Raw genomic sequence first — 72,089 nt, 5'->3', positions numbered from 1 at the left:
GCTTTTAGTTTTTTTAGCACCTTGCTTGTGAAATGATCTCCGAGACGTTCTGAAGTTTGGTGCCTCTCGGGCAATACAACCTTTATTTTACTCTACAAAAGGCTGCTTGGGGTCCTTTTTACTGGAAAATGTGTTTGTTTTCTATGATTGTGTTTAGATTTTTGTGTATTGGTGTAAATATTGATGTGTAAAGTGATGTGTGTAGTGATGTGTGTAGTGTATATTGATGTGTAAAGTGATGTGTGTAGTGATGTGTGTAGTGTATATTGATGTGTATATTGAGGTGTATATTGAGGTGTGTAGTGATGTGTGTAGTGTATATTGATGTGTAAAGTGATGTGTGTAGTGATGTGTGTAGCGTATATTGATGTGTATATTGAGGTGTATATTGAGGTGTGTAGTGATGTGTGTAGTGTATATTGATGTGTATATTGAGGTGTGTAGTGATGTGTGTAGTGTATATTGATGTGTATATTGATGTGTGTAGTTATGTGTGTAGTGTATATTGATGTGTATATTGATGTGTGTAATGATGTGTGTAGTGTATATTGAGGTGTGTAGTGATGTGTGTAGTGTATATTGAGGTGTGTAGTGATGTGTGTAGTGTATATTGATGTGTATATTGAGGTGTGTAGTGATGTGTGTAGTGTATATTGATGTGTATATTGATGTGTATATTGATGTGTATATTGATGTGTGTAGTGTATATTGATGTGTGTAGTGATGTGTGTAGTGTATATTGATGTGTATTTTGAGGTGTGTAGTGATGTGTGTAGTGTATATTGATGTGTATATTGAGGTGTGTAGTGATGTGTGTAGTGTATATTGATGTGTATATTGATGTGTATATTGATGTGTGTAGTGATGTGTGTAGTGTATATTGATGTGTATATAGGACTCATCTATGAAAGAGACCCAGGTCTCGACATAAAGGTTGGATACATCTTTGGGGCTGATTGATCTGCACAGCCTCATGTCTGTTCACTGCTGTCCCCTCACCCATAGCATGGTCTCACTGCGTACTCTGTCCAGAATCCTCTGTAGCCTGGCCAGCCTGTTGTTGTAGTGCAGCAGGCGGTCGTCATTCTGCTCCAGGTACTGGGTCAGCTGGGTCCGGGCCGTCTCACAACACTCCTGGTTCTGCTTGATGCTGGTCAGTAGTTCTTCCCTGGTCTGGACCAGACTGTCCACCCTGGACATCACCTGCCACGCCTCCTGGAACTGAAAGGATTCTAACACAATTAGAATAATGTTCACAAAATGGTTACTCTAGGTTAGGGGTACTCACTCCACCCATGCCTATTAGACTGAGGGTCAGGTTAGGTCAGGGATGGCCAATCCTCCTCCTGGAGAGCTACTTGGTGTATAGGCTTTTGTTCCAGCCCTGCTCTAAAACCTCTGATTCGACCATTACACATCATGATGAGCAGTTTATTCGTTTAACCTTATGAATAGCATTGGCCACCTCTGACCTGACCTGACTATCTACCACATACTTCTCTCAATGGCTTAATAATGGAAGTTAGTTCCATTAAATGTGTTACAAACTCATGGAGTCTTAGAAATCTCAGTATCGGTGTCAGTTCCACCAAGCCAACATCAGACCAGAGAATTAGCTCACACTGCCTCCTCAACTATACAGTACAAACCGGAACCCCCTCTACGGGGAGATGGTCTCTTCCATCTTATCATATCTCTCATTACCTTTGTGTGATTTGGATTCATCCCCTCTACCACACGGAACCCCCTCTACGGGGAGATGGTCTCTTCCATCTTATCATATCTCTCATTACCTTTGTGTGATTTGGATTCATCCCCTCTACCACACGGAACCCCACTAATCCTACCGACGGAAACGCACGAGGTGGCTAATAACAGACCTCCATCCTATGCTAGCTTGCTACCGATGGCCCGGCTAGCTGTCTAAATTGCCGTGACCCCAACCAACCTCTCTACTCACTGGACCGTTTTGATCACTCGACTAAGCATGCCACTCCTTAATGTCAATATGCATTGTCCATTGCTGTTCTGGTTAGTGTTTATTGGCTTAATTCACTGTAGAGCCTCTAGTCCTGCTCACTATACCTTATCCAACCTATTAGTTCCACCACCCACACATGCAATGACATCTCCTGGTTTCAATTATGTTTCTAGAGACAATATCTCTCTCTTCATCACTCAATACCTAGGTTTACCTCCACTGTCTTCACATGCTACCATACCTTTGTCTGTACATTATACCTTGAAGCTATTTTATCGCCCCCAGAAACCTCCTTTTACTCTATGTTCCAGACGTTCTAGACGACCAATTCTTATTGCTTTTAGCCGTACCCTTATTCTACTCCTCCTATGTTCCTCTGGCGATGTAGAGGTGAATCCAGGCCCTGCAGTGCCTAGCTCCACTCCTATTCCCCAGGCGCTCTCTTTTGATGACTTCTGTAACCGTAATAGCCTTGGTTTCATGCATGTTAACATTAGAAGCCTCCTCCCTAAGTTTGTTCTATTCACTGCTTTAGCACACTCTGCCAACCCGGATGTTCTAGCTGTGTCTGAATCCTGGCTTAGGACGACCACCAAAAATTCTGAAATTTTAATTCCAAACTACAACATTTTCAGACAAGATAGAACTGCCAAAGGGGGCGGTGTTGCAATCTACTGCAAAGATAGCCTGCAGAGTTCTGTCCTACTATCCAGGTCTGTACCCAAACAATTTGAACTTCTACTTTTAAAAATCCACCTCTCTAAAAACAAGTCTCTCACCGTTGCCGCCTGCTATAGACCACCCTCTGCCCCCAGCTGTGCTCTGGACACCATATGTGAACTGATTGCCCCCCATCTATCTTCAGAGTTCGTGCTGCTAGGCGACCTATACTGGAACATGCTTCAACCGATCGCTGCATGCACCTGCCCGCATGTCCAACATCACTACTCTGGACGGCTCTGACTTAGAATACGTGGACAACTACAAATACCTAGGTGTCTGGTTAGACTGTAAACTCTCCTTCCAGACCCACATCAAACATCTCCAATCCAAAGTTAAATCTAGAATTGGCTTCCTATTTCGCAACAAAGCATCCTTCACTCATGCTGCCAAACATACCCTTGTAAAACTGCCCATCCTACCAATCCTCAACTTCGGCGATGTTACAAAATAGCCTCCAATACCCTACTCAACAAATTGGATGCAGTCTATCACAGTGCAATCCGTTTTATTACCAAAGCCCCATATACTACCCACCATTGCGACCTGTACGCTCTCGTTGGCTGGCCCTCGCTTCATACTCGTCCCCAAACCCACTGGCTCCATGTCATCTACAAGACCCTGCTAGGTAAAGTCCCCCCTTATCTCAGCTCGCTGGTCACCATAGCATCTCCCACCTGTAGCACACGCTCCAGCAGGTATATCTCTCTAGTCACCCCCAAAACCAATTCTTTCTTTGGCCGCCTCTCCTTCCAGTTCTCTGCTGCCAATGACTGGAACGAACTACAAAAATCTCTGAAACTGGAAACACTTATCTCCCTCACTAGCTTTAAGCACCAACTGTCAGAGCAGCTCACAGATTACTGCACCTGTACATAGCCCACCTATAATTTAGCCCAAACAACTACCTCTTTCCCTACTGTATTTATTTTGCTCCTTTGCACCCCATTATTTTTATTTCTACTTTGCACATTCTTCCACTGCAAATCTACCATTCCAGTGTTTTACTTGCTATATTGTATTTACTTCACCACCATGGCCTTTTTTGCCTTTACCTCCCTTCTCACCTCATTTGCTCACATTGTATATAGACTTGTTTATACTGTATTATTGACTGTATGTTTGTTTTACTCCATGTGTAACTCTGTGTCGTTGTTTGTGTCGAACTGCTTTGCTTTATCTTGGCCAGGTCGCAATTGTAAATGAGAACTTGTTCTCAACTTGCCTACCTGGTTAAATAAAGGTGAAATAAATAAAATACCTGCTTGCTGGCTTTGACTACTTTATCTAGAAAGCGGGGGTAGATTTCATGTTTCTCTACAAGAGCGCCAATCTTTTCTCTCTCTTTAGTGAGAGCCTTGAGCTCCTGTCTCAGGGTGAGTTGGTTCGCTGCTTTCTGACGAGCTAGCTCTCTCTCCTTCACTGCTGTCTTCAATGCACGGCCGTTTTTCAATTTATTCTCCTGAAAAAGGCAGGAGGGGATTGCTGAGTGGAATCAGTTTGTGTGATGTGGAACTACTGTCTCTGAGTTCAATGGAAAATATTAACTGATACACAAGCCTAAAATAAGCCAATAAAGTATGTGATTGGTTGAAAGAGTCAGAACATGCAATAGGTTGAGACGTCCTACTACTAAGGTCCTACTATCAGACCTCTCCACTTACCTGGAGAAATGTGTTGAAGTTACTGAGCTATTCCTTTACGTTAACCTCCCTCTCCTTCAGCACTTTATCTCTGACACGCTGGGCCATCAGGGTCTTGGCAAAGTCCTGATAGACACAGACACAGGAGGAGCGGACAAAGGGTCAGAAGTCAGTGTGTGCGTGCGTGTGTATCACCTCTTGAAGGGCCTCCATGGCCTTGTGTATGTCCAGCTCCTCTCTTCTCTTCCTGATGAGGTGAGTGGTGGGAGCCAAGACATCATCAGTGGATGGGCTTTCCTGATACACAACAACACAGAAACAACTCAATGTGATTTATTGTGCCAATGTACAGCTTCCTTCAGCATTTATTTTGGTAAAGGAGCGTATCCCAACGGAAAAACAACTCCTGCAGAAGTTCTATGCTACTTGTGCACTTACAGTAGTACTTACAGTAGTACTTACAGTAGTACTTACAGTAGCTCTTTTTGAAGATTGTTCCCAAATAATGTTTTAAAGTAATCAGTCAGATCCTCTGCTGCCTTTTTATTGTCCATGTCTGACAGTCTGGCTGTGTCGACTACTGGTAGAAACACTAGCCTGACAGTCTGGCTGTGTCGGCTACTGGTAGAAACACTAGCCTGACAGACTGGCTGTGTCGGCTACTGGTAGAAACACTAGCCTGACAGTCTGGCTGTGTCGGCTACTGGTAGAAACACTAGCCTGACAGTCTGGCTGTGTCGGCTACTGGTAGAAACACTAGCCTGACAGTCTGGCTGTGTCGGCTACTGGTAGAAACACTAGCCTGACAGTCTGGCTGTGTCGGCTACTGGTAGAAACAAGAGCCTGACAGTCTGGCTGTGTCGGCTACTGGTAGAAACACTAGCCTGACAGTCTGGCTGTGTCGGCTACTGGTAGAAACACTAGCCTGACAGTCTGGCTGTGTCGGCTACTGGTAGAAACACTAGCCTGACAGTCTGGCTGTGTCGGCTACTGGTAGAAACACTAGCCTGACAGTCTGGCTGTGTCGGCTACTGGTAGAAACAAGAGCCCGACAGTCTGGCTGTGTCGGCTACTGGTAGAAACACTAGCCTGACAGTCTGGCTGTGTCGGCTACTGGTAGAAACACTAGCCTGACAGTCTGGCTGTGTCGGCTACTGGTAGAAACAAGAGCCTGACAGTCTGGCTGTGTCGGCTACTGGTAGAAACACTAGCCTGACAGTCTGGCTGTGTCGGCTACTGGTAGAAACAAGAGCCTGACAGTCTGGCTGTGTCGGCTACTGGTAGAAACAAGAGCCTGACAGTCTGGCTGTGTCGGCTACTGGTAGAAACAAGAGCCCGACAGTGGAGAACACTGTCATGTCACACTACATGTTATATCTAATGGAATGCTTGATCATACCTGGTCAAGAAATATTTAACAATGGTGTCCTAGCAACCAACCAGAGGGGCTCTTCCTTTTACATAGAGATAGAACATAAAATTGGAACAGGTAGAACATAGAATGTGCCATAGAATGGAGGTAGAAATTGTTGGTCTATGGTTTCTTACCCACAAAACTAACAAAGAACAAGAACAAACAGTTGGGAGGTTCCACATTCCATTCGACACAATCAGTGATGGAAAAAGTACCCAATTGTCATACTTGAGTAAAAGTAAAGATACCTTAATAGAAAACGACTCAAGTAAAAGTGAAAGTCACCCAGTTAAATACTACTTGAGTAAAGGTATTTGGTTCTAAACATACTTAAGTATCGAAAGTAAATGTAATTGCTAAAATATACTGAAGTATCAAAACTAAAAGTACAAGTATAAATCATTTCAAATTCCTTATATTAAGCAAAGGAGATGGACACATTTTCCAGTTCTTTTTTATTTACAAATAGCCAGGGACATGCTCCATCACTCAGACATAATTTACAAATAAAGCATGTGTTTAGTGAGTCTGTTTAGTGAGTCCACCAGATCAGAGGGAGTTTTACTTGAGTACTTTACACCACTGCACACAGTACATTCCATAGGATTTAGAATCAGTGCTGTGCTATAGTTCAGATGTTTAACTCATTCTAATTGTATCCACTGGGAGGCACCAAAGGCGTGTCTTTCCAGCAGTGAAGTGTATGCGTCATCACATACTGCCTTCAAACCAACTGGGAACTCGGAAAAAAACAAACTCAGACTAAGAAAACAACTTGTGACGGTGACGCAAGTTGTAGCTCTCCGATGATGCCTGAGTTTCCGATTTGTAATTCCGATTTTTATGAACGTAACAAAAATATTTTCGCAGTCTTTTTTCCGACTTTCCATTTGTGTTAAATAAACTGAAGTCTGAGGTCCAATATTTCCGATTTCCGTGTTGTCTTGAACTCACCGTCTGTCTTGTATTTACTGCGTGTCACCAGTTGAGTCCAAAATAACGTCTAGCGGAGGTGTAGTTCACTAGCTAGCTGTTCATCTAGCTACACAAAAGGATTGCTCTTTTTCTTTAATGATTTGATTCATTCGCGTAATTTTGTAGCTAGCGAAGTGAGCAGTAAATCAAATCCTCATTCCTCGATAGCTATTAAGCTAGCTAGCGAGCCTGCTAACGTATCCCCATTTGTGCTATCTCGGCTAACTAACTAGCTAGCTACAGACAGAAGCAATGTCCATGTAACTGTCATCGATGCATTAAACATCTAGCGTTGTGTGACACATTCAGGTACTGTAGTCTATATTCCCGCCTTTGTTTTGATGCAATGAGCAGGCTTTCCGTTGCTTGCATGGAATGAGATTGATCGGGTAATGTTATCGTTAACCAGGTTGCAGGCAAGCTGTGGGTGGTCTGCTTAACACTGATTTGTTTGCCGAGTTCGATTAGGTAACGTTAAGTTAGCTGTCTGTTCAATTGTTGATTAACTTTAGAATGTATTTTTCTCTAGCTACCTCATTTCTCTGGGAGACATTCATTGACTGCTGTCTTTATTGTTAACTGAATGAACAGACATGCATTGTTGCTTACAGATCTCTCTTGTCTCTCCCCCATCTCTCTCAGTCTCAGCACCATGAGCCTGGTCCGCGTTGTGTGTCGTCACAAGACGGCCCTGGCCATCGGAGGAGTGTGCCTCTTTGCTGTTGTCCTCCTTTTCCTCGCCAAGTGTACCTCGGAGACCCTAAAACAGGGCCAGGCCGACCCTCCAGGCCTAGCACCCCACGCTGCCCACTCCCAGCCCCGAGCAGAGCACCCTGAGCTCCCCTCACGCCCCAAAGACCTTTCGGCCTTCCTGGTGGTCCTCATCACCACAGGACCCAAGTACACAGAGCGCAGGAGCATCATCCGTAGTACCTGGCTGGCTAAGAAGGATCCGGAGGTTCTAGCTATGTTCGTGGTGGGAACCGAGGGTCTGCCCGCAGAGGATATGCAGAACATCAACACAGAGCAGGGGCGGCACAAAGACCTGCTGTTACTCCCCGCGCTGCGAGACTCGTATGAGAACCTGACCCTGAAGCTGCTGCATATGTATTCCTGGCTAGATCACAACGTAGACTTCAAGTTTGTTTTAAAAGCGGACGATGACACTTTTGCTCGTCTGGACCTGTTGAAGGTATGTGTTTGATATGGGATGCATCCCAAATGGTACCCTCTTCACTATGTAGTGCACTATTTTTTTTGACAAGGGTCCATAGGGAATAGGGTGCCATTTGGAACATTAATGTGTATTGTAAACTGGATGGTTTGAGCCTTCATTGCTGATTGGCTGAAAGCTGTGGTATATCAGACTGTATACTAGGTGTATGACAAAACATGTACTTTTCCTGCTCTAATTACGTGCTTAAGAATGGCCCTTAGCGGTGGTATTTTGGCCATGTACCACACCCCCTCGGCCCTTATTGCTTAAATATAGAGTTTGTGCTGTAAAACAAATGTATGTGCAAACACCCAATAACGTATAATCTCTCCTAATCTTCTAGGAGGAGCTGAAGACTAAAGAACCCAGCCGGTTGTACTGGGGCTTCTTCTCAGGCCGCGGTCGCGTGAAGACCGCAGGGAAGTGGAGGGAGTCGGCCTGGGAGCTGTGTGACTACTACCTACCCTACGCCCTGGGTGGAGGCTACCTGCTCTCCTGCGACCTCGTACACTACATCCGAATCAACACGGCCTACCTCAAGGTGTGGCAGAGCGAGGACGTGTCACTGGGGGCGTGGCTAGCCCCGGTGGACGTCAAACGGACACACGACCCTCGATTCGACACGGAGTACAAGTCTCGGGGGTGTAGTAATAAATACATGGTGACTCACAAGCAGAGCCTGGAGGATATGTTGGAGAAACAGCAGACGCTGCAGAGAGACGGGAGGCTGTGTAAGGAAGAGGTTAAACTCCGCCTCAGCTACGTGTACGACTGGAGCGTCCCGCCCTCACAGTGCTGCCAGAGGAAGGATGGAATACCCTGACCTATAACCCCTAACCTTCCTCACTTTGTCCACCCATGTAATTCTCATCAGTGTTTCCCCTACTACGGTTACCCAGGCGGTGTGGTGCTCCCCCTAAGCCTTACTCCGTTCTGTGGTGCCCCCCCCCTTCCCTGTAAAATATTGTGCTGCCTTCAGTTGACCTCCATAGAAGATGTCTGTTATGGCAGCCCGCCTATGAAAAGACCTGAGGAAAACACTGATCCCCATTCCCTTTTTCTATATGCTTATTTATTTATTTATTCTGGAGCCTTTGCTGACTGTCCTAAAGCACACTGGTACAGGACTGGGAGAGTGGACCTGACTGGCTGCAGCCACACAACAGGAGACCGTCATAACAGCACATGTATGTTGGGAGAAAGTGTACTTAAAGGAACCAGTATTCAGCTGTCTGGTTGGACAATGAAAAGACTCGAGTCATTCCTGAATCTGTTTAAAATGTCCTGGAGACTCTCTTTTAAGTGGAAGTGGCCCTATTTATGAATGCGATGGAAGTGATTCTCTTGATATGAAAAAGGGGTGTATTGCTTCAGAACAATGGTACAGAATGAGCCAGTCATGGGTTGGTGGTATTTGGAGTTGCATTGAGACAATGTGTAATATTGTAGGCCTCTCTCTCCCCTGCTTCCTGAGAGTTCTGTTCAGTTGGGAGATTTACCCTACCTGCTGTCTGTGTTTGGTTGACGTATTTACTAAAGTGCAGTGATGGTCAACAGAGCTCTTTGTGTTCAGCTGAGCTACTCTACAGGTAATTTTCCAGCTGATATTCGGTTACTTTTTAAACCCCCCCCCCAAAAAAGACTGCTTCTGTTAATGTCGTTGAAGAAACCAACCGTTGTATATTGTGACTGACTTTGACCGTGTCCTCATCACCAGTGTTGTTTTAAACCTACTGTCAAACTACTTCAATGTGAATGTTTAAAATATTTGGACCTATTAAAATGTTTTTGAAACATGTATTTTTGTGAAAAATATTTATGACTAATAAGTGGGTATAAACACAGAAGAAAAATACCTACTGAACCCCCCCCCCCCCCCAAAATACCCTAATAACCACTACAGCAGGGGTTCCTCAACCCTAATACCACTACAGCAGGGGTTCCTCAACCCTAATACCCCTATAGGGGTTCCTCAACCCTAATAACTCCTAAAGCAGAGTTCCTCAACCCTAATACCCCTATAGCAGGGTTCTTCAACCCTAATAACCACTACAGCAGGGTTCTTCAACCCTAATACCCCCTACAGCAGGGGTCCTCAACCCTAATACCCCTACAGCAGGGGTCTTCAACCCTAATACCCCCTACAGCAGGGGTCCTCAAACTAATACCCCAACAGGGGTTCCTCAACCCTAATACCCCCTACAGCAGGGTTCCTCAACCCTAATAACCACTACAGCAGGGTTCTTCAACCCTAATACCCCCTACAGCAGGGGTCCTCAACCCTAATACCCCCTACAGGGGTTCCTTAACCCTAATACCCCCTACAGCAGGGTTCCTCAACCCTAATAACCACTACAGCAGGGTTCTTCAACCCTAATACCCCCTACAGCAGGGGTCCTCAACCCTAATACCCCAACAGGGGTTCCTCAACCCTAATACCCCTGCAGCAGGGTTCCCCAACAGTAGCCTAATAATCCCTAAAGCAACTGTTTGACCTCAAACAATAGCCTTTTTGCAAGCCGAGCCTCAGGCTACTTAGCAATGTTTTTTTTAGAGGCAATACGTGTCTGATTGGTTGTTCCCAGAACCAATGTGAGAAGTAACATACCAGTTTCCTGACTTTGGATCTTTCAGCATGTCTTCCCTTCGGACCACGGTCTTCGATCTTGTACCGAGCATTATATCCCCATCTCAGGAAAAGATTAAACAAACACACTTCCTCACATCCAGCTGTTTACAAAGCAAACACCTTGTGCGACTCTTAAAGTATCATCATGCATAGTCAATAGCAGTTTCCCAACACCTCATAGCCATTGTATATTAACAGGTGATTAGTGTTTGGGTTTTTAGGCATCTAGCCTGTCCTCCGTCACCTCACCAGGCTTAGGCAATATGACACATTTGGCAAGCTCCTGTGTTTCCTATGGAGGTGTTGTGATGGGTCAGTAGGTCAGCCTATATACATACAATGTGTATTCTGTGCTGCCTCTTGTGTAGTTCCTGATCCAAGTCAGAGGGTGGTCTGAGGATCCACTCTGTCTCCCAGTGCTGCTCCCTCTGTCTCTGTTCTAGAACACGCTGCCCTCAGAACAGTCTCAATTCACCGAGGCATGGACTCTACAAGGTGTCAAAGGGGTTCCCTCAGGTATGCTGGTCCATGTTGACACCAATGCTTCCCACAGTTTGTGCTAAGTTGCCTGAATGTCCTTTGGGTGATGGCCCATTGTGGATACACACGGGAAACCGTTGGGCGTGAAAAACCCAGCAGAGTTGCAGTTCTTCACACCCGGCTTAGCACCTACTACCATACCCCCTTCAAAGGTATTTCAATCTTTTGTCTTGCCCATTCACCCTCTGAATGGCACACACACAATCCATGTCTCAAATGTCTCAAGACTTAAAATTCCTTCTTTAACCCGTCTCCTCCCCTTCATCTACACTGATTGAAGTGGATTTAACAGGTGACATCAATAAGGGATCATAGGTTTCACCTGATCGTTCTACTGCATTTCATAGAAAGAGCAGGTGTTCATAATGTTTTGTACACTCAGTGTATACTTCCATAATAAAATAGAAAACTGGTAAACAGGAAACATTGACGTGTTTTATGATGCTCTAGAGCAAAACAACCGATATGTACGTCTTCGTGAGTCTCACCTTTCGATGGTGGGTTCATATTAGTGTGTAGCCCAAACTGTTTGGTAGCCCAAACTGTTCAGATGCCCAAACTGTTCAGATGCCCAAACTGTTCAGATGCCCAAACTGTTCGGTATCCCAAACTGTTCAGATGCCCAAACTGTTCAGATGCCCAAACTGTTCGGTATCCCAAACTGTTCAGATGCCCAAACTGTTCAGATGCCCAAACTGTTCGGTATCCCAAACTGTTCAGATGCCCAAACTGTTCAGATGCCCAAACTGTTCGGTATCCCAAACTGTTCAGATGCCCAAACTGTTCAGATGCCCAAACTGTTCAGATGCCCAAACTGTTCAGATGCCCAAACTGTTCGGTATCCCAAACTGTTCAGATGCCCAAACTGTTCGGTATCCCAAACTGTTCAGATGCCCAAACTGTTCAGATGCCCAAACTGTTCGGTAGCCCAAACTGTTCAGATGCCCAAACTGTTCGGTAGCCCAAACTGTTCAGATGCCCAAACTGTTCGGTATCCCAAACTGTTCAGATGCCCAAACTGTTCGGATGCCCAAACTGTTCGGATGCCCAAACTGTTCAGATGCCCAAACTGTTCAGATGCCCAAACTGTTCAGATGCCCAAACTGTTCAGATGCCCAAACTGTTCAGATGCCCAAACTGTTCGGTAGCCCAAACTGTTCAGATGCCCAAACTGTTCAGATGCCCAAACTGTTCAGATGCCCAAACTGTTCAGATGCCCAAACTGTTTCGGTAGCCCAAACTGTTCAGATGCCCAAACTGTTCAGATGCCCAAACTGTTTCGGTAGCCCAAACTGTTCAGATGCCCAAACTGTTCGGTAGCCCAAACTGTTCAGATGCCCAAACTGTTCGGTAGCCCAAACTGTTCGGATGCCCAAACTGTTCGGATGCCCAAACTGTTCGGATGCCCAAACTGTTCGGATGCCCAAACTGTTCGGATGCCCAAACTGTTCGGTAGCCCAAACTGTTCGGATGCCCAAACTGTTCGGTAGCCCAAACTGTTCGGATGCCCAAACTGTTCGGATGCCCAAACTGTCCGGATGCCCAAACTGTCCGGATACCCAAACTGTTCGGATGCCCAAACTGTCCGGATGCCCAAACTGTCCGGATACCCAAACTGTTCGGATGCCCAAACTGTTCGGATGCCCAAACTGTCCGGATGCTGCAGACAAAAGTTGGCAGATCGGCGGAACCGACTTCAGACAAGTCCTGTGATGCTTGTGGGTGTTGTAGAGCAAAACAGAACACCATCATGAGTCTCATCTTTCCAAAGAGGGTTCATATTGTTGGCTGTTTGATTTTCGGTACGTCTCCTGGTCTGACAAACACTGCTGTAGCTCAGCCACCTTCCACAGCAGATGTGAAGGTCACAGTGTAGGGGAGACTCCAGGACGGGTTTGGTCGGCTTCCGGGGACAGATGAGGTCATCTGTCCGTCCATCTGTCCATCCACTGTCCGTCCAGTGTGGCCCTGGACGGACAGAAGAGGCAACGGGGCCTCCCAACGGGGCCTCCCGACGGGACCTTCCCGGCAGGGTCTTCTGGCAGCCGTAGCTCCCTGCTCGAGGAAGAAGAGATGTTTCATTCTGACGTGGTATTTTTACTGATAAATCATTATTATTTAGTAAATAGTAATTGCTGGGGGGAAGAATGGGACACTACATTTCGTATTGGAAGAAGGTATGGGTCATATTTAACATAATACATTTTTGTTTAACATTACTAGTCATGCTCTTTGGCAAGTTGTACTTTTATTCCCAATATTAACGGTTTATGATCAAGAATCCAACTCACCTCTCCTTTGGCTTCTGTAGCATTTGAGAAGCATTATGTTAGAGAAGCGTTATGTAGAGAAGCATTGTGTTAGAGTTCACACAACAGTAATGAAGTCGCAACATTTCTCGTTCTACTCTCCTTTAAACCCACACAAAACACACTGTATCATGATCAAACCCCACACATACAGTGTATTCGGAAAGTGTTCAGAACCCTTGACAGTTTGTTACGTTACAGCCTTATTTTAAAATGAATTCAAATGGGTTTTTTCCCCCTCATCAATCTACACACTACTCCATAATGACGAAGCAAAAAAAGTATAACTTTTTCTTGCGAATATATAAAATAAAAAAATGGAAACATCACATCTACATATTCAGACCCTTTATTCAGTACTTTGTTGTAGCACCTTTGGCAGTGATTACAGACTAGAATCTTCTTGGGTATGACGCTACAAGCTTGACACACCTGGTTCTGGGTACTTCTCCCATTCTCTGCAGATCCTCTAAAGCTCTGTCAAATTGGATGGGGAGCGTCGCTGCACAGCTATTTTCACGTCTCTCCAGAGATATTTGATCGGGTTCAAGTCTGGAGTCTGGCTGGGCCACTCAAACACATTCAGAGACTTGTTCCGAAGCCACTCCTGCATTGTCTTGGTTGTGTGCTTAGGGTCGTTATCCTGTTGGAAGATGAACCTTCGCACCAGTCTGAGGTCCTGAGCGTTTTGGAGCAGGTTTTTATCAAGGATCTCTCTGTACTTTGCTCCCTTCATCGTTCCCTTGATCCTGACTAATCTCCCAATCCCTGCCGCTGAAAAACATCTCCACAGCATGATGCTAACACCACCATGCTTTACCATAGTGATGGTGCCAGATTTCCTCCAGACATGACGCTTGGCATTCAGGCCAAAAAGTTCAATCTTGGTTTCATCAGACCAGAGGATCTTGTTTCTCATAGTCAGTCTTTAGGTGCCTTTTGGTAAACTCCAAGCTGGCTGTCATGTTCCTTTTACTGAGGAGTGGCTTCCGTCTGGCCACTCTACCATAGAGGCCTGATTGGTGGAGTGCTGCAAAGATGGTTGTCCTTCTGGAAGATTCTCCCATCTCCACAGAGGAACTCTGTCAGTGATCATCGGGTTCTTGGTCACCTCCCTGACCAAGGCCCTTCTCCCCCAATTGCTCAGTTTGGCCGGGCGTCCAGCTCTTGATGATTGAGGCCAGTGTGTTCTTGGGAACCTTCAATGCTACAGAAATGTTTTGGTTCCCTTCCCCAGATATGTGCCTCGACACAATCCAGTCTTGGAGCTCTACGGACAATTCCTTTGACCTCATGGCTTGGTTTTTGCTCTGACATGCACTGTCAACTGTGGGACCTTATATAGACACGTGTGTGCCTTTCCGAATCATGTCCAATCAATATAATTTACCACAGGTGGACTCCAATCAAGTTGTAGAAACAGGATGCACCTGAGCTCTATTTCGAGTCTCATAGCAAAGGGTCTGAATACTTATGTAAATAAGGTATTTGTTATTTTTTATAAATGTCTAAAAACGTATCATTTGGTCATTATGGGGTATTGTGTGTAGATTGTTGAGGAACATTTTTTATTTGATCAATTTTATAAATAAGTTTGTAACATAACAAAATGTGGAAAAAAGTCAAGGGGTCTGAATACTTTCTGAATTCACCGTACAGTACTTCCTAAAAGAACAGCCTCATCTGTGCGCAGTTTTACAGTCACATTTTAGATAAGACTGCTGCTCTGAGAGAAGAAAGCATGTACTGTCTTGATAGATCTTAATTCTGGTACACGTTCTCTTTCAAACAGACATGCACACACTTCAAAGCTAAATCTTGGTATTGTCTTCAGAAGAAGCTCTCTCCTCTGAGAGTGGACTCGGCAGTAGCTTTGAGCTGCAGCAGCAGTGAATGTAGTGACATGTTGAACAGGTGCAGTTTACAGCCCTATGCAGGTCAAATGTGATTACGTCTAATCATCCCTCCCTCTCTTTTCAAGGGAAACTGGTGTCGCAACTGCTCACACAGAGAGCGAGAGAGCAAATTAATTGTTATAAGTACAGTATATTGTGAGCCTGGTAAAACATAATATCAGAATGAGAAAAAAAGCCACTGACTTGACACTGTCCCTGTATAGACCATTGTTTGGGTCAGCTAATTGGCTTGACACACTGATGGCTGACCTCCAGCAGGCTTACGGCCACATATAACTGGTTCGTGCCATGATGGCAGAGTTAAGTTAGTTGTCATAAACCACCGACATCAGCTATCATGACTGATCATCATGCATATCCAGAGGGTCACAGTTATATATGTTAAAAATACACACATTTATCAGTTATAAATACAGTATATTGTGAACATGCATGGTAATACATAATATAAATTACAGCATAGTGGTAATATATCATATCAGAATAACAAAAAAAAGCAACACTGAACCATGCATGAGAACACCAGCTGTTCCAGACAACTGTGTGATCTCGCTCTCCGTAGCCGATGTGAATAAGACCTTTAAACAGGTTAACATTTACAAGGACGCATACTCAGAGCATACGCTGACCAGCTGGCAAGTGTCTTCACTGATCATTTTCAACCTCTCCCTGACCAAGTCTGTAATACCTACGTTTCAAGCAGACCACCATAGTCCCTGTGCCCAAGAACGCCAAGGTAAGCTGTCTAAATTATTATCGACCCGTAGCACTCCCATCTGAAGCCATGAAATCTTCCAGAAGGACAACCATCTCTGCAGTACTCCACCAATCAGCCCTTTATGGTAGAGTGGCCTGACGGAAGCCTCCTCAGTAAAAGCCTCCCAGGCCTCCCGAGTGACGCACCGGTCTAAGTCACTGCATTGCAGTGGTAGAGGCATCACTACAGACCCTGGTTCGTTCCCAGGCTGTGTCACAACCACCTGTGAGTCCCATAGAGCAGCGCACAATTGGCCCAGCGTCGTCCGGGTTAGGGGAAGGTTTGGCCGAGGGGGTAGGCAGTCATTGTAAATAAGAATTTGTTCTTAACTGACTTACCTAGTAAAAAAAAAAGTTAAATATTGTTAAATACTTTGAATGTGTCTGTCTGCATATTTCAAGATATGGCATTTGGGGGTTTAGTGAGATACCCGATGGGTTCGGCAATTCTCATCTTGAAAAACACATACTAAAAACTTGGAAATGATTCAATCCACCATCATTAACACAATGGAAAAATCTATGATTTATTATTTCAATATTGAAAGTGCGTGGGCTACAGAGAAACAAAATGGTGCCGTTTCAGGCCATGTGGAAAACAATGCAGGCACTAGGGATGGGTGTGTGAGCATGCGGGTCTGGGCAGGGGAAATGTAGTAGTTGTTTGTGTTTGTCTATAAATTGTTGTGTGTATTTGGTGTGAAAAAAGAAATGGAGGGAAATTATGTGTTAGTGCTGAGCTAAGACAAAAATGTGCCCCTGGAGAATAGATTGACAAACCGTGTTCTAATGGGATGTGTACAGTAAACACAGGTTAAACTGGGTGATGGTGGTGTCGTGCAGGGATGGATACAACGCCTGCGTCCCAGTCGTCTCTCCTTTCTCCCCAAGTGTGCACTTGAACACTCCCCTTCATAATCTCTGAACAGAAATCACTGGTATATGGAAACTTCCTAGCCCCATGCCAACCCCAATCCAATGCTTTTACATTTGTGGGGTGTAGTGAACGAGTGCACACTTCAGGAGAAAGGAGATGTTATTGGGACGCACACAGGTGTAGAAGAGTGCAGAGAGTGACTGGGATCTTTATCACCACCTGGGGGCAGTATTAGCTTGTCCTTTATACATGTCCTTTGAGGTTACTGGGTGAATGAATTGGTGTTCTGGGGGAACACGGTCCTAAGTTTCCATGGGTGGGAACCCAGTGCAGCCCAATCCAGCTCTGCAAAGCACAGCCAAGCCTGCCCTGGATCAGTCCATCTCAGTCCAGTCCAGCCTGACGCTGTCACTTTAAGAAGACAAGGTACAATGCCATCGACAGACAGGTTATAGCCACAGCATGGTGGAGTCTGGTCCCAATCACTGCAGCTGAGAGGCAGAAAGACAGAGAGAAAGAGAGAGAAGAAGATAGAGGGGGAGAGAGAAAGAGAGAGAAGAAGATAGAGGGGGAGAGAGAAAGAGAGAGAAGAAGAAAGAGGGGGAGAGGGGAAGAGTGAGATTGAGGAGAGGGATACAGAGTGGAGAGATGGACAGAGAGAAACAGGAAGATAGAGTGGGAGAGAGAACAAGGGAGAAAAAAGACGAAGCTGTAGTAGTAGACCTCTCTGCTTCACTGTGGTGAAGCTGTAGTAGTGAACCTCTCTGCTTCAGACTATGGTGAAGCTGTAGTAGTGAACCTCTCTGCTTCAGACTATGGTGAAGCTGTAGTAGTGAACCTCTCTGCTTCAGACTATGGTGAAGCTGTAGTAGTGAACCTCTCTGCTTCAGACTATGGTGAAGCTGTAGTAGTGAACCTCTCTGCTTCACTGTGGTGAAGCTGTAGTAGTGAACCTCTCTGCTTCACTATGGTGAAGCTGTAGTAGTGGACCTCTGCTTCACTGTGGTGAAGCTGTAGTAGTGGACCTCTCTGCTTCAGACTATGGTGAAGCTGTAGTAGTGAACCTCTCTGCTTCACTGTGGTGAAGCTGTAGTAGTGGACCTCTCTGCTTCAGACTATGGTGAAGCTGTAGTAGTGGACCTCTCTGCTTCACTGTGGTGAAGCTGTAGTAGTGGACCTCTCTGCTTCACTGTGGTGAAGCTGTAGTAGTGGACCTCTCTGCTTCACTATGGTGAAGCTGTAGTAGTGAACCTCTCTGCTTCAGACTATGGTGAAGATGTAGTAGTGGACCTCTCTGCTTCAGACTATGGTGAAGCTGTAGTAGTGGACCTCTCTGCTTCAGACTATGGTGAAGCTGTAGTAGTGAACCTCTCTGCTTCAGACTATGGTGAAGCTGTAGTAGTGGACCTCTCTGCTTCAGACTATGGTGAAGCTGTAGTAGTGAACCTCTCTGCTTCAGACTATGGTGAAGCTGTAGTAGTGGACCTCTCTGCTTCACTGTGGTGAAGCTGTAGTAGTGGACCTCTCTGCTTCACTGTGGTGAAGCTGTAGTAGTGGACCTCTCTGCTTCAGACTGTGGTGAAGCTGTAGTAGTGGACCTCTGCTTCACTGTGGTGAAGCTGTAGTAGTGAACCTCTCTGCTTCAGACTATGGTGAAGCTGTAGTAGTGGACCTCTGCTTCACTGTGGTGAAGCTGTAGTAGTGAACCTCTCTGCTTCACTGTGGTGAAGCTGAAGCATAGCTCTTTGATTGTAGTCAGAAACACATAACCAGTATTTATATTCCATTGTTCTATTACATAGATGAACCATTGACAGATTGATTGTCTTACCTTTATAGAACACCCCCCACACTCCCTTCTTCTCAGAAAGTAGCCAACTGTTTAAGCGAGGCACCTTCTTGAGGTACGCACACGTACAGATATACAGAAGCCCAAACACCACAATCCCATCGAACGAGTACACTGATGGGTGGAGAAGAGAAAATAATCATTTGGTTTGAAGATGACATCTGTACACATGGCTGGTCATTCAATATTCAAAGATTAACTAGCATTACTTAGGATAGTTGAATATTTCAATGACAACAATAGTTTGACAGATTGCATCTTGATGTAGCTAGCACACAATAACGTTTTGAGGTCTACAGCAATGGTTAAAAAAAAAAAACATTGCCAATTAAACCTGTTCGACAGCTAGGCTACACTTGATGCCTGTGTGGAACCACAGCTAGATACCATTACAAACAATTGTCACTTATGTTAATATAATGTACTTGCATAGATGGCTGTAGGAGCCAGTAAACTGGCCACCAAACATCACATAGATAGGTAGGTAGATAGCAAACTAGCCAGATACAGCTAACCCTTGATCAAGTCTCTCAGTTCCATTACACAAGCGTCATTGGACAAACGAGTCTTCTGTAACGGGTTTTGGTAAGAGCCTAAATGTTCAGTCTGAACATTAACACGCATCGCTTGCGGTAATGTTTGGGAGCATATGGATCGTATCTATAATATGGGCAAAATAATTTTCAACAACTAAATATTGACACACAGCTTGATAGGAGTAGGGTTCCCATATGTCCATGTTACAGCGCTTGTTTACGGAGAAGACGTGAGTGGACTATTGTACCTGTGCTAATTCGTTATCTGCTTCTCCGGACACCTTTGTGTCAACGGAAGACAGACACCATAAATGTGTTGGAAATGTAAAATAGTGTTGACTGCAACTGTTAAAACAGTGTACAGTAACCGCTTAATTTGTTGTTGTTGTTGATGATGTATGTGATATGAAAGTAGAGGGTTGTTTCTAGAATCGATTCCCGTTTAGATGGGAGTATTCGGCTGTTTGGGCTTCCAGAGCCAATTCGCCATTTAAACAGAACATGTAAGGTCCCATTAGGCTGCTTTACTCCAATCCTGGCCTATAGCTAACGTTAGATAGCCACCAACTGGACGTATCCTTACCCATAACTAGTTTTTGGTTCCAAATTGACCATGCACTTTTTATGTTCATAAATCCAAACGTTAGCTAATTGATGTTGGCTGGCGACGGTCTGCAGCCACGTCACCAGAAAGCTATGCTAGTTACAAAAGTAGCAGAAATGGAATCAGAGCTAACTAACGTCCGTCCAGCCAGACAGCCAATGTCTACTTCTTTGCTTTCAAAACAGTGCATCTCCTGCAAGATTACCTATAAAATGACACACGTCTCATCAAACTGACCATTTGTCATGTTTGCAGTTTGCTGTTATCCAAGACTGTGTCGAATTCTCAGGTATTTTCAATCATCCATGTTGTTAAATGTTGTCCTCCCTTCCCTGTGACAGGCAGCAGCCAGGATGACCAATCAAGCGACGTATCCGGATTCATCAGGACAGAGCAATGGAACTCGGATATTGTTAGGAACAGAGGCCAACTGTGTGTGTAATGTTTTTTATGAAGTATTTCAAAATTTGAATTTGTAATCGATGGTCTCCACATTAAAAGGGACAATACACTCCAAAATCAAAGTTTGTCAAATGGTTTCAGACCTCAAAGGTGGTCTTATGTCCCAGCCAGTTGTGTATCAAATATAAACGAAACCTGCAACAATTTCAATGATTTTACTGAGTTCAATATAAGGAAATCAGTCAATTGAAATAAATTCATTAGATGCTAACGGATTTCACATGACAGGGCAGGGGTAGGGGAGACATGGCCAGCCAATCAGAATTCATTTTCCCCACAAAAGGGAAAATTAATTCTGATTTCTAGAGAGGTGAAGAAGTGGATGTGGAGGTCCAGGGCTTGTGTGTGTAACAGTGTAACTTTAGACCGTACCCTCGCGCGAACCAAACACATCAACAACAGTCACACCACGAAGCATCGTTACCCATCGCTCCACAAAAGCCGCGGCCCTCGCAGATCAAGGGGAAGTACTACTTCAAGGTCTCAGAGCAAGTGACGTCACCGATTGAAACGCGAACCTCCTGCCCAATGTATGACCATATTAGAGAGACATATTTCCCTCAGATTACACAGATCCACAAAGAATTCGAAAACAAATCCAATTTAGAAAAACTCCCATATCTACTGGGTGAAATTCCACAGTGTGCCATCACAGCAGCAAGATTTGTGACCTGTTGCCACGAGAAAAGGGCAACCAGTGAAGAACAAACACCATTGTAAATACAACCCATATTTATGCTTATTTATTTTATCTTGTGTCCTTTAGCCATTTGTACATTGTTAAAACACTGTATATATAAATATGACATTTGTAATGTCTTTATTGTTTTGAAACTTCTGTATGTGTAATGTTACCTGTTCATTTTTATTGTTTATTTCACTTTATATATTATCTACCTCACTTGCTTTGGCAATGTTAACACATGTTTCCCATGCCAATAAAGCCCTTGAATTGAATTCATTTGAACGTTCAATTCTCTGGCAAGAGCTCTGTTGGACATTCCTGCAGTCAGCATGCCAATTGCACGCTCCCTCAAAAACTGTGGCATAATGTTGGGTGTTTCAGGGGCTTTTATTATCCTCAGCACAAAGTGCACCTGTGTAATGATCATGTTGTTTAATCAGCTTCTTGATATGACACACATGTCAGGTGGATAGATTTCCTTTTTGGATGTGTATTATCCACCTGTACACTAGGTGGCTGAATGCACATATGATTGTTGTGAACGCCATTATACCAAAGAATAAGAAGGTGGATGATTGTCTTGGCAAAGGAGAAACGCTCACTAACAGGGATGTAAACACAATTGGAGAGAAACCAGCTTTTTGTGCATATGGAACATTTCTGGGATCTTTTATTTCAGCTCGTGAAACATGGGACCAACACATTACAGGTTGCATTTATATTTTTGTTCATTATATATAGCAAAAGAAATAGGGTGTAATGAGTGTCTTTGATATAAACGTATAGGATACATAGGCTAATCAGTACTTGTTACCGAATTAAACGAACAGTTAATACCTACTCTTACTGCAAGTAAAAATGAATGCAGAATGCTTGTCCCGGGGCAATTCAAAATATAGGAGGACCATCACGATAGTAAGGAATCATACACTTTGAAGGGTTTGGTCATCATAAGATTTGTGATTTAATATATATATTGTGGCAACGCGCAAATATCAATCACTCTATTTCACAGGGCTATTTAATTAATGTCAACATATTACGTAGCCTGCAGTAAAAAGAGATTAGGAATCCCCACAGCGGGATTTCCCCAGCTACTAAACTCAAATCGCGCGAGAAGTGGGAATCGGGACGGGAGCGCGCTTCGTCTTTGACGGAGCGAGAATTATGTTCAGTTTAGGTCCTCTTCAACACAAGAAACAGATTGGAATCCGCATAGAGGGAAAATCTACTGTAGCTCGCTGATCGAACGTGTTTTAGGAGTCTGCTGTCCTCAAAGAGACGTCCTCATATATAGTGCACGGGATAACGTTTGCACAGTTGCACTGCCCGGAATGGGCGAGATTCAATTTATGTATCGGTTGGGTCAACAATAGTTCTCGTTGTATTGAGTTTTTAGTTTTCAGAGAGGCTCTACTGCCACGCGAAGGAGGAAACCGAAGTTACGACTGGCTTGTTTGTCTCGTAGTCTCTGAATTCTGCAGGAATGTCTCACAAGGAGAGACCCACTTTCTACAGACAGGAGCTGAACAAAACGATATGGGAGGTCCCGGAGCGGTATCAATCCCTGTCCCCGGTCGGCTCTGGAGCCTATGGATCAGTCTGGTAAATACCGTGCATTATAACAATATCTCAGAGGACTATAGAGTTGACTGTTGCATAACAAATATCAGAGTTGGCTGAGGTTTAACCTAACGCCCAACCCCATAGTTATAGGGCCTGGGGAAATTCAAAGCTTGCTCAATCTACTGTGATGATCTACCAATAAACGATAGCATCAGTGTAGCAATATGTCAATGCATCAAATCACAAATCGTGCAGGGAATCTACAAAGTTTCAGCCAGTGTAACAATTTATTAGACTAATGTTACTCAAACCAGATTGTTGTCTTTGTCTCGGATTATCTTTGTTTTTGTGCTGATCGAAACATTTTTGTTTGACGGGGATGTTTTTCATGGTGCACAACATCCTGTAAACAAAAAATAGATTGTCATTTGCGAGAAGTTAGCTAACAGAAGAAAGGCTATTCACTATTGACTCTCAAGTAAACATTAAGGCACAATCGAAATAGTTTTCGAGGAATTTGTTAAATGGTGCAGATTGTTATTGTTAACATAGCCTACTTATCGGTGAGAACGCAGTGTGCCAATGAGTGCACGCACGTATCGCATGTCGTTGCCAGCAGCACATAAACAACAAAGCTAATGCATCATCTGTCAAGATTGTAGAATCAGAATGTGTAGCCTATATGGTTCTGGCGTCTATCTCCAAAATGTTCGATAACAATAAGTGTGTTTTCAACTGTGACGTCTGTATCTTGCTGGTTCGAATCCCCGAGCCGACTTGATGACAAATCTGCCAATGTGCGTGCTCTTTGAGCACTTAACCCTAATTGCTCCTGTAAATTGTTCCATATAAGAGCGTCTGCTAAATGACTAGGGTCATAAAAATGATTAGTGTTCTAAATGGAACATTTTCTGCATGGTTTTTACAAGCTATACACAGGCTATTAGATTTGTCCCACATGATGTTTCTTGATCTGGGCTAATTCATTGTGCTTTGCGCCTGTATGTAAGCTTAAAGTGACTGAAACTGAATTTAAGCTTCTAGTTACATCACCCCTGTGCCCAATAGCCCTTTGCCTCCTTTAACATCCATGCATGTTCGTTCTAGTACTCCACTCCAAGCCAGCAGTGTGTGTGACTGACAGTAAGTCACATGGTATTCGGGGAGAGGCTTACATGTGTATACAATCAAGTCACCCTGTTATGCGTGGGAATACTTGACAAGATTTCCTCAATTAAAATGACTTGGAGCGGATTTCCTGGTGTTTTTAGTCGTTGATGTCCAACAGTAATATAACATTTTAAGAAACATTTGGCTCCGACTTTGGGGGGGATTCTAGAATGATGTCATAATTACCCATTGTGTCTACAGGGATGAGTCATAGCCTCAAGCTTAGGTAGCCTACACTCCTCAGCACTGATTTAGTTTAGTCATCCTATTCAATGTCCCTTTGACAAGAAGACCTCATTATTATGTACTATTATTACTTAATCCTCGTGCCCTTTGAGAATAGTTATTTTCTCTTCTGGACAGGATAAGTGTGTGTGTCACTACTGGGTTGTTTTGTACAGTAGCAGATGTCTCATTTTGCTTTCAGTTGGAGAATGATGCTTTGACCGTCTCACTGGGTGGTCATTCTATAAAGCACTATGTTAAGGGTGATTTATCATCAGAAAGTGAGAAGCAACTGAACTGATTAGCAAATATATATATATATATTTTTTTACCTTTATTTAACCAGGCAAGTCAGTTAAGAACACATTCTTATTTTCAATGACGGCCTGGGAACAGTGGGTTAACTGCCTGTTCAGGGGCAGAACGACAGATTTGTACCTTGTCAGCTCGGGGGTTTGAACTCGCAACCTTCCGGTTACTAGTCCAATGCTCTAACCACTAGGCTACGCTGCCACCCCATATATGAGATGTTTAGGGCTAGTGGTAAGGGTAGCTGCAAGGCTTAATTTAATGTTAGGTTAGCTAACCTCAGAATGTCTCTCTCCGTATGATAACCACATATTGATGACCTGCTGCATCTCTCTGCTCTCCTGGACACAGCAGATGTATACTGATTTAATGCAGTGGTGAGAGAGGCAGTAGGAAACAGTATAATGGGAGAGTAGTGAGGTATTAATAGACTAACTCTACCTCCTCCCAGTTGTCTTGGCTGTTCAAATCACTAAGAACTTAAAAGGATCCACGCGCACAGAAGGTGTGACCGTGCTTCTTCCCCCTCAGGAGGTTGAAAAGGTTTGGCTTGGGCCCTCAAATCCTCAAAAGGTTATCCAGCTACACCACTGAGAGCATCTTGAGAGCATCACCGCTTGGAATGGCAATAACACCGCCCTCAATCGCATGGCACTACAGAGGGGAGTGCAGACAGCCCAGTATGTCACTGGGGCTGAGCTCCCTGCCTCATCCAGGACCTCTATATCAGGCGGTGTGAAAGGAAGGCCTGGGGAAAATCGTTAGACTCCAGTCACCCAAGCCACAGACTGTTCTCTCTGCTTCCGCACGGCAAGCGGTACCGGTGTATTAAGTCTGACGCCAACAGGCTCCTGAACAACTTCTATCCTCAAGCCATAAGGCTAACAAATGGCTACAGAGACTGAGTTGACCTTGGTACTTTATTAGTCTCTATGCACACCTCACACGGCCCTACGCACTCACACGGCCCTACACACTCACACGGCCCTACGCACTCACACGGCCCTGCACATCTCACACGGCCCTACGCACTCACACGGCCCTACGCACTCACACGGCCTTACGCACTCACACGGCCCTTCACACTCACACGGCCCTGCACACTCACACAGCCCTGCACACTCACACGGCCCTGCACACCTCACACGGCCCTGCGCACTCACACGGCCCTGCGCACTCACACGACCTTACGCACTCACACGGCCCTGCGCACTCACACGGCCCTGCACACCTCACACGGCCTTACGCACTCACACGGCCTTACGCACTCACACGGCCCTACACACTCACTCATACACACAAACACTCACTCCATCATTTTCTCACACACACATAATATGCACCAACATTTATACTGACTCTACACACACCCACTCGCATACAATCATCATGGTGTTCTGTTTATCATATATCCTGATGCCGAGTCACCTTGCCTCTATACATATTAACCAATATCCCTGCACATTGTAAATATGCTACTGGAACTGACCCTGTATAAAGTATGCTTACATACTTTGTGTTCTTCTTATTTCTTATTTTTAAATCTGGTGTGTTTTATTCTACCTTGTTATATTTAGTTATACGGCAAGCGGTACCAGAGCGCCAAGTCTAGGACCAAAAGGCTCCTTAGCAGCTTCTACCCCCAAGCTATAATACTGCTGCTACCACAAGGCTCTGCTACCACAAGGCAAGCGGTACCAGAGTGCCAAGTCTAGGACCAAAAGGCTCCTTAACAGCTTCTACCCCCAAGCTATAATACTGCTGCTACCACAAGGCTCTGCTACCACAAGGCTCTGCTACCACAAGGCAAGCGGTACCAGAGCGCCAAGTCTAGGACCAAAAGGCTCCTTAGCAGCTTCTACCCCCAAGCTATAATACTGCTGCTACCACAAGGCTCTGCTACCACAAGGCAAACGGTACCAGAGCGCCAAGTCTAGGACCAAAAGGCTCCTTAACAGCTTCTACCCCCAAGCTATAATACTGCTGCTACCACAAGGCTCTGCTACCACAAGGCAAGCGGTACCAGAGCGCCAAGTCTAGGACCAAAAGGCTCCTTAACAGCTTCTACCCCCAAGCTATAATACTGCTGCTACCACAAGGCTCTGCTACCACAAGGCAAGCGGTACCAGAGCGCCAAGTCTAGGACCAAAAGGCTCCTTAACAGCTTCTACCCCCAAGCTATAATACTGCTGCTACCACAAGGCTCTGCTACCACAAGGCAAGCGGTACCAGAGTGCCAAGTCTAGGACCAAACGGCTCCTTAACAGCTTCTACCCCCAAGCTATAATACTGCTGCTACCACAAGGCTCTGCTACCACAAGGCTCCTTAACAACTTATTTTTTAATTTGACCCCTTTTTCTCCCCAATTTCGTGGTTTCCAATTGGTAGTTACAGTCTCGTCTCATCGCTGAAACTCCTGTATGGACCCGGGAGAGGCGAAGGTCGAAACACAATGCTCACTTAACCAGCCGCACCAATGTGTCGGAGGAAACACCGTACACCTGGCGACCGTGTCAGCGTGCACTGTGCCCGGCCCACCACAGGAGTCGCTAGTGTCCGATGGGCCAAGGACTCCCTGCCGGCGTAACCCTCCTGTAACCCGCTGGGCCAATTGTGCGCCACCCCATGGCTCTTCCGGCTGCGACAGAGTCTGCACTCAAATCCAGAATCTCTAGTGGCACAGCTTGCAGTGCCTCACAGCTTCTATCCCCAAGCCAGAAGACTGCTGAACAATTAATCAAATGGCCACTCAGACTATTTACATAGATCCCCCCCAACACACACACACTTATTTTTACACTGCTGCTACTCCCTGTTTATTATCTATGCATAGTCACTTTACCCCTTCCTACATGTACAAATTACCTCAACTAACCTGTACCCCCACACACTGACTCCGTACCCGTACCCCCTGTATATAGCCTCCACATTGACTCAGTACCCATACCCCCTGTATATAGCCTCCACATTGACTCTGTACCGGTACCCCCTGTATAGAGCCTCCTTATTGTTATTTTACTGTGTTACTTTTTGTTATTTTTTATTTTAGTTAATTTGGTAAATATTTTCTTAACTCTTTCTTGAACTACATTGTTGGTTCAGGGCTTGTCAGTAAAGCCTTTCACAAATACCTGTTGTATTTGAGCCCTCTCCTGTACTCCCTGTTCACCCACGACTGCGTGGCCACGCATGCCTCCAACTCAATCATCAAGTTTGCGGACGACACAACAGTGGTAGGCTTGATTACCAACAACGACGAGACGGCCTACAGGGAGGAGGTGAGGGCCCTCGGAGTGTGGTGTCAGGAAAATAACCTCACACTCAACGTCAACAAAACTAAGGAGATGATTGTGGACTTCAGGAAACAGCAGAGGGAACACCCCCCCCATCCACATCGATGGAACAGTAGTGGAGAGGGTAGCAAGTTTTAAGTTCCTCGGCATACACATCACAGACAAACTGAATTGGTCCACTCACACAGACAGCATCGTGAGGAAGGCGCAGCAGCGCCTCTTCAACCTCAGGAGGCTGAAGAAATTCGGCTTGTCACCAAAAGCACTCACAAACTTCTACAGATGCACAATCAAGAGCATCCTGGCGGGCTGTATCACCGCCTGGTATGGCAACTGCACCGCCCTCAACCGTAAGGCTCTCCAGAGGGTAGTGAGGTCTGCACAACGCATCACCGGGGGCAAACTACCTGCCCTCCAGGACACCTACACCACCCGATGCTACAGGAAGGCCATAAAGATCATCAAGGACATCAACCACCCGAGCCACTGCCTGTTCACCCCGCTGTCATCCAGAAGGCGAGGTCAGTACAGGTGCATCAAAGCTGGGACCGAGAGACTGAAAAACAGCTTCTATCTCAAGGCCATCAGACTGTTAAACAGCCACCACTAACATTGAGTGGCTACTGCCAACACACTGTCAATGACACTGACTCTACTCCAGCCACTTTAATAATGGGAATTGATGGGAAATGATGTAAATATATCACTAGCCACTTTAAACAATGCTACCTTATATAATGTTACTTACCCTACATTATTCATCTCATATGCATACGTAGATACTGTACTCTATATCATCGACTGCATCCTTATGTAATACATGTATCACTAGCCACTTTAACTATGCCACTTGGTTTACATACTCATCTCATATGTATATACTGTACTCGATATCATCTACTGTATCTTGCCTATGCTGCTCTGTACCATCACTCATTCATATATCCTTATGTACATATTCTTTATCCCCTTACACTGTGTATAAGACAGTAGTTTTTTGGAATTGTTAGTTAGATTACTTGTTCGTTATTACTGCATTGTCGGAACTGGAAGCACAAGCATTTCGCTACACTCGCATTAACATCTGCTAACCATGTGTATGTGACAAATACAATTTGATTTGATTTGATTTATTTGGTGCATGTGACAAATAGTTTGATTTGATTATTGCATTGTTGGGTTTAAGTTTGAGTTTGAGTTTGCAAGAAAGGCATTTTTCACTGTATGTGTGCATGTAACATTGCATTTCTTCCATGGGTCAGTTCCTGTCGTCCTGTCTCCACTCAGTTAGTTGTCAATCAGTCGTTCACCCAGTCAGTCGGTCGCCCTGCCAGACTGTTGGTCAGTCGGTCGCCCTGCCAGACTGTTGGTCAGTCGGTCGCCCTGCCAGACTGTTGGTCAGTCGGTCGCCCTGCCAGACTGTTGGTCAGTCGGTCGCCCTGCCAGACTGTTGGTCAGTCGGTCGCCCTGCCAGACTGTTGGTCAGTCGGTCGCCCTGCCAGACTGTTAGTCAGTCGGTCGCCCTGCCAGACTGTTGGTCAGTCCAGTCAGTCGGTCGCCCTGCCAGACTGTTGGTCAGTCCAGTCAGTTGGTCGCCCTGCCAGACTGTTGGTCAGTCCAGTCAGTTGGTCGCCCTGCCAGACTGTTGGTCAGTCCAGTCAGTGGCTGTGTTCCAGGTTTTCTTTTTTGCCGTCCTGCTACTCAGATGATCAGATCTCACGTCGCCTGGAGTGATCTAACATACCAGGAACCACTTTAACACATTGTAGTGATCTTATCATATGCGCAGCACAACACAACAACGGGGCATGCCAGCCTTTCAGCCAGTCAACCATCTCGCCAGTCATAGTTAATGTATGTCTGCCTTTTTGTTCCTGCCGCCAGACCTCACTTTATTCCCGATCTGTTATCAGAAGGTGGATACTATCCAGGAATTGGTTGGTTGGCTATGCAAGTTTATTAAAAGAGTGTTCAGAGTTATTCATAACACTTTCTTAGCGTTACGTTGCACCCCCCTCCACACTTCTGTCTTCAGAACAGACTCAATTTGTCAGGGCATGGACTCTACAAGGTGTTGAAAGCGTTCCACAGGAATGCTGGCCCATGTTTACTCCAATGCTTCCCACAGTTAATTTGGCTGGATGTCCTTTGGGTGGTGGACCATTCTTGATACACACAGGAAACTGTTGAGTGTGACAAACCCAGCAGCATTGCAGTTCTTGACACAAACCGGTGCGCCTGGCACCTACTACCATACCCTGTTCAAAGACACTTAAATATTTTGTCTTGCCCATTCAGCCTTTAAGTGGCACACATACACAATACATGTCTCAATTGTCTCAAGGCTTAAAATTCCTTCTTTAACCCGTCTCCTCCCCTTCATCTACACTGATTGAAATGGATTTAACAGGTGACATCAATAAGGGATCATAGTTTTCACCTGGTCAGTCTATCATGGAAAGAGCAGGTGTTCTTAATGTTTTGTACACTCTGTATATTGATACATTTACTTTAAGACACCCCTTTTTAAAGTTCAAAGGTTATAGACAGTTTATATATATGTATAAAATAATTATTTTAACAGTTGTAAATCATTAGTTGGCTGTAGGTACAGTGAGGAGAGCTATGGTATACAGATCCCTCAGAGCCAGCTACAAAACCAAGCTTCCCAAACACACATGCATTCATTATGGAAACTAAACAGTGGAGATGAGACAACCCATGATAGGCCTGCTTTCTTGAACATGACCACATGGGCGTGTAGTTGTGGTAGCAAGTTTACTCTCAGAAAAGAAAGCAGCTCCTATACATGACTTCTTCGTAGGAACTTGCTTCCTTGGTATTAGAAGGGGAAACACAACAGTGTCTGTATTTGGCAACATGGTGTGTATATATAGAGAGGTAGTTTATAGGAAAGTGTTTGTCAGGAGATATGCCATAGCTGTCACTGCCCCAATATATCACGGATACAAATCAGATTGTGTGTGTGTGTGTGTGTGTGTGTGTGTGTGTGTGTGTGTGTGTGTGTGTGTGTGTGTGTATGAGAGACTCATATGGGCAGGGCAGGTTTAACACCCACTCAACCTCTGCTCTCTGTACTCTCTGTTCAGTCTCAGGGTGTGGACATGCTGAGGAATTATTGTAGCAGGGAGCACAGCCAAGCCCCTTGTGTGTTACAGCCAAGCCCCTTGTGTGTGTTACAGCCAAGCCTTGTGTGTTACAGCCAAGCCCCGTGTGTGTTACAGCCAAGCCCCGTGTGTGTTACAGCCAAGCCCCGTGTGTGTTACAGCCAAGCCCCGTGTGTGTTACAGCCAAGCCCCGTGTGTGTTACAGCCAAGCCCCGTGTGTGTTACAGCCAAGCCCCGTGTGTGTTACAGCCAAGCCCCGTGTGTGTTACAGCCAAGCCCCGTGTGTGTTACAGCCAAGCCCCGTGTGTGTTACAGCCAAGCCCCGTGTGTGTTACAGCCAAGCCCCGTGTGTGTTACAGCCAAGCCCCTTGTTATGGCCTTGTTACTGTTGTACATATGGCCTTGTTACTGTTGTACATATGGCCTTGTTACTGTTGTACATATGGCCTTGTTACTGTTGTACATATGGCCTTGTTACTGTTGTGCATATGGCCTTGTTACTGTTGTGCATATGGCCTTGTTACTGTTGTGCATATGGCCTTGTTACTGTTGTGCATATGGCCTTGTTACTGTTGTGCATATGGCCTTGTTACTGTTGTGCATATGGCCTTGTTACTGTTGTGCATATGGCCTTGTTACTGTTGTGCATATGGCCTTGTTACTGTTGTGCATATGGCCTTGTTACTGTTGTACATATGGCCTTGTTACTGTTGTACATATGGCCGTGTTACTGTTGTACATATGGCCGTGTTACTGTTGTACATATGGCCGTGTTACTGTTGTACATATGGCCGTGTTACTGTTGTACATATGGCCGTGTTACTGTTGTACATATGGCCGTGTTACTGTTGTACATATGGCCGTGTTACTGTTGTGCATATGGCCGTGTTACTGTTGTGCATATGGCCTTGTTACTGTTGTGCATATGGCCTTGTTACTGTTGTGCATATGAACAGATGTTTCTGTCGTGATGAAGCGGAGTCACTATCGGTCACATCCACCTCTTAGCAGACAGTAACATAACATAGGGGCAAATCCTAAGGCGTCACTGTCAATGGGAGACTGGGTGAGTGAAAAATGTGCCTTAGGTGCAAGTTAGGATTGGCCCCATTGAGACCAGTAAAGTAGGAGCTTCTAGAGACTCTGACTGCCAGATGGTCAGCTCTGGCTCCCCATGGATAGTGACATCACTGTATTTCCTGTTACAGTGGTGCTGTAATCTGTTAACATTCAGCTGCTATAGGAACCGGATGGTCAGGAGCTGATGGGGTTGTTATGAGAAGGGTGCAGCAGCTGTATTAGCTGTTAACATATACTAAAACCATGTGTTGATAGACCATGTTGTATCTCATCTGTCAGTTGGAAGGGCAAAGGTTGCCCCAAGAATCTCCCCTACAGACGGTCAGACATGTTCTTTGAAACATACAACATGATCAACCATCTCAGATAATCTAACATGAGGAGCGTTTGGTGTTTCACTGCATGCAGGCCCTGGCTGAGTGACACTGCCTTCTTTAGCCTGCTTAATGTATGAGGAGACTGCAGGACACAGACAACAATGCTGAGAGTCTGACACAAACACACACACACACACACACAGGACACCATCCATCTACAAAGCAGTAGGCAATCTGAAGAACTAACAGGCCGGTCTGGACGTACGATCTCATTACCCTAAGTGCAATAACGAGCCTCCATGAATATAGGCCATAAGCAGAACAGAATTAGGAAAGGGTCAATGACCAGCAACCAGCCAGAAGCATATCTCTCTTGGCCTACCGGAGTATGATTCCCTAAAATGTTGTTGCCTGGGTTTTGTAGCCAATGTTTGTTTGCTCTAGTGTGCGGTAGAAGTGTGTTTATGGTGTTTAAGGCACTCCGAATGTTACAACTACTGCCCTACTTACGACTTCCTGGAAAAAACATTTCACAGAATTCTGACCACGCCACCTCCTGCTGCCATGGCAACCTAGTAGGGAGACCCATTATTGTTTCCAAGATCAGTCGGGAGATGGGTTGGGGAAGAGACTGTGTAGGTGGTAGAAGGGGGAGAAATCAAGGGAGTTTTGAGAAACTGTGTACAGCACCTCTCCAGGTCCCATGTGTACAGCACCTCTCCAGGTCCCATGTTTATTTAACCAGGTAGGCCAGTTGAGAACAAGTTCTCATTTACAACTGCGACCTGGCCAAGATGAATCAAAGCAGTGCGACAAAAACAACACCTAGTTACACATGGGATAAACAAATGTACAGTCAATAACACAATAGAAAAATCTATATACAGTGTGTGCAAATGAGGTACGATTAGGGAGGTACGGCAATAAATAGGCCATAGTTGCTAAATTGTAATTATTTCGCAATTAAAACACTGGAGTGATAGATGTGCAGAAGATGAATGTTCAAGTAGAGACACGGGTGTAAAGGAGCAAAAAAATAAATAACAATATGGGGATGAGGTAGTTGGGTGTGCTATTTACAGATGGGCTATGTACAAGTGCAATGATCGGTAAGTTGCTCTGACAGCTGGTGCTTAAAGTTAGAGAGGGAGATATAGACTCCAGCTTCGGTGATTTTTACAATTCGTTCCAGTCATTGGCAGGAGAGAACTGGAAGGAAAGGCGGCCAAACGAGGAGTTGGCTTTGGGGACTACCAGTGAAATATACCTGCTGGAGCGCGTGCTATTCGTGGGTATTGCTATGGTGACCAGTGAGCTGAGATAAGGCGGGGCTTTACCTAGCAAAGACTTATAGATGACCTTGAGCCAGTGGGTTAGGCAACAAATATGAAGCGAGGGCCAGCCAACGAGAGCATACAGGTCGCAGTGGTGGGTAGTATATGGGGCTTTGGTGACAAAACGGTTGGCACTGTGATAGACTACATCCAATTTGCTGAGTAGAGTGTTGGAGGCTAGGAGAGTTTACAGTCTAACCAGACACCTAGGTATTTGTAGTTGTCCACATATTCTAAATCAGAACCGTCCAGAGTAGTGATGCTGGACGGGCAGGCAGGTGCGGGCAGCGATCGGTTGAAGAGCATGCATTTAGTTTTACTTGCATTTAAGAGCAGTTGGAGGCAGCGGAAGGAGAGTTGTATGGCATTGAAGCTCGTCTGGAAGTTAGTTAACACAGTGACCAAAGAAGGGCCAGATGTATACAGAATGGTGTTGTCTGTGTAGAGGTGGATCAGAGAATCACCAACAGCAAGAGCGACCCCATTGATATATACAGAGAAAAGAGTCGGCCCGAGAATTGAACCCTGTGGCACCCCATAGAGACTGCCAGAGGTCCGGACAACATGCCCTCCGATTGGTCACACTGAACTTAGTCTGAGAAGTAGTTGGTGAACCAGGCGAGGCAGTCATTTGAGAAACCAAGGCTATTGAGTCTGCCGATAAGAAAGCAGTGATTGACAGAGTCGAAAGCCTTGGCCAGGTCGATGAAGACTGATGCACAGTATGTTTTTGTGCTGTTCAAGGGCAGTCAAGTCTGGAGTGAACCAAGAGCTATATCTGTTCTTAGTTCTACATTTTTGAATGGGGCATGCTTATGTAAGCTGGTGAGGAAAGCTCTTTTATATCTATCTATGAGGGTGACTGTGTTTACGGATTTAGGGTTGCACCTGGTAGGTTCCTTGATCATTTGTTTGTGATTGAGGGTATCTAGCTTAGACTGTAGGATGGCCGGGGTGTTAAGCATATCCCAGTTTAGGTCACCTAACAGTACAAACTCTGAAGATAAATGGGGGGCAATTAATTCACATATGGTGTCTAGGGCACAGCTGGGAGCTGAGGGGGGTCTATAACAAGCGGCAACAGTGAGAGACTTATTTCTGGAGAGATGGGTTTTTAAAAGTAGAAGATCGAACTGTTTGGGCACAGAGCTGGATAGCATGACAGACTGCTTTTCTACCTCTGCTGTAGATTGCAACTCCACCCCCTTTGGCAGTTCTATCTTGGGGGAAAATGTTGTAGTTGGGGATGTAAATTTCAAGATTTTTGGTTGCCTTCCTAAGCCAGGATTCAGACACGGCTAGGACATCAGGGTTGGCAGAGTGTGCTAAAGCAGTGAGTAAAACAAACTTAGGGAGGAGGCTTCTGATGTTAACATGCATGAAACCAAGGCTTTTACGGTTACAGAAGTCAACAAATGATAGCACCTGGGGAATAGGGGTGGAACTGGGGGCTACAGGGCCTGGGTTAACCTCTACATCACCGGAGGAACAGAGTAGGATAAGGGTATGGTTAAAGGCTATACAGACTGGTCGTCTAGTGCGTTGGGGACAGAGAATAAAATGAGCATATTTCTGGGCGTGACCTCTCCAGGTCCCATGTTTACAGCGCCTCTTCACACAATATTACATCATTGTTGAATTAAAAGTTTGGTTGAAAGTAGCATACACACACGGAATAAAATCAATGTTAGTGTTGAATCATTGATGTACAACATGTCATGAATGTGATAACAGGAATTTCATGTGATATCAGGAATGATATGAATGTTGTCATTACCATGTTGTAAGGTATCGTGTGTGTGTGTGTGTGCGCTCTTCAATACTGCAGCTCGTCGTATGACGTGAAGTCTGGGCAGAAGATGGCGGTGAAGAAACTGTCCAGGCCGTTCCAGTCAATTATCCACGCTAAGAGGACCTACAGAGAACTAAGGCTCCTGAAACACATGAAACACGAGAATGTGAGTTAACCCCAAGACACACACACACACACAGACGTATGAGTTAACCCCTCCATGACCTTTTACTGATCCATCACTGGGGTGAAGAAATTCTAGAAACTTTTCCAAAGTTCCCAGGTTTTCATGAATCCCATTTTGAGCCTTCCAAGAGTCCTCCAACCGAGAATTCGGGGGGAAATCTGTAGTGTGCGTGTGCTTGCACGAGTGGACATGCCTTCACTCTTGAGCAAGCTGACCTGACCTCAAGAGTGAGAGGAGTTGTATCTGACTGTGGTACTGAATGTCTGTGTTCTATAAAAAGGCTATTGATCGCTGTCTCTTAAACTAAAGAGCAGATGGAGAAGTGTGTGTGCACCTGAGTGTCTGTGTGTGAAGGAGGTCAAGTGTAAGATGTCTTTGTAACAAGTTTGTTACATGATCCTCTAGCTTCTAACAGTGTAGCTTCTCTCAGCCGTCAACAGATCTGTGTCACATCCATAGAACTACAATCACTAGAACCGACAAAGCCCCCTCAGCCCTGTTAAAGATGTGCTTCTGGTGTGAAGGGAAGTTTTCTGTAGATCAGGAGTAAACAACACCATTCTCTTCCTTCAGGGGTGTGTGGTTTCACTGAATGATTCAGGGGTGTTTACAACGGTAACACACTAGGTCAACCCTTGTGTGTTAGGGTGAAGTCGGAGTTTAACTAATAATCTGAATCTGACAATGTTGGTGGTGATTGTGCAGAAGGTCTACCCAAACTTTCAAACTTGTCTCTCTGTGAGTTGAGGTAACTCAGCTGCAGGAAGGGACAGGATAATACAGTATGATCCACAGAGAGTGTGTGTGTTTGACAGTATGCTACAAAATAGTACGCTACACCTGACAGAGTGTGTGTTTAAGTTCTTAAAAGTTTTAAAAACCTCTCTCTGAGTTGAGGTAACTCTCTCAGCAGCGGGGTGAGGTAACTCTCTCCGCAGCGGGGTGAGGTAACTCTCTCAGCAGCGGGGTGAGGTAACTCTCTCAGCAGCGGGGTGAGGTAACTCTCTCAGCAGCGGGGTGAGGTAACTCTCTCAGCAGCGGGGTGAGGTAACTCTCTCAGCAGCGGGGTGAGGTAACTCTCTCAGCAGCGGGGTGAGGTAACTCTCTCAGCAGCGGGGTGAGGTAACAGTACAAAACGCTGATCTACCTGACGCAGCTCTTGACCCGGTTATTCTTTGAGCTGATTTCCCCACTGTTGCCTGGTTACACGGTTGGTTATGCTTTTTTGGAAAGCCTGAGTCGGCCAATCACTGTTTGCTTTGGCTGGAGTCCACCAATCGCAGCGGTCACTGCCCTGCGTGGGCGGTGTGGAGTCGTGTTGTTATGAAACCCACCCACCGCAGTCCCTTTCTCTAGAAGGGGGCACACTGGGTCTGGCACGATGTCTCCTTTTCTCCCCCCCTCTCTAGTCACCCACACACTGCCTGCATGCTCGCTCTGCTCACACTCTGCCTGCAAACTCGCTCTGCTCACACACTCTCCCCATGTCTTTTTCTCTCTCCTCGGCCTCTCTCTCTAATTGCATTCTGGATGATTTTCCTGTTCAGAGTTCATTCATCACTTTCCCTATGTGTTAACAGCCTCACACATAATGCAGTCCCATTCAAAACCTAGTTACCCTAACCTGTACTCTTAACCCTAAACAAAAAACCTAACCTTAACCCAGCTCCTAACCCTCACTCTAAAACTAACCGTAGCTCCTAACCCTCACTCTAAAACTAACCGTAGCTCCTCACTCTAAAACTAACCGTAGCTCCTCACTCTAAAACTAACCGTAGCTCCTCACTCTAAAACTAACCGTAGCTCCTCACTCTAAAACTAACCGTAGCTCCTCACTCTAAAACTAACCGTAGCTCCTCACTCTAAAACTAACCGTAGCTCCTCACTCTAAAACTAACCGTAGCTCCTCACTCTAAAACTAACCGTAGCTCCTCACTCTAAAACTAACCGTAGCTCCTCACTCTAAAACTAACCGTAGCTCCTCACTCTAAAACTAACCGTAGCTCCTCACTCTAAAACTAACCGTAGCTCCTCACTCTAAAACTAACCGTAGCTCCTCACTCTAAAACTAACCGTAGCTCCTCACTCTAAAACTAACCGTAGCTCCTCACTCTAAAACTAACCGTAGCTCCTCACTCTAAAACTAACCGTAGCTCCTCACTCTAAAACTAACCGTAGCTCCTCACTCTAAAACTAACCGTAGCTCCTCACTCTAAAACTAACCGTAGCTCCTCACTCTAAAACTAACCGTAGCTCCTCACTCTAAAACTAACCGTAGCTCCTCACTCTAAAACTAACCGTAGCTCCTCACTCTAAAACTAACCGTAGCTCCTCACTCTAAAACTAACCGTAGCTCCTCACTCTAAAACTAACCGTAGCTCCTCACTCTAAAACTAACCGTAGCTCCTCACTCTAAAACGAACCGTAGCTCCTCACTCTAAAACGAACCGTAGCTCCTCACTCTAAAACGAACCGTAGCTCCTCACTCTAAAACGAACCGTAGCTCCTCACTCTAAAACGAACCGTAGCTCCTCACTCTAAAACGAACCGTAGCTCCTCACTCTAAAACGAACCGTAGCTCCTCACTCTAAAACGAACCGTAGCTCCTCACTCTAAAACGAACCGTAGCTCCTCACTCTAAAACGAACCGTAGCTCCTCACTCTAAAACGAACCGTAGCTCCTCACTCTAAAACGAACCGTAGCTCCTCACTCTAAAACGAACCGTAGCTCCTCACTCTAAAACGAACCGTAGCTCCTCACTCTAAAACGAACCGTAGCTCCTCACTCTAAAACGAACCGTAGCTCCTCACTCTAAAACGAACCGTAGCTCCTCACTCTAAAACGAACCGTAGCTCCTCACTCTAAAACGAACCGTAGCTCCTCACTCTAAAACGAACCGTAGCTCCTCACTCTAAAACGAACCGTAGCTCCTCACTCTAAAACGAACCGTAGCTCCTCACTCTAAAACGAACCGTAGCTCCTCACTCTAAAACGAACCGTAGCTCCTCACTCTAAAACGAACCGTAGCTCCTCACTCTAAAACGAACCGTAGCTCCTCACTCTAAAACGAACCGTAGCTCCTCACTCTAAAACGAACCGTAGCTCCTCACTCTAAAACGAACCGTAGCTCCTCACTCTAAAACGAACCGTAGCTCCTCACTCTAAAACGAACCGTAGCTCCTCACTCTAAAACGAACCGTAGCTCCTCACTCTAAAACGAACCGTAGCTCCTCACTCTAAAACGAACCGTAGCTCCTCACTCTAAAACGAACCGTAGCTCCTCACTCTAAAACGAACCGTAGCTCCTCACTCTAAAACGAACCGTAGCTCCTCACTCTAAAACGAACCGTAGCTCCTCACTCTAAAACGAACCGTAGCTCCTCACTCTAAAACGAACCGTAGCTCCTCACTCTAAAACGAACCGTAGCTCCTCACTCTAAAACGAACCGTAGCTCCTCACTCTAAAACGAACCGTAGCTCCTCACTCTAAAACGAACCGTAGCTCCTCACTCTAAAACGAACCGTAGCTCCTCACTCTAAAACGAACCGTAGCTCCTCACTCTAAAACGAACCGTAGCTCCTCACTCTAAAACGAACCGTAGCTCCTCACTCTAAAACGAACCGTAGCTCCTCACTCTAAAACGAACCGTAGCTCCTCACTCTAAAACGAACCGTAGCTCCTCACTCTAAAACGAACCGTAGCTCCTCACTCTAAAACGAACCGTAGCTCCTCACTCTAAAACGAACCGTAGCTCCTCACTCTAAAACGAACCGTAGCTCCTAACCCTCACTCTAAAACGAACTGTAGCTCCTAACCCTCACTCTCAAACTAACCGTAGCTCCTAACTTTTGGTCCCCACAAGAATAGTTAAACACGTCCACACACTGTCAACACAACATTAGTAGGCCATATTACCAACAACGATGAGACAGCCTACAGGGAGGAGGTGAGGGCCCTGGTGGAGTGGTGCCAGGAAAATAACCTCTCCCTCAAAGTCAACAAAATAAAGGAGCTGATCGTGGATGACAGGAGACAACAGAGAGAGCACGCTCCCATCCACATCTACGGAGCCGCAGTGTAGAGGGTCAAGAGCTTCAAGTTCCTCTGTGTGCACATCATTGAGGACCTGAAATGTTCCCTACACACTGACAGTGTGGTGAAGAAGACGCAACAGCTCCTCTACAACCTCAGGAGGCTAAAGAGGTTTGGCTCGGCCCCTAAGACCATCACAAACTTCTAGAGATCCACCATTGAGATTATCCTGTCGGGCTGTTTCGCCGCCTGGTACGGCAATTGCGCAGTCTGCAGCCGCAGGGCTCTCCAGAGGGTGGTGCGGTCAGCCCAACACATCACCGGAGGGCACACACCCGATGTCACAGGAAGGCCAAGAAGGACCTCAGCCTCTCGAGCCATGGCCTGTTCACCCCGCTACCATCTAGAAAGTGGAGACAGTACAGGTGCATCAAAGCTGGGACAGAGAGATTGATTAACAGCTTCTATCTCAAGGCCATCAGACGGTTAAACACTCCCCTCTAGCCGGCCTCCACCCAGAACCCTGCCCTGAATCTTAGGCACTGTTACTAGCCGGCCTCCACCCAGAACCCAAATCCTGAATCTTAGGCACTGGTTACTAGCCGGCTACCACCCGGTTACTCTACCCTGAACCTTAGTCACTGTTACTACCCGACTACCACCAGGTACTCTACCCTGAACCTTAGTCACTGCTACTAGCCGACTACCACCAGGTACTCTACCCTGAACCTTAGTCACTGTTACTAGCCGACTACCACCCGGTTACTCAACCCTGCACCTTAGTCACTGTTACTAGCCGGCTACCACCCGGTTACTCAACCCTGCACCTTAGAGTCTGCTGCCCTATATACATAGACATGGAATCACTGGTCACTTTAATAATGTTTACATAATGTTTTACCCACTTTGTGTGTATACTGTATTCTAGTCAAGACTCTTCCTATATAACTACTGCTGTACACACCTTTTCTATTCTTATACTGTCCATACATTTTATTTATTATATATATATATATATAAACATCCCCACAGCATGATGCTGCCACCACCATGCTTCACCATAGGGATGGTGCCAGCTTTCTTCCAGACATGAGACTTGGCATTCAGGCGAAAGTTCAATCTTGGTTTCATCAGACCAGAGAATATTGTTTCTTATGATCTGAGAGTCTTTAGGTGCCTTTTGGCAAACTCCAAGCGGACTGTCATGTGCCTTTTACTGAGGAGTGGCTTCCGCCTGCCCACTCTTATCATAAAGGCCTGATTGGTGAAGTGCTGCAGAGATGGTTGTCCTTCTGGAAGGTTCTCCCATCTCCACAGAGGAATTCTGGAGATCTGTCAGAGTGACCATCGGGTTCTTGGTCACCTCCCTGACCAAGGCCCTTCTCTCCCGATTGTTCAGTTTAGCTGGGTGGCCAGCTCTAGGAAGAGTCTTGGTGGTTCCAAACTTCTTCCATTTAAGAATGATGGAGGCCAATGTGTTCTTTGGGACCTTCAATCCTGCAGAAATGTGTTAGTACCCTTCCCCAGATCTGTGGCTCGACACAATCCTGTCTCAGAGCTCTACGGACAATTCCTTCAACCTCATGTATTGGTTTTTGCTCTGACATGCACTGTCAGCTGTGGGACCTTATAGACAGGTGTGTGCCTTTTCAAATCATGTCCAATCAATTGAATTTACCACAGGTGGACTCCAATAAAGATGTAGAAACATCTCAAGGACGATCAATGGAAACAGGATGCACCTGAGCTCAATCTTGAGTCTCATGGCAAAGGGTCTGAATATTTATATAAGTAGGGTATTTCAGTTTTTTATTTTTCATAAATTTCAGAACCTGTTTTGGGTTATCATTATGGGGTATTGTGTGTAGATTGATGAGGAACACTTTTTAATTTAATCCATTTTAGATTCAAATCTACACACACTAATACTATCCTGAACAAACATGTATATTCAACAATTGTACTGAGTTACAGTTCATATAAGGAAATCAGAAAATTTAAATAAATTCATTAGCCTCTAACCTATAGATTTCACATGACTGGGCAGGTGCCCAGCCATGGGTGGTGCATAGGAGAGTGAGAGTACATAGGCCCACCCACTGGGGAGCCAGGCCCACCCACTGAGGAGCCAGGCCCACCCACTCGGGAGCCAGGCCCAGCCAATCAGAATTTGTTTTTCCCCACAAAAGGGCTTTATTACAGACAGAAATACTCTTTAGTTGCATCAGCTATCTGGGTGGCTGGTCTCAGATGATCCAGCAAGTGAAGAAGCAGGATGTGGAGGTCCCTGGCTGGAGTGGTCACACGTGATCTGCGGTTGTAAGGCAGGTTGGACGTACCACCAAATTTTCAAAAATGACAGAGGTGGCTTATGATAGAAAGTGAACATTCAATTCTCTGGCAACAGCACTGGTGGACATTCATACAGTCAGCATGCCAATTACACGATCCCTCAAAACCTGAGGTGTCTGTGGCATTGTTTAGTGTGACAAAACTGTGCATTTTAGAGTGGCCTTTTATTGTCCCCAGCACAAAGTGCACCTGTGTAAGGATCATGCTGTTTAATCAGCTTCTTGATATGCCACACCTGTCAGGGAATGTAAACAAATTTGTTCCCAGAATTTGAGAGAAATACATGTTTTGTGCGTATGGAACATTTCTGTGATCATTTATTTCAGGTCATGAAACATGGAACCAACACTTTACATGTTGCCTATTTATTTGTTTATATTGTGTTTATATACATGGCCAAAACTATGTAACCTGCTCTCCAAAATCATGAACATTAATATGGAGTTGGTCCCTCCTTTTTCTGCTATAACAGCCTCCACTCTTCTGGGAAGGCTTTCTACTAGATGTTGGAACATTGCTGAGTGAGGTCGGCACTGATGTTGGGTGATTAGGCCTGGCTCGCAGTCTGCGTTCCAATTAATCCCAAAGGTGTTCGATGGGGTTGAGGTCAGGGCTCTGTGCAGGCCAGTCAAGTTCTTCCACACAGATCTTGACAAACCATTTCTTTATGGACCTCGCTTTGTGAATGGGGGCAGGAAAGGGCCTTCCCCATGCTGAAACAGGAAAGGGCCTTCCCCAAACTGTTGCCACAAAGTTGGAAGCACAGAATGTCAATGTATGTTGTAGTGTAAAATTTCCCTTCACTGGAACTGAGGCCTAGCCCGAACCATGAAAAACAGCCCCAGACCATTATTCCTCCTCCACCAAACTTTACAGTTGGCACTATGCATGCGAGAAGGTAGCGTTCTCCTGGCATCCACCAAACACGGATTCGTTGGTCAGACTGCCAGAGGGTGAAGCGTGATTCATCACTGGTCCAGAGTCCAATGGCAGTGAGCTTAACCCCACTCCAGCCGACGCTTGGCATTGTGCATGGTGATTTTAGCCTTTTTTGTGTGGCTGCTCAGCCATGGAAACCCATTTCATGATGTTCCCGACAAACAGTTATTGTGCTGACGATGCTTCCAGAGGCAGTTTGAAAGTCACTGAGCTCTTCCATAAGGCCATTCTTCTGCCAATGTTTGTCTATGGAGATTGTATGGTTGTGTGCTTGATTTTATACACTTGTCAGCAAAGGTTGTGGCTGAAATAGCCACTCATTTGAAGGGGTGTCCACCTACTGTTTTATATTCCTGACAGTGCTCGTTCTGCTATTTCGTTCTGTTGTGTGTATTGCTAGGTGTTACTACACTGTTGGAGCTAGAAACGCAAGCATTTCGCTGCACCTACGATAACATTTGATTGGATGTTCTGCCTTGTGAGGAGAGGAGAACGGTGGTGTAGGCTGTTCCAGAGCTTTGAGAACAACCCCACGTTACTGGAGTCTAAAATCCATCATCTTTGTTTTAAATGAAACATGATGTTCTCGGTTGTCAAATGTTAAAACAAAGTGATGGATCATGTCAAGGACACCGGGTGGTAGCACAGTCTCACCATGACGTTGGAAACCATTCCCTCTATTTGTGCACATTGCCTCATTCACCCTGAAGGGTTTTAGCAATTGAAAGAAGACCACATGTTTGTTTTGTGTCAGTGTCAATGGCCATGTCCGAATCGGTCTTGCCTACTACTTACTAAAACTACATACGGTGTGATAATCGTCCTTAGAGCTGACCCCATTTAGTCAACTGGTCGATAGGCTGTTGGTCGACCAAGATCCGACAAGCAGTCTAAAATATACAGTACCAGTCAAAAGTTTGGACACACCAACTCATTCAAGGGTTTTTTATTTATTTTTACTATTTCTACATTGTAGAATAATAGTGAAGACTTCAAAACTATGAAATAACACATATGGAATCATGTAGTAACCAAAAAAGTGTTAAACAAATCTAAATATATTTGAGATTCTTCAAAGTAGCCACCCTTTACCTTGACAGCTTTGCACTCTCTTGGCCTTCTCTCAACCAGCTTCATGAGGTAGTCACCTGGAATGCATTTCAATTAACACGTGTGCCTTGTTAAAAAGTTCATTGGTGGAATTTCTTTCCTTCTTATTGCATTTGAGCCAATCAGTTGTGTTGAAAAAGAAAAGAATAAGCTGTTTCTAATCAGGTAAAATTCTGATTCTAATTCTAATCCTAATCAGGTCCTAACACAGCCTCAGAAGCCACCTGTGAGAGTGGAACATTTCCTAGCGACAAATAGTCCTTGTCGTGCTTCTGCCGTGACGTCTTGGAGACCCAAAAACATGTTGGCTGTAGATATAATGATGTCCAGCTTCCTGGACTTCTTAAACACTTGTGTTGTGGCTATAAATGACGTAAAATCCACTTTCTTCACAATGAGTGTATCCAGATCACCCAACTGACTTAAAACACTACCAACTGGTTTCAATGGATCCACCTCCATATCTTCAACACTGTTGCCTCTTCCCCCTTCATCTCTCTTCACCTCCTCCACATAGGAGATCAGCTGCACAGCCCTGATCCTTCACACCTCAATCTCCTTCACCCTAACAGGCACTCAAGGAAGTCCAGTGGCAACAGTTTCCATTCACAGATTCTTCAATATCATACTTCTCCCATCTGCAAACATTTGACACATGACCAAATTCTTTACAATTTCCACACTGTAATGGTTTGGACACAAATGCAGTGTATCGACAGGCTTTTCGACAGGCTTTTCTCCTTCCTCCCGATCACCATACGGGTCAGATGATGTGCACTGACTACTCCTGGGATTTTCTGACTAAGGTACCAATCATCTATATCCAACGAGACTCCAGCTATAACTCCTTTGGCAGGCGCCTTGCTCCGAAGTTCAATACATGTTACTAATTTAGCCAGATCTAGTACACGCTTCTTCTGTTCTTCATTAACACAATGAACCAAAACAAGGCTGCTTCTACTCACCCATACTGAGAATACATCATCTAATGTGGAATTGCTTTGTTTCCCTCCAGTCCTCCGTTTTGCTACAGCTGGTCCCATTCTGTGATTATCAGCAGATTTTATTAGCTGTTATCAAACACACCTAGATCAGAAAAGACTCATCTCTTCCTCAATAGCATACAAGCTATGAGTATGACATCCTGACATTTTAAATCATACTACAGTTTAGAAAATAGAAAACGTTCTATTTTCACATAACCAATCAGCCTACTATTCAAATCAAACTTTATTTGTCACATGCGCCGAATACAACTAGTGTAGACTTTACCATGAAATGTTTACTTACGAGCCCTTAACCAACAGTGCAGTTCAAGTAGAGTTAAGAAACTATTTACCAAGTAAACTAAAATAAAAAGTAATGATAAAAAGTAACACAATAAGAATAACGAGGCTATATACAGCAGGGTGCAGGGTTAAAGGTTAGGTGGGGGTGAAGTGACCATGCATAGATAATAAACAGTAGTACGGGCTAGTTGTACATGTAGGTGGGGGTGAAGTGACTATGCATAGATAATAAACAGCAAGTAGCAGCAGTGTACTAAAGGGGGGATCAATGGGTCAATGTAAATTGTCCGGTGGCAATTTTATGAATTGTTCATCAGTCTAATGGCTTGGGGGTAGAAGCTGTTGAGGAGCCTTTTGGTCCTAGACTTGGCGCTCCGGTACCACTTGCCGTGCGGTAGCAGTGAAAACAGTCTATAACTTTGGTGACTAGAGTCTCTGACAATTTTATGGGCTTTCCTCTGACACCGCCTGTTATATAGGTCCTGGATGGCAGGGAACTTGGCCCCAGTAATGTACTGGGCCGTTCGCACTATCCTCCTGTAGCGCCTTACAGTCAGATGCCGAGCAGTTTCCGTACCAGGCAGTGATGCAACCGGTCAGGATGCTCTCAATGTTGCAGCTGTAGAACCTTTTGAGGATCTGAGGACCCATGCCAAATCTTTTCAGTCTCCTGAGGGGGAAAAGGTTTTGTCGTGCCCTCTTCACGACTGTCTTGGTATGTTTGGACCATGATAGTTCGTTGGTGATGTGAACACCAAGGAACTTGAAACTCCCGACCCGCTCCACTACAGCCCCGTCGATGTTAATGGGGGCCTGTTCGGCCTGCCTTTTCCTGAAGTCCACGATCAGCTCCTTTGTCTTGATCACGTCTCATCTTTGTCTGTGATCAGGCCTACCACAGCTGTGTCGTCAAACTTAATGATGGTGTTGGAGTCGTTTGGCCACGCAGTCGTGGGTGAACAGGGAACACAGGAGGGGACTAAGTACAGCTCCAGTGTTAAGGATCAGCGTGGCAGATGTGTTGTTGCCTACTCTTACCACCTGGGGGCGGCCCGTCAGGAAGTCCAGGATCCAGTTGCAGAGGGAAGTGTTTAGTCCCAGGGTCCTTAGCTTAGTGATGAGCTTTGAGGGTACTATGGTGTTGAACACTGAGCTGTAGTCAATGAACAGCATTCTCACATGGGTGTTCCTCTTGTCCAGATGGGAAAGGGCAGTGTGGAGTGCGATTGAGATTGCGTCATCTGTGGATCTGTTGGGGTGGTATGCATATTGGAGTGGGTCTAGGGTGTCTGGGATGATGCTGTTGATGTGAGCCATTACCAGCCTATCAAGGCACCTATCAAAGCACTTAATAATTCAGGCAGGTTACCTTCGCTTCTTTGGGCACAGGGACTATGGTGGTCTGCTTGGAATTTAGAACGCCAGTACGGTTATTCAGACACGGACAATATTTTTTTCTAGTGTGACCTTTATCTCTAGTGTGAGTCGTGTCTGTTGTGTGTAGAATGTTGTGTAACCTTTTGACCTTTGCTGTTAGGTGATTGGTCTGTTGGATGTGTTCACGCCTGCCACCAGCCTAGAGGAATTCAACGACGTGTGAGTAATCACTTTCATTCTCCTTCTCTTTCCTCCACTTCTATCCCCCCCCCCTCTCTCTGGCAGTTCGTATAGCACGTGGAGTTTGAATTGCCTAGCAGAACGCATGCGCGGATGCACAAACACACACACACACACACACACACACACACACACACACATGCATGTGGAATATAATAGTTTATTTAAACAAACCAATTTCTACAGATCTTTATTTCGTATGGTTTGTTGTGTGGTTCATCTCACTAAGGAACATGCAGGATTACCACATGCACACATTATTCCTTATTTCCATGGTAACAACCATTCCACTTTCTCCATGGCTGCCAGTGTGTGTGCAGAATACTGACGCAATATCCTTCACTTCATATCACTTCACACACACACACACACACACACACATGCATGTGGAATATAATAGTTTATTTAAACAAACCAATTTCTACAGATCTTTATTTCGTATGGTTTGTTGTGTGGTTCATCTCAGTAAGAAACATGCAGGATTACCACATGCACACATTATTCCTTATTTCCATGGTAACAACCATTCCACTTTCTCCATGGCTGCCAGTGTGTGTGCAGAATACTGACGCAATATCCTTCACTTCATATCACTTCACACACACACACACACACACACAACGCTCTCCCTGGTTCACCCTAAAGGATATGTAAAGCTTTTAGCAGTGTTTATGGCTTGAAATTCGTAGTGCTGGCAAAGGAGACATGCTCTCTCTTTCATACTCTCTCTTGTTGTGTTGCCATGGTGACAACTTGTCTTCCTTTTCTTTTCTTTTTTTGATTGGCAGGTACCTGGTGACCCACCTGATGGGGGCGGACCTCAACAACATAGTGAAGTGTCAGAAGCTGACAGACGACCATGTGCAATTCCTCATATACCAGATCCTCAGGGGACTCAAGGTCTGTCTGTCCTGTCTGGCTGTCTGTCCTGGCTGTCCTGTCTGTCTGTCCTGTCTGTCTGTCTTGTGTTTTTCCATAGCTGCAGCAGGTAAAGGTTCCGTAGGTATGCAGTGTTCTTACTTGTTGTTTTGTTTTGCAGTATATCCATTCAGCAGACATCATCCACAGAGTAAGTTACATCATATTTACATTTCATATTTAAATCAAGATGCTTGCATGGGGTGGAGGGTGGGAATATTACTCAATACCTTCCTTATTCTCCCCTCCGTCCCTCTCTCTTTCCATCTCCTCCCTCCCTCTCTTCTCCCTCCCTCCATCTCTCTCTTCTCTCTCCCTTCTCCCTCCCTCCCTCCCTCCCTCTCTCCACAGGATCTGAAGCCCAGTAATCTGGCAGTGAATGAGGACTGTGAGCTCAAGGTAAATATTGGCCTACTGTACCCTGCTTAGTGCCTATAGATCTGCTGTCTTAATCTGATCACTCTGTTGTAGTGTATTAAAGGTTTAAAATGGCAGGCTTGATTTCCGCTCACGAAAAATGTATCAACCTCTACAACAATGTCCATTAATTATAATCCACATAATAATTCACATTTCCTGTTGCTGCAGAATTATCTTGGTGCTGTGAGAAGCAGGGACAAATTAAGATCTAGCATCTGCTCTGATCAGCTCCTCTTCTCCAGCTAGAAAGCAATATGTTACTGTAGTTGTCTTTAAAAAATATATATATAATAATAATTAAACACCTGACAGTGGCCAACATTCAGATCAGCAACATAAAACATGTAATAACACAATTTGTACCAGCAGTAATAGTTCTTGTTGGATGGTACTGTTTACAGTACTGTGTGCTCATCATTATTATTAGAGTGGCTTTAATACACTCCACACACACACACACACGAGGTTAAAAGCGTAGGATTTAATCTGCTGTGGCAATTTAAAGCTAACCCTATCTTCACATACACCCACGCATATACAACACACACACACCCTTCTCTTAATTTATCTGTCAGATCCTGGACTTTGGTTTGGCGCGACACACTGATGATGAGATGACTGGTTATGTAGCGACCAGGTGGTACCGCGCCCCAGAGATCATGCTGAACTGGATGCATTACAACATGACAGGTAATGATATACTAACTATCACTACAACATGGCAGGTAATGATATACTAACTATCACTACTACATGACAGGTAATGATATACTAACTATCACTACTACATGACAGGTAATGATATACTAACTATCACTACAACATGACAGATACAACACACACCTGGTACATACTCATCTAGTACACACACACACACACAAGAAAACCGACAACTACATGAATGGATGGTAACAATGTTTTTGTTGTTGTAGTGGACATCTGGTCAGTCGGCTGCATCATGGCAGAGCTGCTCACTGGACGGACGTTATTCCCCGGCACCGACCGTATCCTTTCACTGTCGTCATGGTGACGGAGAAAAGTTCTAATGGACAAATGCAATATTGACCCCTAACCCCTACATCAAGGGTGGGTAACATATGGATCTTGCCCGCGAGCCCAATCAATATGGCCCGCGGGAGGTTTAATTGTTTTGTTTGTTTGGGAAATTATTATTGGGGGGAAAATTATATTTTTGGGGGCATTGCAGTGCTAGAGGTGTCACTACAGACCCGGGTTCGAACCGGGGCTATATCACAACCGGCCGTGATCGGGAGTCCCATAGGCGTACAATTGGCCCAGCGTGGGAGGGTTTGGCCGGGGTGGGGGGGGGGGGCTTTACTTGGCTCATAGCGACTCCTTGTGGTGGGCCTGGCGCCTGCAGGCTGATCCTTGGTCGTCAGTTGAATGGTGTTTCCTCCGACACATTGGTGCGGCTGGCTTCCGGGTTAGGCGGGTCATGTTTTGGAGGACGCATGACTCGATCTTCGCCTCCCGAGCCCGTTGGAAAGTTGCAATGATGAAACAAGATCGAAAAAGGGGGTATAAAAAAAATAGAGAGAGAAAAAAGATCTGCCCACTCTTGAACATCTAAAATAAGATAGGAAGTATGTGTACATTTTAATGGGCCTATATATACATATACATGTTTATGGGCCTACAAATTTACTGGCACCCCTGACTGGCAATCCACAAACAATCCTTAAAAAATATAAACAATATCATTATAGAGAGACTCAAAATACCAACATGTGAGAAATACTGTACTTTATTAATGTTTCAATGGAACCAACCAAAATAATTTATTCATTTAATTAAAAATCAATGTCCTCCAAATCAAGGTTTCACAATTAATGGCACCCTTAAAGATTATTGTAAATAACATCTACCAAAATTAAACCAGGAAGTCTATTGAGGAACTATATTGAGCCATTACATCACTTCCTGTTTCACTAGGGTATAAAAACTAGAACACACATGCAATATCCCTTTGTCGTCCAACACCATGAAGAAAACAAAAGAACTGGCAGTTGAAAAGAGAAAGATGGTCGTAGACCTTCATAAATCTGGTCATGGCTACAAGAAGATCCAAGATCCAAACGATTGAATTTCCACTGAGAACTGTCAGGGGAATTATTTACAAATTCTAAAGATATGGAAAACCTCACGGGTAGAGGACGCAAATGCATTTTGCCCCCCAGGATGGGGAGGAGGATCGTGAGAGAAGCAACAAAATCCCCAAGAATCACTGAAAGATTTGCAGGCCTTGGTGGCGTCTTGGGGACACCAGGTTTCAAAAAGCACCATCAGACGCTACCTTCACAACCACAGGCTCTTTGGAAGGGCTGCTAGAAGAAATCCCTTTCTGACCCCAAGACACAGGCACAGGCACAGGCACAGGCACAGGCACTTGGAGTTTGCCAAACCTCATTTAACTTATGACTGGAAGAAGGTGCTCTGGTCAGATGAGACCAAAATTGAACGTTTTGGTCAGAAACAGCATCGGCATGTTTTGTGACGAAACAGAGATGGATACAAGGAGAGGCACCTCATACCCACGGTGAAACAGAGATGCATACAAGGAGAGGCACCTCATACCCACGGTGAAACATAGATGGATACAAGGAGAGGCACCTCATACCCACAGTGAAACAGAGATGCATACAAGGAGAGGCACCTCATACCCACAGTGAAACAGAGATGGATACAAGGAGAGGCACCTCATACCCACAGTGAAACAGAGATGCATACAAGGAGAGGCACCTCATACCCACGGTGAAACAGAGATGTATACAAGGAGAGGCACCTCATACCCACAGTGAAACAGAGATGCATACAAGGAGAGGCATCTCATACCCACAGTGAAACAGAGATGGATACAAGGAGAGGCACCTCATACCCACAGTGAAACAGAGATGCATACAAGGAGAGGCACCTCATACCCACGGTGAAACAGAGATGGATACAAGGAGAGGCACCTCATACCCACGGTGAAACAGAGATGCATACAAGGAGAGGCACCTCATACCCACGGTGAAACAGATGCATACAAGGAGAGGCACCTCATACCCACGGTGAAACAGAGATGCATACAAGGAGAGGCACCTCATACCCACGGTGAAACAGAGATGCATACAAGGAGAGTCACCCCACGGTGAAATATGGTGGTCGTTCAGTGATGTTTTGGGGCTGTTTTAATTCCAGATGTCCAGGGTCACTGGTTAAGATTGATGGCATAATGAATTCCACCAAGTACCAGGCAATTTTGGCTGACAATCTGGTTGCCTCTGCCAGAAGGCTGGGACTTGGCTGTAGGTGGACTTTCCAACAAGACAATGACCCAAAACGTACCTCCAGATCCACACAGAAATGGTTCTGTGACAACAAAATCAATGTTCTGCCGTGGCCATCTCAGTCGCTGGAACTCAATCCAATCGAATACCTGTGGGCTGAATGGAAGAGGCCAGTTGATAAGATCAAACCCAAGAATGTGAAGGATCTGGAGAGGATCTGCATAGAGGAATGGTCCAAAATCCCTCCAAATGTGTTCCTGAACCTTGTCAAACATCACAGGAAAAGACTCCATGCTGTTATCCTTGCAAGAGGATAATTGTAATGATTGTATGATTTTGGTTGGTTCCATTGAAACATGAATAAAGTACAGTGTTTCTCACACGTTGGTATTTTGAGTTTATCTCTATAATGATATTGTTTCTATTTGTTTAAGTATTGTTTGTACATTGCCAGTCAGGGATGCCAGTAGTTTTGGAGCCCACTGTATACATGCATACATTTGCATTTTAAGGGTACCACATGAGGAAGGAGGATGTCTTCCCTGTAACGCACAGCACTGAGATTGCCTGCAATGACAACAAGCTCAGTCTGATGGTGCTGTGACACACCGCCCCAGACCATGATGGCCCCTCCACCTCCAAATCGATCCCACTCCAGAGTACAGGCCTCGGTCTAATGCTAATCCTTCAACGATAAACGCTAATCCGACCATCACCCCTGGTGAGACAAAACCGCCACTCGTCAGTGAAGAGCACCGCCAGCGACGGTGGGTTTGTGCATAGGTGACGTTGTTGCCGGTGATGTCTGGTGAGGACCTGCCTTTACAACGGGCCTACAAGCCCTCAGTCCAGCCTCTCTCAGCCTATTGTGGACAGTCTGATCACTGATGAAGGGATTGTGCGTTCCTGGTGTAACTCTAGCAGTTATTGTTGCTGCCATTCTGTACCTGTCCCACAGGTGTGATGTTTGGATGTATCGATCCTGTGCAGGTGTTGTTACACGTGGTCTGCCACTGCGAGGACGATCAGCTCTCCTTACTGTCTCCCTGTAGCGCTGTCTTAGGCGTCTCACAGTACGGACATTGCAATTTATTGCCCTGGCCACATCTGCAGTCCTCATGCCTCCTTGCAGCATGCCTAAGGCACGATCACGCAGATGAGCAGGGACCCTGGGCATCTTTCTTCTGGTGTTTGTCAGAGTCAGTAGAAAGGCCTCTTTTTAGTGTCCTAAGTTTACAGAACTGTGACCTTAATTGCCGCCCATCTGTAAGTTGTTAGTGTCTTAACGACCGTTCCACAGGTGCATGTTCATTCATTATTTATTGTCCATTGAAAAAGCATGGGAAACAGTGTTTAAACCCTTTACAATGAAGATCTGTGAAGTTATGTGGATTTTTACAAATTATCTTTGAAGGACTGGGTCCTGCGTTACTATGACAACCTCCTAAACTACTATACTTTCTTCCTGTCCTGCCCTTATATAGCCACTCACTGTAACTCTAACTCAACACCATAGATCCCTGTGTATGTCCAGCTCCCAGATACATGGGCTGCTCTGTCTATATTCTTGTATTCTTAAAGCCAATATTTAAGGTAACCAATTAGCAACTAAAAACTTCCATAGTGTGTCTATTAAGAGAAGCAAAGAGAACCATCTAGTTCAGTTTCCCAACTCTGGTCCTCCAGTACCCCCCAACAGTACACATGTGTATTGTATCCCTGGACAAATACACCTCATTCAACTCATTGAGGCCTTGATGATTAGTTGACAAGTTGAATGAGGTGTGTTTGTCCGGGGTTACAATACAACTGTGTACTGTTGGGGGGTCCTGGAGGACCAGAGTTGGGAAACACTTATCTCGTTGTCATTGAGTAGAGCTGCCCTGTAATGCTCTTGACTCCCTCTTGTCCATCTGAGTTCATCTGTTCCTCTGACACATGTTCATCTGTTCCTCTGACACATGTTTCTCTGTTCCTCTGACACATGTTTCTCTGTTCCTCTGACACATGTTTCTCTGTTCCTCTGACACATGTTTCTCTGTTCCTCTGACACATGTTTCTCTGTTCCTCTGACACATGTTTCTCTGCTGGCTGTGATCTAAAAGCATGTTGTCTCTATTCAATAGCACAGCATGGCTCTCAGTCCTCTCTACCCCCCTCCCTCCTCTACCTATATTTACTCTCATCACCTCATCTTATTCTCTACCCCGCCACCAACCCACACTCACACTCACAAAAATAGGAAAACATTTATTCAGTATTTACAGTTGAAGTCGGAAGTTTACATGCTCCTTAGCCAAATACATTTAAACTCAGTTTTTCACAATTCCTGACATTTAATCCTAGTAAACATTCCCTGTCTTAGGTCAGTTAGGATCACCACTTTATTTGAAGAATGTGAAATGTCAGAATAATAGTAGAGAGAATTATTTATTTCAGCTTTTATTTATTTCATCACATTCCCAGTGGGTCAGAAGTTTAAATACACTCAATTATTATTTGGTAGCCTTGCCTTTAAATTGTTTAACTTGGGTCAAACATTTCGCGTAGCCTTCCACAAGCTTCCCACAATAAGTTGGGTGAATTTTGGCCCATTCCTCCTGACAGAGCTGGTGTAAGAGCTGGCCTCCTTGCTCGCACACACTTTTTCAGTTCTGCCCACAAATGTTCTATAGGATTGAGGTCAGGGCTTTGTTGTCCTAAAGCCATTTTGCCACAACTTTGGAAGTACGCTTGGGGTCATTGTCCATTTGGAAGACCCATTTGCGACCAAGCTTTAACTTCCTGACTGATGTCTTGACATGTTGATCAAAATATATACACATAATTTTCTTCCTCATAAAGCCATCTATTTTGTGACGTGCACCAGTCCCTCCTGCAGCAAAGCACCCCCACAACATGATGCCTCCGCCACTGTGCTTCACGGTTGGGATGGTGTTCTTGGGCTTGCAAGCCTCACCCTTTTTCCTCCAAACATAACGATGGTTGTTATGGCCAAACAGTTATATTTTTGTTTCATCAGACCAGAGGAAATTTCTCCAAAAAGTACGATCTTTGTCCCCATGTGCAGTTGCAAACCGTAGTCTTGCTTTTTTATGCCGGTTTTGGAGCAGTTTCTTCCTTGCTCAGCGGCCTTTCAGGTTATGTCGATATAGGACTCGTTTTACTGTGGATATAGATACTTTTGTACCTGTTTCCTCCAGCATCTTCACAAGGTCCTTTGCTGTTGTTCTGGGATTGATTTGCACTTTTCACACCAAAGTGCATTCATCTCTAAAAGACAGAACGCATCTCCTTCCTGAGCGGTATGATGGCTGCGTGGTCCCATGGTGTTTATACTTGTGTACTATTGTTTGTACAGATGAACGTGGTACCTTCAGGCATTTGGAAATTGCTCCCAAGGATGAACCAGACTTGTGGAGGTCTACAATTTATTTTCTGAGGTCTTGGCTGATTTCTTTTGATTTTCCCATGATGTCAAGCAAAGAGGCACTGAGTTTGAAGGTAGGCCTTGAAAGACATCCACAGGTACACCTCCAATTGACTCAAATGATGTCAATTTAGCCTATCAGAAGCTTCTAAAGCCATTACATCATATTCTGGAATTTTCCAAGATGTTTAAAGGCACAGTCAACTTAGTGTTTGTAAACTTCTGACCCACTGGAATTGTGACACAGTGAAATATAAATGAAATAATATGTCTGTAAACAATTGTTGGAAAAATGACTTGTGTCATGCACATAGTAGATGTCCTAACCGACTTGCCAAAACTATAGTTTGTTAACAAGATATTTGTGGAGTGGTTGAAAAATGAGTTTTTTTAATGACTCCAACCTAAGTGTATGTAAACCTCTGACTTCAACTGTAGTTTAGGGACACTTTGACCTGTGTGACAGAATGATGTGTGACCCTTGACCCTGAGCCTGAAAGATATAAACCAGCTGCAGCAGATCATGAGGCTGACAGGAACGCCCCCGGCCTGTCTCATTAGCCAGATGCCCAGCCACGAGGTGAGGCACTACGACACGTCCTTCCCAGGTCCCTCCACTTCATACAGGCTGCAGCAGGCCTTCCCACAAGTCCCATGTTGTTTCCTTTTTTAAAGAGAATCTCCATGCCTTTTTTAAAGAGATTCTCCATGCCTTTTTTAAAGAGATTCTCCATGCCTTTTTTAAAGAGAATCTCCATGCCTTTTCTAAAGAGAATCTCCATGCCTTTTTTAAAGAGAATCTCCATGCCTTTTTTAAAGAGATTCTCCATGCCTTTTTTAAAGAGATTCTCCATGCCTTTTTTAAAGAGATTCTCCATGCCTTTTTTAAAGAGATTCTCCATGCCTTTTCTAAAGAGAATCTCCATGCCTTTTTTAAAGAGATTCTCCATGCCTTTTTTTAAAGAGATTCTCCATGCCTTTTTTAAAGAGATTCTCCATGCCTTTTTTAAAGAGATTCTCCATGCCTTTTTTAAAGAGATTCTCCATGCCTTTTTTAAAGAGATTCTCCATGCCTTTTTTAAAGAGAATCTCCATGCCTTTTTTAAAGAGAATCTCCATGCCTTTTTTAAAGAGAATCTCCATGCCTTTTTTAAAGAGAATCTCCATGCCTTTTTTAAAGAGAATCTCCATGCCTTTTTTAAAGAGAATCTCCATGCCTTTTTTAAAGAGAATCTCCATGCCTTTTTTAAAGAGAATCTCCATGCCTTTTTTAAAGAGAATCTCCATGCCTTTTTTAAAGAGAATCTCCATGCCTTTTTTAAAGAGAATCTCCATGCCTTTTTTAAAGAGAATCTCCATGCCTTTTTTAAAGAGAATCTCCATGCCTTTTTTAAAGAGAATCTCCATGCCTTTTTTAAAGAGAATCTCCATGCCTTTTTTAAAGAGAATCTCCATGCCTTTTTTAAAGAGAATCTCCATGCCTTTTTTAAAGAGAATCTCCATGCCTTTTTTAAAGAGAATCTCCATGCCTTTTTTAAAGAGAATCTCCATGCCTTTTTTAAAGAGAATCTCCATGCCTTTTTTAAAGAGAATCTCCATGCCTTTTTTAAAGAGAATCTCCATGCCTTTTTTAAAGAGATTCTCCATGCCTTTTTTAAAGAGAATCTCCATGCCTTTTTTAAAGAGAATCTCCATGCCTTTTTTAAAGAGAATCTCCATGCCTTTTTTAAAGAGAATCTCCATGCCTTTTTTAAAGAGAATCTCCATGCCTTTTTTAAAGAGAATCTCCATGCCTTTTTTAAAGAGAATCTCCATGCCTTTTTTAAAGAGATTCTCCATGCCTTTTTTAAAGAGATTCTCCATGCCTTTTTTAAAGAGATTCTCCATGCCTTTTTTAAAGAGATTCTCCATGCCTTTTTTAAAGAGATTCTCCATGCCTTTTTTAAAGAGATTCTCCATGCCTTTTTTAAAAAGTACTTTTTGTATACTTTTTAGCGAGTAGTTCTGAAAGCTCACGGGGCAAACGTGGTCCCCGGAAATTGCGTACTACGTCACATATGTGCCGATACAGTGCCCATAGAAAGTCTACATCCCCTTTGGATTATTCACATTTTATTGTCTTACTTAGTGGGATGAAAATGTATTTTATTGTAATTTTTTTGTCAACAATCTACACAAAATACTCTTGTCAAAGTGGAAGAAAAATAGATTTTAAAAAGTTAAAGGTAAATGAAAATGCTATTATACCTTGGTTAGATAAGTACTCTTGGGGGTTTCATAAGAGCTTTGCACACCTGGATTGTGCAATATTTGCCTGTTATTCTTGTCAAAATTCTTCATGTCTTGCCATAGATTCTCAAGCAGATTTAATTCAAAACTGTAACTTGGCCACTCAGGAACATTCACTGTCTTCTTGGTAAGCAACTCCAGTGTAGATTTGGCTTTGTGTTGTAGGTTATTGTCCTGGTAAATTAATCTCCCAGTGTCTGGTGTAAAGCAGACTGAAGATTTGCTGTAGGATTTTGCTGGTACCTGTTTATTTTCTTCCTGAAAAACTTGCCTAAACAAAACTATATTTTAGGTATTTAATTTGTAAAATGTGTAGCATTTTTTTTCTCTTTGACTTGGAGTATTTTATGAACTGTAGATCAATGACAAAATAATTGCAATTAAATATATTTCAATCCCACTTTGCAACGCAACAAAATGTGAAAAAAAGTTCAAGGGGGTGTAGATTTTCTATAGACACTGTATGTGCACCACGTCAATGCCCTCTCTCTCTCGGCTGTGTGTGCGTCTTGCTAGCTGTCGCTCAGATGGCGAGGGGCTGAAGCTCATTGGTTGAAACTAATTGCTAGGGGGCTGGCCCATGTGGGGGGAAATGATAACGCACAGATTCCAGAAAACACTATCAAACTAGGGATTTCGTGGCTAATTGAGGTAAGACAGTAATTCTGCTCATAGATTATGCATGTGTGAACTACACATTGACACATCCAGACCAAAGTGGGATGTTTAAGACAAAAAACCTCCGTAGCATGTCTTTAAGATACAATTTATTTTTTCTCACCTTTTGATCTTGAACTCTTTATTGTTGAGGAAGGGCTTGTACGTAAGCATTTCACTGTATGGTTTACACCTGTTTATTCTGTCATGTGACAAACTCTGATTTGATATTGCTCTCTGTCCACGGAACCCAGGCAGAGACAGAATTGGAGTCGTCAACCAATGCCCTTTTCCCTCTGAAAGCCAATCCACCTTGCTATTTTTTTTGTTTGATGACAATATTCCCCTAGAATTTTGTTCCACTCTGCAGAGCTCTTCCCACCCTCTCTCTGCACAAGTCTGCCTTTTGTCTCTGATGTAAAACCACTTCCCAGAGTGCTTTGAATGCCCAAATTCCTGGTAACTGTCAAAAAATAAAGGAAACACCAACATAAAGTGTCTTAATAGGGCGTCGGCTCACCACGAACCGCCAAAACAGCTTCAATGCACCTTGATATAGATTCTACAAGTGTCTGGAACTCTATTGGAGGGATGTGACACCATTCTTCCACACAAAATTCCATAATTTTGTTGTTTTGTTGATGGTGGTGGAAAACGCTGTCTCAGGCGCTGCTTCCAGAATCTTCTATTAGTGTTCAATTGGGTTGAGATCTGGTGACTGAGACACACACACACACACACACACACACTTTAAACCCCCTGTGCCCCTTTGAGACCCCTGTTTTAAAGTCACTGAGATCTCAGTTTGTTTTTGTTTTATCAGTAAAGCTTTTTATGGTTGAGTTGATACTTCAATATGCATACCTACCCAGAAAAATTATAGTCCAGGCATATATTATTGGATTCCAAGCATGCCCAAAGAGAAGATGCACTTATCATTTTGAGCAGTGAGTGTTTGAGGCAGCAGTCAGGCAAAATGGAAGATGCACTTATCATTTTGAGCAGTGAGAGTTTGAGGCAGCAGTCAGGCAAAATGGAAGATGCACTTATCATTTTGAGCAGTGAGAGTTTGAGGCAGCAGTCAGGCAAAATGGAGCACAAAGTCCAAAAAGGAAAAGTATAAAAAAGAAGTTGTTGTTGACATGATCTCCTAAAAAGAAGTTGTTGACATGATCTCCTAAAAAGAAGTTGTTGACATGATCTCCTAAAAAGAAGTTGTTGACATGATCTCCTAAAAAGAAGTTGTTGACATGATCTCCTAAAAAGAAGTTGTTGACATGATCTCCTAAAAAGAAGTTGTTGACATGATCTCCTAAAAAGTTTGGAAATGAAATGTGGTATAAGAATTTTCAACATAGATAAACATTTCATTAAATATGATTTAGGTGATTTATTTGTTTAATAGATGACCCTAAGCATGATGGGATGTTAATTGCTTAATTAACTCAGGAACCACACCTGTGTGGAAGCACCTGCTTTCAATATACTTTTTATCCCTTTGTTTACTCAGGTGTTTCCTTTCATTTTGGCAGTTACCTGTACATCCACTGTGCCCGTAACTGACATGTCCTCCTCCCATTGGCATCCATGCATGATTTACACATTCTGATCAAGTTTTGGCCCTAACTGTACAGAAAGCTATCTTCATAGCCGTCCTGTGGGGATCACTTGATTTCAGAAACAGTGGGAAGAGTTGAAGTCAATTCTGTGTTTTTTACCCAGTGTGTTTTTGAGCTGTGTTGAGCCGCTATGTGTGTATCTTTGACAGGCCAGAAACTACATCAACTCCCTTCCCCAGATGCTCAAGAGGAACTTTGCTGATGTGTTTGTTGGCGCTAACCCACAAGGTAATAATGGGCTAGTCTGTGTAGTGTAATATATGTACACACACACACACACACACACTGTTTAACACGCACTCCCTCACACGGTCTAATCAGACGCACTCCCTCACACGGTCTAATCAGACGCACTCCCTCACACGGTCTAATCAGACGCACTCCCTCACACGGTCTAATCAGACGCACTCCCTCACGCGGTCTAATCAGACGCACTCCCTCACGCGGTCTAATCAGACGCACTCCCTCACGCGGTCTAATCAGACGCACTCCCTCACGCGGTCTAATCAGACGCACTCCCTCACACGGTCTAATCAGACGCACTCCCTCACACGGTCTAATCAGACGCACTCCCTCACACGGTCTAATCAGACGCACTCCCTCACACGGTCTAATCAGACGCACTCTGTTTACAATCCCTTTCTCTGCCACTAGCGGTGGATCTGTTAGAGAAGATGCTGGTTCTGGACACTGATAAGCGAATCACAGCGTCCGAGGCCCTGGCCCACCCCTACTTCTCCCAGTACCACGACCCTGACGATGAGCCAGAGTCCGAGCCATACGACCAGAGCTTCGAGAGCAGAGAGCTGGAGATAGAGGAGTGGAAAAGTAGGTGGACATAACAAAATACTCTTATTTAACTGGGTGCTGTACAAGTCTACTGACCTCTTATTCTCTTGTTTTCCCTCTCCCTCTCTCCCAGGGTTGACGTATGAGGAGGTTTGCAGTTTCGAGCCCCTGCCATTCGATGGAGACGAGATGGAGTCCTGAGGGGACGAGGGTGAAGTCATTGCTAATCCCGCCTCCTTCTCTTACTGAACTGTGAGGAAGAAGTTGCATGTAGACATTGATCTAGGGCCAGTTTTGTGTTTCATCCCCTAATGGTTTAGGTTAGGATCTGGGGGTAAGCTGATCCTAGATCTGTACTTAGATACAACTTACATCCGGAGCACGCAACCTTGTGTGAGGACTATCAACTCACCAGACTAGTTCAACTCACCAGACTAGTTCAACTCACCAGACTAGTTCAACTCACCAGACTAGTTCAACTCACCAGACTAGTTCAAACAAACAAACAGGAAGCCACGACATTCAAGTGCCTGCCATCATTCATTTCTGGGGTTAGAGGTCAAGGGTCAAAGGTGACTCCCCCCTACACCCTCCTCCTGCTTGCTGTAATATATCGTCTTTGATTGGGTCCCTGGGAAGAATTGTGGAAATGACTTTGTAATATATTATCTAGTGTTTGTGTGTTTTAGAGTTTATTAAGTCACATTATTTGCCAAAAATGACCTAAATTCCTGGAAAAGGTGCTCAGATTTTAATGTTCAATATCGAAACAACAATCACATGGTTTTTAACCAACAAACCATGGCACTTACGGAGCTGTTATTTATGGTCTGTAGTTTATAGCCTTTTGGATAGAAGTCTGTAGGAAATACAACAGTGGTCATGACCTGCTCGTCTACGACAAAACCTTGTCTCCGTTGTCAAACTGTACGCTGTTGTTATGCCTGGCAGGATTTTAGATGTGTAAATAAGGCTGCCCTCTTGTAAATAACTGATACTGTGCACCAATAGTAATACTGCCTAGAAGTTCCTATTATCATAGAGCACATAGAACCCTCAAGGCTTAGAACGTTGCCCCTTCGCATTCCTTTAGGAGAGACTGGCAGGTTCCATACTCAGAGGGATTGTTATTAGAATGTACACCAGTTTTAACTTTAATCATATAGAAGTTTTGACATCCATCTTTTCAAGTCAATCACCCAGAGAGAGGGGGGAGGGGCTTGGTAGTTTATTCGCTTATCCTTGCCTCTTAACTTATCTATTTTTCTACCCGTCTCTGTCTGTTTCTTTTTTTCACTCCGTTGTTGTATCATTGCCTCCTTGAGCTCTGTCCTGTCCTCTGTGTAGTCTGATTTAAAAATGAGTGGAGAGATTATGTGACTGTCACAAAATGTTATTTAATAGAATATATTTAAAGTCCTCCAACCCCGTATTACAAGACTGATGCTGAAATCAGAATGGGTTTTCCCAAGTCTCCATAGTGTCTGCTCTGTGGAGTGCTTTGAGGTTCAGAGTTGGAGCTTCCATTAGATGGCTATAGGCATAGAGATCCAATTAATAACATAACATTCGAGGAATCTATAGGAAGTCTTCAGAAATCACTGGATTCCCACTCCTGGTTGTTGACAATGTGATTTCAATCATATTGAAATGTATTTTTAAATAACTGTATGTCCGTAGATGTATCTTATTATTCTGTTCTATTACATGTGTGGGATGCTAGCACCCCCTACTGTATGTAACCCCTTTTCATGTGTACATGGTAGTCTCTGAGTGCATGCCAAAATAGCACATTATTCCTTATATAGTGCACTATTTTGGACCAGATTTCATAGGGCCCTGTTGAAAAGTAGTGCACTAAATAGGGAATATGTTGCCATATAGGATGTACTGTGATTATTCCCATAGAGCGATCACCATATTTATCTCTTCTAATTTATACAGTACAGCGCTCAAACCAGACCATATTCAGAATCTCTTCTAATTTATACAGTACAGTGCTCAAACCAGACAATATTCAGAATCTCTTCTAATTCAAGACAAAGCAATGCCTGAATCTTAACACAGTAACTACTTTTTATTTCATATTATTTTATGACTGCTCATGGTGGGGATTTTTCTGGCTCTGTGAAGCAGTAGACTACCTATCAAAATCAGTGTTGGTGTCAAAGTCATTCAATTTGTTTCAAATGGACTTGAACCCGTCGCTAGCTCTTCCCCCAGCTGTCTCTCTGTGTTCATTAGGCATAAAACTGGAGAAAACGTTTTTAAAACAAATGGGCTTTCTAATTGCATGTTTCAAAATGTTTTTTTTTACCATTTTCTGCATTCTGAACATAGACTTGTGACATACAGAGCTGTGGTCTTTCTGTGTAAATCAGTGAGTGTCCACTTGAGGGCTGTATCATAGCAGGATCACTAACAGATAGGCCTACAGCCGGGGCGTATTCATTACGTCGGTTCGGTTTGAAAAATAATCAACTGTAACGGAAGCAAACGAAACTGGGCGGGGCCTACCTGAACTTGTCTAATAGAAACTCTTGTTTTTCGTTGCAAAACGCAGCTGTTTGGATTAATGATTAGAACCGCAGCTCTTGATTGTCTGGCTCATTTAAAAAGCTAAGAGTTGTTGGGACTGTCAAGTCCGTTATAGCATGCCCGTTTTAAAAAGCTAAGAGTTGTTGGGACTGTCAAGTCCGTTATAGCATGCCCGTTTCTTAATGTTGGAAAGATATTTCTGATCGTGTAGGAACGTGTGTTGCCTGACCCACTGATCCTGCTTTGTGATACAGCCTTGTGTTTTCATGTTTACAGCAGCAGGATGCTGGAGGGTAACACAGAGGGGTAACAGAGGTTAACACAACACAGAGAGAGGGGTAACACAGAGGGGTAACACAGAAACCTCAAACATTGTATTGACACAGTAACATAGTTAGGTTACTGTCCTCCAGCCAGCTCTCTGTCTCTCTCTGTCTCTGTCTCTCTCTCTCTCTCTGTGTCTCTGTCTCTCTCTGTCTGTCTCTGTCGCTCTCTGTCTCTCTCTCTCTGTCTCTCTGTCTCTCTCTCTCTCGGTCTGTCTCTGTCTCTCTCTGTCTCTCTCTCTCTGTCTCTCGGTCTGTCTCTGTCTCTCTCTGTCTGTCTCTCTCTCTCTGTCTCTCTCTCTGTCTCTCTGTCTCTGTCTCTGTCTCTCTCTCTCTCGGTCTGTCTCTGTCTCGCTCTCTGTCTCTCTCTCTGTCTCGCTCTCTGTCTCTCTCTCTCTGTCTCTCTGTCACAGCAATTATCCTGCAGAATGAAGATAAAATGACTATTTATAATCTGGCTGATCATGCAATGAGTATTGGTTACCTTATTTTGCTATTGTTATGGTTGTTTATTTGATTTATATGTTTTTAACAGACAGACCATGTTTACTTTGTACTTTAATGATTCCCCACATTCAGAACCATGAGAGCAGGTAATGTCACCTGTTAATACCACTGTTAGAAAATAAAGGATATTCTTTTTCAGAACTGGCCTGTCTGCTCTGTCATTCTTCCTTGCTGTATTCATCCAGGGCCTGCGGTGATCCATTTCCCTCAGGTTTAGTTTGTGTTGTAACGTCATGATAGACATTACTTTAACGTTTTCTACGTCATCTATTTTATTCATGTATCAATATTGGAGATAAAACCATAGACTTGAAGATGGAATGTTTTTATTTTGACTGCATTTTGGTTTAGTTTATATTTTGCACGTTGAAAAAATTAGGAATCATAAAAAGGTAGAAAGGGAATGTGGAGGAGCCAAAAGGCCTGACGTTGATTTATCAGGTGGCTCCCTCTGGTGGACACATTCAGGACCAATTAAGAACAAAAGGCAGGAAGGAGGAGAGATGACTAGAATGACTGGATTAGTTGTCAGAGTAAAGGACCTTGTGCATTTCAGGTAAAATAACAACTCAATGTTTATATCCCAGGATAAATGAGCTAGCAACAGCAAGCTAGCTAAATAGGACAAATTAACGTTAGCTAGCATGTGCAAGCTAACTAGCTATATTGCCATACATGTTTAATGCTTTTTGACCTGTCCCCAAATTTAATGTCATTGGTTCAGAATTTGTTTTGATATTTTAACCTGTGTGTTGTGATCAGGTTTGGTGTAGGGGGACAAAATACATTTATGCATGACAGCGCACGATGGTGCACACACGCAGCCGGTTTGGGTTCCGTGTTAGGCTAATTCAAAGTCTCTCAGCTTCGTTAAAAGGATTCGACCATAGACTGTAAAAAATAATGACATCAGACAGGAGACATATCCAGCATCGTTTATGTTTTCAATAAAGGGCTTCTGTGCTGTGTGTGTATGTGCACAACATAACATGTAGCCTAATCAAACATACCTGTAAGTAATAAAATCACCATTATCTAGGCTCTAATTTTAAATTAAATTACATATTTAGGTATTCTACTAGGGAGGACTATGATAGCCTACGGAATTTTTTTTGGTGTGCGATTTCCCAGTAGTGAAAGACATAAACTATAAAATAACATAAATGGAATCATGTCTTAACCAAAACAGTGTTAAACAGATTATTCAAAGTAGCCACCCTTTGCCTTGATGACAGCTTTGCACACTCTTGGCATTCTCTCAACTAGCTTCATGAGGAAGTCACCTGGAATGCATTTCAATAATAAGGGATGCTTTGTTGAAAGTTAATTTGTGGAATTTCTTTCCTTCTTAATGTGTTTGAGCAAATCAGTTGTGTTGTGACAAGGTAGGGGGGGTATACAGAAGACAGTCCTATTGGGTAAAAGAGCCCGTATTATGGCAAGAACAGCTCAAATAAGCAAAGAGAAACGACAGTCCATCATTACTTTAAGACATGGAGGTCAGTCAATGCAGAACATTCAATAACTTTCAAAGTTTTCAAGTGCAGTCGCAAAAACCATCAAGCAAAATGATGAAACTGGCTCTCATGAGGACCGCCACAGGAAAGGAAGACCCAGAGCTACCTCTGCTACAGAGGATAAGTTCATTAAGTTTACTGGCTCTCATGAGGACCGCCACAGGAAAGGAAGACCCAGAATTACCTCTGCTGCAGAGGATAAGTTAACTAGTTAACTACACCTCAGATTGCATCCCAAATAAATGCTTCACAGAGTTCAAGTAACAGACACATCTCAACATCAACTGATCAGAGGAGACTGTGAATCAGGCCTTCATGGTCAAATTGCTGCAATGAAACCACTACTAAAGGTCACCAATAATAAGACGAGACTTGTAGGGCCAAGAAACACGAGCAATAGACAGTAGATTCGTAGAAATCTGTCCTTTGGTCTAGAGTCCAAATTGGAGATTTTTGGTTCCAACCGCCGTGTCTTTGTGAGATGCAGAGTAGGTGAACGGATGATCTACGTGTAGCAGTGTGATGTTGTTCCCCCTAGATTATGTACCAAGTTGCACACAAAGGACCAGTTCAAATAGGCCAGGTCAAGAGGGGATCTTAATAATAATAATAATAATTCTGTGTTTTAATTTTTTTTGTGTGAAACAGGTACCAAAGTATCTATATCCACAGTAAAACGAGTCCAATATCGACATAACCTGAAAGGCTGGGGAGAAAGATCATACTTGTTGGAGAAATGTCCTCTGGTCTGATGAAACAATAATAGAATTGTTTGGCCATAATGACCATCGTTATGTTTGGAGGAAAAAGGGGGAGTCTTGCAAGCTGAAGAACACCATCCCAACCGTGAAGCACGGAGGTGGCAGCATCATGTTGTGAGGGTGCTTTGCTGCAGGAGGGACTGGTGCACTTCACAAAATAGATGGCACCATGAGGAAGAAGGAAAATTACGTGGATATATTGAAACATCTCAAGACATCAGTCTTGAAGTTAAAGCTTGGTCGCAAATGGCTCTTCCAAATGGACAATGACCCCAAGCATACTTCCAAAGTTGTGGCAAAATGGCTTAAGGACAACAAAGTCAAGTTATTGGAGTGGCCATCACAAAGCCCTGACCTCAAGCATATAGAAAATGTGTGGGCAGAACTGAAAAAGCATGTGTGAGCAAGGAGGCCTACAGACCTGACTCAGTTACACCAGCTCTGTCAGGAGGAATGGGTCAAAATTCACCCAACTTATTGTGGGAAGCTTGTGGAAGGCGACCCGAAACGTTTGACCCAAGTTAAACAATTTAAAGGCAATGCTACCAAATACTAATTGAGTGTATGTAAAGTTCTGACCCACTGGGAATGTGATGAACGAAATAAAAGCTTAAATAAATCATTTTCTCTACTATTATTCTGACATTTCACAATCTTAAAATAAAGTGGTGATCCTAACAGTCTTAAAACAGGGAATTTTTACTAGGATTAAATGTCAGGAATTGTGAAAAACTGAGTTGAAATGTATTTGGCTAAGGTGTATGTAAACTTCTGACTTCAACTGTGTGTGTGTATGTATATGTATATGTATGTATGTATATATATATACAGGCTACCGTTCAAAAGTTTGGGGTCACCTAAAAATGTCATTGTTTTTGAAAGATAAGCACATTTTTTGTCCATTTAAAATAACATCAAATTGCTCAGAAATACAGTGTAGACATTGTTTATATTGTAAATGACTTTTGTAATTGGAAACAGCAGACAGGGAAATTGGCAAGAAACTGAAGATCTCGTACAACGCTGTGTACTACTCCCTTCACAGAACAGCACAAACTGGCCCTAACCAGAATAGAAAGAGGAGTGGGAGGCCCCGATGCACAACTGAGCAAGAGGACAAGTACATTAGAGTGTCTAGTTTGAGAAACAGACGCCTCACAAGTACTCAACTACAGCTTCATTAAATAGTACCTGCAAAACACCAGTCTCAACATCAACAGTGAAGAGGCGACTCCGGGATACTGTCCTTCTAGGCAGTTCAGTGTCTGTGTACTTTTGCCCATTTTAATCTTTTCTTTTTATTGGCCAATCTGAGAATGGCTTTTTCTTTGCAACTCAGCCTAGAAGGTCAGCATCCCGGAGTCGCCTCTTCACTGTTGACGTTGAGACCGGTGTTTTTCTGGAACTATTTATTCATGGAGCCTTCTTTGGCCTTTGAAATGTTCAGTCGGATCATGTGGGCTTTAGGCAACAACTTTGAAGATATTTACATACACAACCCTGATTGGCTGGTAGGACGATCTAGAGCCCACCCCCTTAGCCCCTTAGAGCCCACCCCCTTAGAGCCCACCCCCTTAGAGCCCACCCCCTCAATCTACTATATTTCAATGATTTGGCCAAAATAAAGGAAATACTTAATACAAAGCAGGTGCTTCCACACAGGTGTGTTTTCTGAGTTAATTAAGCAATTAACATTCCAAAGGCACACAGGTTGTTTAAAAAAGTGTGTGTGTGTGTGTGTCATGAACTGTCTGCAGCCACCGCATGGTGAGATGAATTGGTCGATTAAGTCACTGCAGATATTATAGATACAAGACATTTTACAATACAGTTGATGAAAATAAAATGAATATCCTTGGCACACTGCACTATGCCACTCTAACACAGTTGTTTGAGAACGCTCGACTGTTAGCAGGACGTTATAGCACGTTCCTGACACTAGGGGTCAGCATTAGAGTGGTGAAAAAATGAAGAGATTTAGGACGTTAAACTAGGAACAGTTCCAAGAGCACCTACTACATGAACTCTACCTGGCGATAGCGATGGAGTTCCTGTAACCCTCTGACCCTGCTTTACAGATGGTGTTTGTCTCTGCACACGCCCCCAGGTTGTAACACGCAACAGTCAGGTAGAGCAGGCAGAGCTGAAGAGAAGTCTCACCTGTCCCCTCTAATGAGCTTGATTAATTGATCAATCATTTGATTCGATTTTTTTTAAATAATTTTTTAAAAATTGTACGGAATATAACACATGAAATCATCTCTGACTTTTTGCAGCACTCATTTCCATGTCGTCAGCATCGGTGGTGTAAAGTACTTAAGTAAAAAATACTTTAAAGTACTACTTAAGTCGTTTTTTGTGGTATCTGTACGTCACTATTTCTATTTTTGCCATCTTTTACTTCTACTTCACTACATTCCTAAAGAAAATCATGTACTTTTTACTCCATACATTTTCCCTGACACACAAAAGTACTCGTTACATTTTGAATGCTTAGCAGAACAGGAAAATAGTCTAATTCATACACTTATCAAGAGAACATCCCTGGTCATCTACTGCCGTTCATCTGGCAGACTCACTAAACACAAATGCTTTGTTTGTAAATGATGTCTGAGTGTAGGAGAGTTGGAGTGTCGGAGTGTGCCCCTGGCTATCCATCAATAAAAATAATAAATATGGCTGTCTGGTTTGCTTTGTATAAGGAATTTGAAATGATTTATACTTTGACTTTTAATACTTAAGTATATTTTAGCAATTCCATTTACTCTTGATACTAAAGTATATTTAAAACCAAATTTTATACTAAAGTATATTTAAAACCAAATGCTTTCAGACTTTTAATCAAGTAGTATTTTACTGGGTAAACTTTAATTTTTACTGGAGTCATGTTCTATTAAGGTATCTTTACTTTTACTCAAGTATGACAATTTAGTCTTTTTTCCACTGCTGGTCAGCATGCTTCAGTTCGGCTGACGGCTAGCCGAAGTCGGTTAGCGAACCGAACGAGTGTACTCCCATACTCCCTTAAAATACCTTCGCTTGAAAAAGGTTATTTGTACTGTTTGTCATATTTGAGATGCCGTAGCCAGTATACATTTCCTCAAAATAGTCCGAATTAACCTAAAATAAATCAAAAGGTTTTTGCAGAGAAAGATCTAAGTAGCGCAATTTTACATCTAACATGTTTGGTGCAGTATTTCTCAATTTAAAAAATGTGTATGAAAACGAGTCGTTTCTCGTTCAATGACAACAATTACTTTATTGAAGAATCCCAACAGGTGACCAATCACGGACGAAGGTGCTGAGATTTCGGCTCCTAGAACTTCGGCCGGTTTCGAGAAAAAATATTGTGCCCGAACAGCCCCCCCCAAAAAACCTTACCGAAGTACCAAAACGACAAAAACGTCACACAATGTCATCATAATGTATACACAAACTCTTCCGAACTGTTTCAGATGGAAAGTATGCCTCTAAGGAACTTCCAACAGTTGATGTTGACAGAGTAGTTGACCAACAATGACAAAACGGCAATCCTTTTGGTGACTATAATGGTGTTTGTTCTTTAAATACATTTGTCCCTGAGAGGATTACAAATATGAGCCTTTTGAATAACAGACAGAAGGCTATGGGCACGCTAGACAAACTCTAATATTACTTTGATCAAGCTTGTTGTTGACCAACTTGTTTGCCACCTCTCTTAGCCTGACTGTTGTTGACACTACATTTTATACTGAAGTTCAAGGCTAAATCAAAGGATGAATTGACCATTGCTAACGGGCCAATATGCTAATTGCTCTGTTTGGCTAAAAGCACATCTTTATGCCACAGACATAACTTAGTTTAGATGGTCTCCCCTCCGATCATCATTAACAACATTATTGAAACTCTGATTTACTGACTGTTAGTTATACTTGTGCACAAAAAGGTTTCTTGCCCACTTTAACTGACTGACGGAATGACAAAATTCTGACTGAATGACAAAATTCTGACTGAATGACTAAATTCTGACGGAATGACTAAATTCGAACTGAATGACTAAATTCTGACTGAATGACTAAATTCTGACTGAATGACTCAATTCTGACTGAATGACTCAATTCTAACTGAATGACTCAATTCTGACGGAATGACTCAATTCTGATGGAATGACAAAATTCTAACTGAATGACTAAATTGACTAAATTCTGACTGACTAAATTCCAATGCTGACTGAGGAAATAATCTACAGAAGTGTAGACCTTGGACAGACAGAACTACATCATACTGTATGTACATCGCAGGCTCGCTTCACTATAATGCTTCGTCAGATGGACTCGTGAAACAGTTCCTTATGATGGGTAGTCAGAAATGGCAAAACCGATATGAACCTTGAAACATTGGATTTGACACCCTTACACGCCCCTGCTCCAGATTGAAACCAAGCTTTAAGTGTTACACTTTACAATGTAAAAAGGATGACATTGTTATGTGATGAAATACTCACTCCGAACTGGAGAGTTATTGATTAGAATTAAGAAATAGAGAATAAGTAAATCTATCTTTGTGAACGCAACATAAAAGCATTTTATTCCAGAGACAGGCTCTGTTTACATTATTGTAGTAACAACACTGAGCCTGTTCAATCTCTCCACACTGAGAATATTCCCACATCTTTCAATTCACTTACCTGGTCTAATAAAGATAACTGAACGTATGTACTGATTGGCAGTGGTATATTTTTAAATTGCCCCATGAACTCAATCAATTAATCAATTTATTGAGCAGATAGCTCACCTGTGAACACCTTGCCGCCGTGGGCCAGAAGGGCTGCCTCCACCCTGAACCGGATGTAGGGGCAGTAGGCGAACTCCTTGGCCTCCAGGGACCGACGAATGAGCCCCTCTATTGTTATCCCGTCCTGGTGCACGCTGGCTGGGTGGTGGAGCCACGACTGCTGGTCCTTACCGTGGAGCATTTTTATTTTATTTTATTTTACCTTTATTTAACCAGGTAGGCAAGTTGAGAACAAGTTCTCATTTACAATTGCGACCTGGCCAAGATAAAGCAAAGCAGTTCGACAGATAAAACGACACAGAGTTACACATGGAGTAAAAACAAACATACAGTCAATAATGCAGTATAAACAAGTCTATATACAATGTGAGCAAATGAGGTGAGAAGGGAGGTAAAGGCAAAAAAGGCCAAGATGGCAAAGTAAATACAATATAGCAAGTAAAATACTGGAATGGTAGTTTTGCAATGGAAGAATGTGCAAAGTAGAAATTAAAAAAATAATGGGGTGCAAAGGAGCAAAATAAATAAATAAATTTAAATTAAATACAGTTGGGAAAGAGGTAGTTGTTTGGGCTAAATTATAGGTGGGCTATGTACAGGTGCAGTAATCTGTGAGCTGCTCTGACAGTTGGTGCTTAAAGCTAGTGAGGGAGATAAGTGTTTCCAGTTTCAGAGATTTTTGTAGTTCGTTCCAGTCATTGGCAGCAGAGAACTGGAAGGAGAGGCGGCCAAAGAAAGAATTGGTTTTGGGGGTGACTAGAGAGATATACCTGCTGGAGCGTGTGCTACAGGTGGGAGATGCTATGGTGACCAGCGAGCTGAGATAAGGGGGGACTTTACCTAGCAGGGTCTTGTAGATGACATGGAGCCAGTGGGTTTGGCGACGAGTATGAAGCGAGGGCCAGCCAACGAGAGCGTACAGGTCGCAATGGTGGGTAGTATATGGGGCTTTGGTGATAAAACGGATTGCACTGTGATAGACTGCATCCAATTTGTTGAGTAGGGTATTGGAGGCTATTTTGTAAATGACATCGCCAAAGTCGAGGATTGGTAGGATGGTCAGTTTTACAAGGGTATGTTTGGCAGCATGAGTGAAGGATGCTTTGTTGCGAAATAGGAAGCCAATTCTAGATTTAACTTTGGATTGGAGATGTTTGATATGGGTCTGGAAGGAGAGTTTACAATCTAACCAGACACCTAAGTATTTGTAGTTGTCCACGTATTCTAAGTCAGAGCCGTCCAGAGTAGTGATGTTGGACAGGCGGGTAGGTGCAGGCAGCGATCGGTTGAAGAGCATGCATTTAGTTTTACTTGCATTCAAGAGCAATTGGAGGCCACGGAAGGAGAGTTGTATGGCATTGAAGCTTGCCTGGAGGGTTGTTAACACAGTGTCCAGAGAAGGG

The 72,089-nt window shown here is 43.9% G+C and overlaps 3 protein-coding genes across 4 annotated transcripts; 2 read left to right on the top strand and 1 right to left on the bottom strand.

Moving 5' to 3' along the window:
• Positions 1-6,522: 6,522 nt before the first annotated feature.
• Positions 6,523-9,747, top strand: LOC109899633 (beta-1,3-galactosyltransferase 6). Of its 2 annotated transcripts, XM_020495058.2 has the most exons (4): positions 6,688-7,042; positions 7,143-7,201; positions 7,376-7,925; positions 8,293-9,747. In XM_020495058.2, the coding sequence occupies exons 3-4, from the start codon at positions 7,386-7,388 to the stop codon at positions 8,770-8,772; spliced, it is 1,020 nt and encodes a 339-aa protein (XP_020350647.1). In that variant the 5' UTR covers positions 6,688-7,042; positions 7,143-7,201; positions 7,376-7,385; the 3' UTR covers positions 8,773-9,747. The 2 variants fall into 2 exon arrangements, with proteins under 2 accessions (XP_020350639.1, XP_020350647.1); XM_020495050.2 differs by lacking the exon at positions 7,143-7,201 and having other exon boundaries at positions 6,523-7,042.
• Positions 9,748-16,601: 6,854 nt separating this feature from the next.
• LOC109899647 (protein kish-B) lies at positions 16,602-20,343 on the bottom strand. Its single transcript, XM_020495069.2, has 3 exons — positions 20,203-20,343; positions 18,808-18,939; positions 16,602-17,467 (listed from the first exon to the last, which is right to left on the bottom strand). Exons 1-3 carry the CDS (start codon positions 20,210-20,212, stop codon positions 17,385-17,387), a joined length of 225 nt encoding a protein of 74 aa, XP_020350658.1. The 5' UTR covers positions 20,213-20,343; the 3' UTR covers positions 16,602-17,384.
• Positions 20,344-21,658: 1,315 nt separating this feature from the next.
• On the top strand, positions 21,659-63,779 carry LOC109899655 (mitogen-activated protein kinase 14A). Its single transcript, XM_020495081.2, has 12 exons — positions 21,659-22,717; positions 35,364-35,493; positions 46,776-46,834; positions 47,644-47,755; positions 47,895-47,924; positions 48,125-48,172; positions 48,769-48,883; positions 49,126-49,197; positions 55,414-55,493; positions 59,628-59,706; positions 60,133-60,306; positions 60,401-63,779. Exons 1-12 carry the CDS (start codon positions 22,599-22,601, stop codon positions 60,466-60,468), a joined length of 1,086 nt encoding a protein of 361 aa, XP_020350670.1. The 5' UTR covers positions 21,659-22,598; the 3' UTR covers positions 60,469-63,779.
• Positions 63,780-72,089: the final 8,310 nt, after the last annotated feature.

The sequence above is a fragment of the Oncorhynchus kisutch genome, linkage group LG1 (genome assembly GCF_002021735.2).
Source record: "Oncorhynchus kisutch isolate 150728-3 linkage group LG1, Okis_V2, whole genome shotgun sequence".
NCBI classification, from domain to species: Eukaryota; Metazoa; Chordata; class Actinopteri; order Salmoniformes; family Salmonidae; genus Oncorhynchus; species Oncorhynchus kisutch.
Note: the sequence above shows the minus strand (reverse complement) of the source record. Positions and strands in the feature narration are given on the sequence as shown.

Bases quoted from the DNA above. Each gene is read 5' to 3' on its own strand.
- LOC109899633 (XM_020495050.2), top strand. From the start codon at position 7,386: ATGAGCCTGGTCCGCGTTGTGTGTCGTCACAAGACGGCCCTGGCCATC. The intron at 7,926-8,292 runs GTATGTGTTTGA...CTAATCTTCTAG, and splicing joins CTCGTCTGGACCTGTTGAAG to GAGGAGCTGAAGACTAAAGA.
- LOC109899647 (XM_020495069.2), bottom strand. The intron at 17,468-18,807 runs GTAAGACAATCA...TCTGCCTCTCAG, and splicing joins GTGGGGGGTGTTCTATAAAG to CTGCAGTGATTGGGACCAGA.
- LOC109899655 (XM_020495081.2), top strand. From the start codon at position 22,599: ATGTCTCACAAGGAGAGACCCACTTTCTACAGACAGGAGCTGAACAAA. The intron at 46,835-47,643 runs GTGAGTAATCAC...TTTGATTGGCAG, and splicing joins CTAGAGGAATTCAACGACGT to GTACCTGGTGACCCACCTGA. The intron at 49,198-55,413 runs GTATCCTTTCAC...TGAGCCTGAAAG, and splicing joins GTTATTCCCCGGCACCGACC to ATATAAACCAGCTGCAGCAG.